Source organism: Lygodium microphyllum, chromosome 23 (genome assembly GCF_053477565.2).
Source record: "Lygodium microphyllum isolate KBCC chromosome 23, Lygodium_microphyllum_v1.1.10, whole genome shotgun sequence".
NCBI classification, from domain to species: Eukaryota; Viridiplantae; Streptophyta; class Polypodiopsida; order Schizaeales; family Lygodiaceae; genus Lygodium; species Lygodium microphyllum.
The window spans coordinates 97,362,222-97,434,310 of NC_141157.1; the positions used below are offsets into that span (position 1 = coordinate 97,362,222).

Genomic DNA, 72,089 nt, shown 5'->3' on the forward strand with positions numbered 1-72,089 from the left:
ACCACAAATATCAATGCATGGGGATCTATTAATCAAATAAACTGCAGTAGTAACTACCTTATCCCAAAAATGTTGTGGTAAGCTTGCCTAACTAAGCATACTATAGGCTCTTTCTTGAATAGTCCTATTCATGTGCTTTGCAACACCATTCTAGGGTGGGGTATAAGCGGCAATCAACTAACACTTAATACCCCTCTAATCACAAAACTACTCAAATGCCTTAAAGGCATATTCACCCCCATTATTAGATCATAGGTATTTTAGCCTATGCCCAAATTGATTCTCAACCATAGTAAGAAAGCACTAAAACATAAGCAAAACATCTGACTTTTGCTTTATGTGATAGGCCCATTCCTTATGCAAATAATCATCAGTGAATGTAACAAATACTTTGCACGACCTAATGATTAATAGAGCACAGAACCACAAACATCTAAATCCATAAGAGCCAAGGGCTCACCCACAACTATAAAACCTGACATTTTATGTGAGTTACAATTCCACTTATTATATAGGCAATGATCACATGAATCAAAACATAAGTAGTCAAGAGGCACTAAATATTGGAAACGAGTCAAGAATTTCGTTCGTTTAAGGGACATATGCCCAAGACGGCGATGCCCAAGAGATACATGTGGAAGATCAATCACGGCCAAAACATGATCAACAAATTCAGATACAAGGGATACTGATTGTCAATTTTGGCATCTCTAGCAAAAATGGTGCTGCATGTAATATTCCATTCAACATCGCCAAAAGATATATGATACCTATCATCATCCAATTGTCCAGTTAAGATAAGACTTGTAGTCAAAACTGACATACATCATGCAACACAAATGGAGTGTGAGTACTAAACTACAATCTCATATCACTTATGCCAACAATATCACATACATAATCATCTCCTAGTCTAATTGATCATGTAACAATAAAGATGATGTGGAGTCATATGAAATAAAACCGCTGAATGGAAATCCAACACTAAGAGAACTAAACATTAGTCAATTGAGTAGCATCAATTAAAGAAGCAATAAGTATATAATCATCTAAAATCCTACACTTTTCCTCTACTATTTTTACATATGTCATTGCTCATTTTATGGTGTTGCGGCCTTATGTGGTTCTGATGCCCGCAATAATGACAAGTAAGAGAGGACTTAGGACCATGGATTTACTGTGTGAATGCCCACAATACTTACACTTGCCTGCATTGGGCTGTGAGTCTCTACCACGTCGTCATTATTCCCATTACCATCATGTTTGCCTCTACCTATAAGTGCATGAGAAGTGCGGGTTGCATCAATGTTTTACCTTTCACTTCTTCTATAAGCAAGGCTCTCTCTACATCAGAGCATTTAAACCCATCTTCCAAGAGATTGGCACTCATAGCAGCACCGAAGTTATCCCAATACTCAAGTAGTGTGACAAGCAAGAATATAGACGTATGTTATTCTCAAACTTAACAGCCTATGAGGTAAGTTAGCTAAAAATGGAGTGGAACCCATTCAAACGAGTGGAAATAGGAGTGCCCTCCTTCATATGAAGGTCCACAAGCTTCTTTAGCCAATACAACTATGAGGCAAGACTTTTCTTGTCAGAAAGATCACATTTTTTTTTTCCATAAATCATAAGCACTAGCTTCAGTTGCAATGACATTGAAATAAACCTACTTAGACAAAGACAATATAATGGTGGACTTGCATAGCTCATCTTGAAATTCTCTATGCTAATCTTCTAGTTTTATTCCCTTGGTTTTCAATGGCCTAAATTCCTTCTTTTTCACAACTACCTCCCAAATTTGGGTCTTCCAACATTGAAAGTTATTGCCATCCAACTTCTCTATGTTAAAGATAGCACTATTATTGAAAGCATTTGAAACACCTACCATGATGTCTACCAAACAAAGAGATTATGGGCTACTACAATAATAGTAATAAACCCCAAAATTGGACCAAAAAGCATATAAATGTAGGAAGTTTAAGCTAATACACTATTTTCCACAAGCAAGAAGCACTAGAGTGCTCGATATAAGTGTCTACTCTCAAAGAAACTGCTCAAATTTGAATTTCAACATTGGTGTCCATACAACTAGAGTAAACCGGTATAATTATAGGAAAAATATCAAAATATAAAACTCCCACTGCCAAAGATATACTGTTAGAAATGTGATATGCAATGCAACTGAAAATGTAAGAGAGAGCATAAACCACCAAGACACTAAAAGCTATTAGAGATCCTAAGATATCAAGAACATAGATGCAATCTCAAGAAAAAGACTAGAATGTACATAAGCCAATTGTGCATAAGAGATCTCCAAAAGCAATATAGATCCATCAATCTGCAAACTAATTTGTTGCATAAGAACAATGAAGGTCAAGTACATAATCAAGAATGCATCCAAAGTTAACAAACCTATCTAATATGAGGAATTATCAAGCACACAAACCAGAGCTAAATCAGCCCACAATCATCAATGTCTGCAAGGATAGTGTATACCAAAACCAACTAAGCATATATACATAGGCAAGAGACTCCCACTATCCCAAATAAACACAACTTTGCAATGAAAAATATTCAAAGTGCTCCCATTGAAGAAAATCTGGAATGTCCAAGAACAAAGCAATACATGTATCTCATAACATTCAGATGCCCAAAGGCGTGAATCAATACATCCAAGAGCATATGTCTACAATAAATCTTTAAGCCCATAAATGAAAAACCACTAGAGCAAATAGCTAGTGCAAGTATGTATCCAACAGAGCTCAAATCCAAAGCTTAGAGCTCAACATAAGCATATTTGAGGTTAATAATCAATGCCAAGCGTCAAGATATCCATGTAACATCCGCAAAGTGCATGTAGGCATTCAATGCATAAGATTTCATAGTGTATGCTTGCTATCCATAGGGTATTATAGCAAAGAACCTTCCAAATACTAAAATAAACAAGCTCTAATTGATCCAAGAAGCCTTTTTGAACATCAACACATCATCCAAGCATCACAAACTTGCCCCATAAGCATCAACAGAGCATGAAGCAATCAAATACTTGCTACCCAAACAATGAATAGAGTCTGTCCTAAACTGTGGAGCAATGGCTAATCAAAAACTCCTCAAAGGATGCTAAAGACAGAGCCAAAGGAAGCTAAAAAGGACCACCAAATGCTAGGCGATGACCAGCAAGAACTATAGGGTGAAATGACTAAGGTAGATAGGCATGGAACAACCCTAAAAATGGATTGAAAAATGTGGGATGTTCCCAGCCCTGAATCAATGTTGGAATGTATGGAGCTATTCTCGGGAGAGATGAAACTAATGCATACCTCAATGAGTGGTTTCCATGAAAGTTAAAAATGAAGCTCTCTTCTCAAGCTAAAGTAAATGTCAATGAAGCTCCTCAAATGCCCGCTCTGATACCAATTGAAAGGTGGAGTAAGAGGTGAGATCACAAGTGGAAGCAAGAGAATGCAAGAGTTATGGAGGTTCAAGCAAGAGAGACCAAGATAGAATGTGGGAAATCAAATAGTCACAATGTGTGACTTGCCTTCCCTTATTTTATTGTCATAGAAAGAATAAAGAATAAAGTGACAATGATGGGTGGCCACCACATGTAGTGTACATGTGTGCGGGCTCTATATACAAAGTGAATTTAGGAAACTAGGTAGAGATGGCCTTTAACCCCCAACACCATTATGTTGATCCTGCACCAAGATGTGCACCTATACCAATAGACACAATTAGGGACCATGGAGATGTCCCACAATCTATTACTACATGTTGTTGGTGTAGTCACACCCTAAACCAACACAATGTGATGATGGAGTATGGGATGTTGGCATGCCTCCTAATGTGGGATGCTCTCATCATGCCTAATTCCATTGTGTTGGCCAACAATCTATGTAAATCAACACAATGTGATGAGAGATTTTGGGATGCTCTCTAGCCTCCAATCATGTTGTGCTAGTAGATGGTATTAGAATATGCATCTTGTATGGAAAATAGGTAGACTAATGTGCGAGTGGATTTAGAGTGACTAAGAATCCCCCATCAAAACATGAAAATGCTCAATACAAATAAGAGGTCAAATTATAAAGAACTTGGAAAAGCACCTATGCTAACCAATACAATGCAATAAGACCTCCCCAAAAATGTGGGGCATCCTTATTGCATTGAAATTTTAAAAATAAATCGGAAAACTACATAGGCTAACCAACACAATGCCATAATGCCTCTCCAATCTTTTTAAAAGGCCTTGTTGTGATCATCTAAGGGCTTCTTTTAGTACTAGATTCAAACATGGAAACCTTGCTAGACCTAAGGAACTTATACATGTAAAGCCCGCCAATTTGTGCATTACGAGCATGAGCCCCAAGCTTTTTGGGAGGCCTTGTTGTGACTATCGTTGACTTTCATCTAAGGGCTTCTTTTAGTATTAGATTCAAATATGGAAACCTTGCTAGACTTAAGGAACTTATACATGCAAAGCTAGCCAATTTGTGCATTGGAAGCATGACATAGGCACACAGGAAAAGTGCAAGTTCACACATTGAGATAGTATGACATGCTTAGATAAATAAAGAATAATTTGGATGTGCGAGTAGACATTGGATGGATGCTCCCTTGATGGGGTAGACCTATGGCTAGGTGGATCCAACTAGTCAAGTAAATTTGCAAACCCAAGCAATAAATACAATTTTAGGATATGACAATAGAATCTTGAATCAACTTGCTTAGGGAAAGAAGTGGTAGAGCATTGCTCATTGAGGTCCTGAAAGTTTTTGCCACTCTCCATGAACCAAGAACAATTTGATGCACATTCTGAGTTAATGCCTCAGCCCAAAGGGTACATTGTTTCTAAAACTACTTAGCCTAAGATGACCTTTATTGTACATAGGTTAAATCTAGGCCACACTTACCAATATGGAAAGTTTGAATAATTTCCATAAAATGGTTGGAAATCCTACAATGCAAATTGAATGGGTGTGTCTCCTCAAGGATGTATGCACAAGAAGGAGATCATTAGACATGGGAGAACATAGCATACCTAATTGTCAGTAGTTGAGATAAGGTCACAATATCATGAAGTTATCCCAATGGGATGAACAAGTGGCCAGGATCGAGATCACCTATTTTTAGCCAACTAACTCGAGTACAAGGGATTGTGTATTGAGCTCCTTCGAGACACTAGAGCTAATCAAATCATTTACCATCCCTCCCTACCGAATTGAAGCAAATCATACCTATGTATCCCTCATCATAGCCATTTTACCACACTTATAGGTACCAACCATCACATACTCCACACACTACCTTTTACTACAACTATGAGTTGGATGATACATACAATCACCATGTTTATACTGGTCTCTTCCAATTTCAACACATACCTCTCCTAGTGACACCTCTAGCTCACTTTTAGCCTACATTCCATCTATCAATGAGCAAGGATGTTACAGATTACGCAAGCCACATTGACACCCATAGAAGACCTAGGGATTTGGCACTCGTGTATGAAGAGAGGTTAAATAATGTACCACACATCATTGATTCCACACCCTCCAAAGCTTCCTCTACCACAGCCTACCTTATTCACACAATTTATAGTAAGGAAGGCCATAGATCATCTATAACATGGTCAAATGATGGATCATACAAGTATACAAGGTGAGAATCTTATTTATGCAGAAGATAATTGAGCTCCCCTCCTCACATTTATTTTCAACAATGGCACATTGATAAGAGGGTGTCCTAGATGAGTGGATCACAAACACCATTATGCCTATCCACAATCTAGAGACCCTTTAGATCCATGCAATTATAGGACTGTCATGGTGAGCCACACATTGACCAAGATGTATGGAGCAATGATGGAGACAACATTGAGAACCTATGCAAATAGAGGGGGGTTGAGAGCTAGAAGATAGACTAGATTTATATGGGGATTCTCTCCACTAGATCACATCTTCACTTTGTAAGGTATGATTGAGCATACGAAAGCTTGGAAAAAGAGAGACTCTCTTACTACTTTGTGAACTTTCACAAAGCCTTTAATACAACCCCACAAGATAGATTACTAAAAAGGATGCATAAACTTGGTACAAACGTTCTATTTCAAGTTTGACAGTAAGCAATCAATCCAAAAATGGTCTCAATCCATAAGACCTCACCTCCTTAAGCAACTTTATAAGATAGGGAGAAAAAGGAGAGAGAGATGGGGTTGGGGGGGAAGGAGTTTTGTGTGTGTAGGATTTCGCCCAACAGTGTGTTCATGAAGAATGTAAAATATTCACACCACTTCCAAATCACTCCAACTTAACTCAAAAGTAATTTTTGAAAGCTTAAGCAAGCAAGGCAAACCATTTCCTAAGCATGCCCTTACATTCATTGCCACAAGAAAGATGCATGTGTAAAAAAGAATGGTACTTGGGAGAAAGGATGCATGCAAATCTTACTTAACAATTGTCTAGCAGAAAAGGTAAATGGGCATCGAAATTTTTTGTATCTATGTAAAAAAAGGAGGTTGTATTTGAACTCAAAATTGCTCTAAAGGAACACCAACAAGCTAAGAGAAGAGAAAAAGTGGGGTTTTTTTTTTTTTTTTTTTGGGGGGGGGGGGGGGGGGTGTGCGCGTGTGTGGGTGCGCGCGCATGCGCATGCGTGTGTGCGTGTGCGTGCGTGCACGCACACGCTTTTAACATGGTAGGAATAATCTTGCCATGCCTTTAAAGAAGGCAAATCCAAGACTTGTAACCTTAGTGTTTTTGGATGTGTGAGGGTTTGTCTTTTGTTTCATTCTTTTTTTTTGGGGGAGAGAGAGAGAGAGAGAGAGAGAGAGAGAGAGAGAGAGAGAGAGAGGTGTGTTTACATCTCTAAAAGCCAAGATGAGCTATGAGACAAAAGGAGTACATATAACTATGTTATCTTGACTCAAGAATAAAAATGAAAATGAAAAGAAAATAACCAACTATGCTGACATTCATATTATAAGGGACACAACATAGGCTACTACCATGCCAAAAAAATTTGATCAATGGGCATGTGTAAAAATATTGCACTCTTCTCAAGGGGAGAATATATGTCATGGTGTGATCCAAGCACACTATGCCAAGACATAGTACTTGTCTCTAATGGTGAGTGACGATGGCTTGAATCTACTAAAGATAGGGATGTTGAGCATGATGATGAGGTAGCGGGCATTATGCTCTACAACATGTGACTTTGTGATCTACTATGATCCCTTTACTTGTGGATGGACTGTCAATGTTGTTGTAGTGGTAGTATATCTTGAGGATCTAGTGCTAAAGAGATCTACAAGAACCTAGTGCCGTAGTGGCTCTATGGCTCTGTCTTTGTTTGCCTCTTGCTCCTCAAAAGTTTCTCTCTATGCCTCTAGAGCTCTAGTAAAAATAATTCCAAGCATCTCTACTCCTCATATTCCATCACCCTATCAAGAGGCCCAAACTTATGTCTAAAAAGACAATGAAATATCCCTCTCATCTCATAATATACAATATATCTACAAACAAAGTGCTTCTCAAACTCTACCTCCTAATGGCATAGATGGCAAATGTGTGCATCCTTAAACATGTATACCATCTTGTCTCAATCCTTAGGTGGTGTAATGATGTCAGTATCTTTCCAGTAGCACTATGCACCCCATTGGAGATGTGTATATCCATATGTATTCGCCTTACAATGAATCCCTTTTGTTGGGACAAGCAAGAAATGGCACTGGTACTATGACATTTTTGTATGGAGAGGTTCTAGAGGGTGTATCCATATATGACATGTATCAATATTGACAATATCTAACATGATAACTCAATTCCATTCTATATGAGTAAGATCTAAATATAGGCAATCCAAATTGTATTGTAGTAGTGGGAGTGCATCATATGTAATCCATGTATCCTAAGCCATGACTACATATTTTCATACCAACATCTTTGCTAAGTCACAAACTAAAATATGACCTCCGCAACCATAGGCATTGCTCCTATCTCTACTCCAACAATCATATGGCCCAATGGTTTGCTCTGTATCATGCAAGCAATCACCATCACTAGTGGCCTCTCAAAAAAGACATGGACCCATTTTGGGGATCCATACATTAAGACTAGGGTAACCAATGTGTCAAACAACCACAATGTAGTCTTAAGGTTTCTAGGATTGAACATATGCACATTTTTTGTACTCCAAGTGTGGCATAACCTCAATCCAATTTACTAGCAGCAACAGCATCTCACAATGAAAATGTAAGTCTTATGAATGTGACCCCCCGAATATACATGGGGTCTAACTTACTCAACCATGTCCCCTCCAAGGATAAATGGATGCCTTGCTTGAGTCACCCAAGGTTTAGTATTGAATACCATCATGTTGGCCTTTTTCACTATCAATCCTCTATCCATGCAAAATGCTAATAAGGCATCCATGTGTCTCTACAGGCCCTTAGGAGTTTGCAATCACTACCACATCATCCACATATAACAAGAGAAGTATCAATATGCTAATGAAGCTCACACCCGGTTCCCTAAACTATCCACATAATCTAAGAGCTCATTGACATAAACCCCAAATAAGAGTAGGTGAAAGCAAACAAGAGTAGGTGAGAGTAAACACCCCTTGCTTTACCCCAACAATATTGTCTATCACATTAGAAAGCCCGCATGGAGCACATGCACTTCTAGTCACTGACTCATACAAGCCATAAATCCCCACCATAGATACATTGTAGTGCCAACATCATGTAATCATTGCACAAGCCAAGCATGGAGCATCATGTCAATTGCTTTGTAGAAATGTACAAAGAAAAGTAAATCATCTTCCCATGTGCCCTACCCTCCTTTATAATCACTTTGAGGATTAATATATACTCAATCATAGTGAATCTTGCTTGGCCCCCTGCCTTATATTGGTCTCTTTGCCCATGTGCAAAGATCATGCTTCGATATGCAACAATATATATTGGCCAAGTAGTGACCAATCATGGTCACATCTTGTATGCCATAGGATCCCCTCTCTTAAAAAGTAGTACAATGGTATGACACATCCAACCAACAAGAAAGCCCTCACACATGGCTCGATCAAACTTGTGCATCAATAAGGAAGCAAGAATCTCACAAGCATGTGCATGCACACACAAGGTGTGCATACGTGTGTGTGTGTGTGTGTGTGTGTGTGTGTGTGTGTGTGTGTGTGTGTGTGTGTGTGTGTGTGTGTGTGTGTGTGTGTGTGTGTGCGCGTGCGCGCGTGCTTGCGTGCACGCGCACAGAGAGAGAGAGAGAGAGAGAGAGAGAGAGAGAGAGAGAGAAGAAAGAAGAAAGTTATATTAACTTGTACAAAAGGCCAATCGGCCTATGAGACCAAAATGTTACATCTAAAAATGCAATGAATTTCTCATGTCCCAAAATAGATGACATCTAATGCTATGACTATCTAAATTGAAAATAAACAGTGAACAATACATAGTTGATGAGTACAAAATGTTGTCTAAGCTAGATATAGTGTGGAACTGCTCAAGAAGCTCTCATCTAACTGCTCAAGAATCACTCTCATCTCAGGATATCTCTCATGGGTTTGTCGAGCATAGAGAGGCTAAAGTGGCGAGGTAGGGTCCCCTATGCCAATGTAGTATCTCTGTATCTACAGATGATGCCTCCTGTGAGGGCGTGGACTAACTAGACGTGTGTGGTGAGCTCAGCATCTCTTTGTGGTTGTCTAAGGTGATCCCCCCTATGACGGTGTGGTATCCTTTGTATCTATAGATGTTGCCTCCTGCGAGGGCACCAGCAAGGGCATGGACCAACTAACTAGACATGGGCGGTGAGCTCTGCATCTCTCTATGGCTGTCTAAGGTGGTCCCCCCTATGACGGTGTAGTATCCTCTGTATCTGCAAATGATGCATCATGCAAGGGCATAGACCAACTAGACGTGGGCAGCAAGTTCTGCATCTTTGTGGCTGTCTAAGGTGGTCCCCCCTAGTGGGACCTCTGTTGTTGGCTCTGTAAGAGATGCTCTATGTGGCATTGTAGCTCCAGCAAGAGGATCCATAGACATCTCTGATCCAGGAAATCTGTAACCCAAGATATTGGCCTAAATCCCTCTCCAAACAAGCAATGGAAGCACCCTCGAATCACGTAGTACACCAAGCATCTGCATAAATAGTGCTCCTCTATCTCTAGATCGAGCTGACAAAGCTAGCAAATCCTATCCTCCGAGGGGAGGGATTTAGTGCCATATCTATCTATCTTAACCCAAAGCTAGTGTTAGAATGTACGAAGCTGCCCAATGGCACATAGTACATGAGACATGTATGCATCCATGTATCTCGGGCCGACAACAAAGCCATCAAGGAATGTGTAGAAGATGCTTTTGGTAGAAATCCATCTTCATCCCCAAATCCTCAGTAGGTGTCACTCATGTCCTCTTTATGTGTATCTGAATTATGTCCATCCTGATGATGCGGTTCAACTCCTCTCAGTTGAGCTCCAAGTGGCGATAGTCTAAGCTATACTATAGTCGTGAGAGGTGGTCCATGTGTAATCCATGTAACTATAGCCATGCCTTTGTCCAAGCATACCAACACTCCATATCCCCCTGCAATGCTAGCTATCTAGATGATTGTAGTGCAAGTTGGTCTCGACAAGGTTCAAAGCCTTTGAAGGAAAGTCACTATCTAGAAGAGGGCCTCTGTCACTAGAGGTGGTACTCCCATCTTCGCTCTAATAATCTCATGCAGTATAGAGGACTTACTTCGAACCATCCGTGAAATCATCAATATTAGGGGTCTCTCCATTTGCTCCCACCCCTCTCATATAGCCTCTCCCCTAGGTAGTGGCTGACCTTGTGTGGCTCTCCTCATGTGGTAGAGGCTCAATCCCCATATGGGGACCCCATACAAAAGTGTTGGTGTAACAAAAGTGTTGAAGAGAAAGAGCTTTCGTCTAAGACTCCTGAAACTATATACGTGCACACTAGCTCTCCATCACGCCCAAATACACATAGCCACATGTCAATCTAGGTGGCACTGCAATCCCTATTGTGTGCTAGAGATGCGATCTACCATCAACATACAATAGTATGAGTATCAATCCCCCCTCCCCCCCCAAAAAGACCAACTCCCTCCCCTCGAAGTTCATCAATGTAGCCTAATATCTCATCAATATAGAAGCCGAATAGAGTAGATGAGAGTGGGCATCCCTATTTTATCATGGTACTAGTGATCTCCTCCAACAGCCCTCTTAGTGCTCGTACTTGCCCTATAACAAACATGTACAGTGCTAATATCCCCCATCTCATCTTCATTGAGACCTCCAGCTCCTATAGTCTTTGCATGAGCCTAACACATGGTATTGTGTCAAAGGCCTTACGGAAATCCACAAAGTAGGAGTATACCCACCTCCCCTGTGCCCTGCTCTCCTTGATGATGGCTTGGAGTGTGAGGATATGATCAAGAGTGGAGTAACCCCTCCTAAAACCTACCTATCCACATGTCCAATGTTAGTGCTTCTTTGCCATTTACTCAACTCATGCTCTAGCATCGATCCATAAAGCTTGGCTAGCACATGACCATCCTATAATTCGTAGGAATCATGGGGTCTCCAACTTTCAAGATTAATACTATAGTATTAGTTTATCAACTAGTAGGGCAGCCTTCACATAAGGCCATGTTGAATAGGTGGGCTAGAAGGGGTCCTAGGATGTCTTTAGCATGTGATAAGTGCCTTGCTACTAGTCCATCATGGTCCTAGGCCCAATCATTCTAGAGTCTATCGTTGGCATCACGAACCATCGTTGTGCTAAAGAAGGCAAATGATGTGAGTATGTCCTCTACTGGTTGGGGCAACAAGGCTACCAATGTACTTGGTATAATGAGGCAACATATACATGCCACGTGTCTGCAAAGGTGAAGGGTATATGGACTTGGGGTGCCAAGAATGCTTTCCATGCCTCCTTGCAATCCTATCCCAAGAATAGCTTAAAAAACTTGTGCTCCAATCTGAATAGAAATCCCCTCTTCTTCCACTACACTATGGGGGCAAAAGATCAAGCATATCTAGCTGTGTATATAGGTCCTTTGTGTTTCGCCTTATTGGAGACGAAGAGGAGTTTCATTGCATTCCTCGTTATACCAACTATTCTATGGGCCATTCTTACTTGGGGAAATGGTATGGGTACCTGTGTGGGGAAAATACATAGCAACTAAGGTGGTGTGAAGAGCTCTTGCAAGTTGTGTTGTAAAATCCTCCAAGGATATGTGAGGGTTCCATCTCTTGCAAGCTCCAATAGAGATGATCTGAGTAAGCGCTCACTGTCAACCTGGTGAAGTGACATATGGGGAATCTCCGAGGGATACTCACTAGAGTGATCACCTCATGTCTATAGGTGGTAAACTACAAGTAAACATAGTCAGCTACCGTTGTGGAAAGCATGTGAGAGCATCCAATCTAGGCCATCTAGCCAAGCTGTTAAAGATGGCTAATGCATGTGCACATCCCAAAGCTAGGAGGTGGTCAACATAATCTATACACTCAATTGTCCTACGATGTCCGACTCAATGCCATCTCTGGTGCTCTCTCTCTATACATGCGATCCTCACTCTCGAAGAAGGAAACCCGTCTCTGTTGTGCAAGCATTGAAGTCCCCCACCAACAGGACATCTCCAATACTAGATTTAACGCATATGTCCTCATATAATGGTAGATATAATGACTCCCCCCTACCGTGCATATATACAATGTGCTAGGGCAAAGTAGCACACTATCATGAATATATCACCGAGGCGATCCGTATGTATCCAGATCCACATGAAGCAAGCCTCATCTCTGTGCATGACCTATACCATGTGATTTAGCTCCTCCCTATACAACATAGCTACTCCAAACCCTCTGGTCCCCCCTCATGATCGAGCTCTAGGACAGCACATCGTCTCCCATCTATGTCTTCTCATCTCTGGCAAGTGTGTGTCTGAGCTCTAGTGTGTCTCCATATATAAGATGATGTCCCCATCAATGAAGGTCTCCTAGAAAAGCCATGCATCCATTCTCATGGCTCCATTACAATTCCATGTTGTGAACTTCAAGTATGTCTCGTTAGCCACGCCCCATCGTCGACGCCTATCTATGATAATGATACGCCCATCCCTACATACCACCCATTTGTCCACTTTGCGGGCCTCCATTTGTGACATGCATTGCCTATAGTGGACTACCTAGGCAAGGTGGGATCATCCTCAAGGTATACTTTTTCTCCTTTGAGAGCCATCTTTTGGAGAGAGAATTTCATTGACTCAATCAACAAATTTAATGAGGGGGCGACTCTTTTCTAGATCCTTCCATACACCATGTATTTTCCATCTTGGAGGGATCCTCCACTCCCATTTTTTCGCATATGCTCTTGGCATCATCTAGAGGGCCATCCCCCTCTTTCCACCCAATCATTTGGACACACAAAGCTCTCTAATTTTCCCCCCTCCTCTTCAAGTGTTGCATTCACAAGCTCGATTCACAAACATGCAGTACCATTGTTAATGCTCCAGTCCAATCACAAGAGGTCCACTACACAACTTATAACCAACTTCAAGAAGGCTATATCTAAACCACAAATAGAGCCGAAGTGTGCACACAAGCAGAGTTTAATGAGCAAGTTAAGATAGATGCAGCCATTTTTGCCCAGGAGGCAGCAAACCTAAACAATCATAAAACCCTTCCTAAAGTTGGTCAATAAAGTGCAACAAAGCAGAAAAACTCAAAACAATGACTGAGCGAACTCGAAATAATGACTCGGAGAATGGAAGTTGACAACATACGGTCTAACAATAACCTGTAAAATTTATCAAAAAATCATCTGAGCACATGTGCATGAACCCGTTTATTCCAAAAAAAATTCAAAAGCAAATGTTGTTAAACTCGTGAAACTGTGCAGATACATGAGCTCTTGTAATTTGACACCCTCTGGAATATGCTAAAAGAGGAAATCTAGCAGAAGTTCATCATCTTATTCTTTGCCTGGGAAAACAAAATAGAAGCCTTTCAAGCATTACCTGAGCATCAAATTCGTGATTCATTAGCTCGCAGTGCACTTATCTTAGCTATGGTTCAAGCCCTACAGTCATCGGATATCTCTTTTATTTGATAACAATGATCATGGCTAACATCAAGATTTTTCCAAAGCTGACGGTCATGATACCCAGAGGAATGTCTGCAGAGTTACAGCCTCCATGAGGAGTCCCTCAAATTGCTTGAGCCTTGTTTGACATCAATATCAGCCAGAGAACGTCTACAAAGGCAGGGGCTCCATGAGGACTCTCTCCATTTGCTTGAGCTTTGTTGCAATGGAAAGGTCAATATGCTTGTCTGCAAGTTCGATGACTAAACCTCCCATAATTTTTTTGTCAATCTGCAAGTCAATATATTCTACAACATTAATCCACGACACCATATGTACAGACAGATGAACATGATTTACATGCACATGTGCTGAAACCCATTTTTCTCTCATTTAACAGAACATACTCAGCGGATCAGAGTGCCTCGATTTGAATAGCACTGCAATTTGAAAGCATGTGAGGTTCCAGCCATGTTATAATGCAAAAATCCTACAGGAATTATATCAAATTCGAAAATCTTCAGCTGAATAGAAAGGTGTACAACCAGAGGATTGGAGGCTGGAGCTTCCTGAAGAGCTACGAGTTTGGAGGGAGCTATGCTGTGTTCCTAATTGCTGTTTATTAACCTTTTAATTTCGTGTGATTGTTTAAGATGCTGATATGTTGGTAGGCAGTCGTCCAAATGCATCCTGCATAGTCTAAGACACTTAATGAGTTGCAAACCTAAATCTTCTTAAGAAAGCTGTAGGTTGAGCAGCATGGTCTGCTTTTGTTAAACATCTGAAACAGGAAACTTTATTTTATCACACAATCCTCCTAATACAAATACTGACTCCTGGCCATAAAGCACTTTTGAAAAAAATATCTGACCATTAAAGCTAACAGAATGCCCGATGTGAAAGCAACCTAAGCTAAGCATAGGGTGAGATGTAACCTTTTGGGTCATTATAATGGACTCATCAGGTTGGATGAATCGTCTTAATGATTTCTTCAGATCCTCCATCTCTTTTGGCTTTAATTCCTGTTGCAAAGTGTGATCCACTTACATTGAAGAGAATACACAAGGAACTTCCCCAGAAAACAAAGAACTTTGTACCAACTTTCGAAAAAGCCATTGCAGAATAGCACTCTATTAACTGAATCACATGCAATTAACATGTTTAAATCTAAGAATGACTTGGTCAAACCAGTGATGGAGACATATGCAGAAAGATCTGATTTCACCTTATTCCTAGTGTGTACTTGGTATTAATTGTTTTAAAAAACACAGAACTGTAGGCTTTGATTATCTTTTTCTTCTTGGTTGGTTTGGAAGAACAATTGGTGCTGAGAACACCTGCTATTAGTAGTTAAAAGGTTAATCCATCCTCATTCTTAATGAATGAATGAATTGATCAAATTGAATGCACACGCACATGTGCAGAAAAATCTAACTTCCCCTTTTTGCCTAGTGTATGACTGGACCTAGTCATTTATAAAAACAGAACTACCTTCTTTTTGTCCCACAAATCTCTCTTAAGAGCTACTATTACAACAAGATCCTAGTGCAAAATCCTCAAATATGCACATAAACTCGAGCTATACTAATGAATTTTACTCACTGTAGGAGAGCTGTGGCTGCTTACATTCAAGATTGGACATACATCTGAGAGAAATCATGAGAGCTCAGCCCAATTTCATCTGTCACACTTGCTTGACAATTTTCAAATGCAAGAAGACTGACAAATTGCTCACATTCAGTAATTATGCTAGTGAAACTCAACCACAGCTAAACTTTGCCAAAGGCTCTCAAATCATTCCTCAAAGCATTGTACAGTTACAAAGGACTCCCACAATTATGAGAATATAGACTGATGTATTTTATTACTAAACAACTTCTAGACTTCAATCATGGACAAAAAATCGCATGCCTAAAAGGTAATGATAAGATTGCAGTGCAAAATGGCAATATGAATTATGGACCACTTACAACCACTGCAGTAACTGTTGCTTTCACTTGTTTGTTGTGAGCCATCATCAAATCTGTCAAACAGTTGTAAATCTCCTTGAGCCCTTGAAGCCTGCGATTTTCAGCCAAAAGAGCTGCAAAGGAGAGACCATAAAAAAGTTGGGTTACAGCTGACATGCTTATAAACTTCGCAAACTCAGCAATAAGATCTACTTTGCAAAACATCAACCTAAATGACAAGCACCTTCCCTCATTTCACAGTTTTGACAGTTCTGTATCTCAGAATTTGTTTGCACACTTAGACAGAAGATTCTAGAAGGGCAGTCTCTAGAAAGCAAAGTTAAGAAGGAAGTCCTGTTACCCTAAACTCCAAACCACCGGACTGGGTCAATGAATCAAAGAAGAAAGGCCAAAGCCTGATCACCCAAAACCCATTTGCATCCTGGCTAACTGACGGTGGAGCTCAAAATTACCAATGAGTCTACATGCATAAACTTACGGAATCTCCATACATTCCAAAGGCAATGAAACTGAATACAGGTATTGCCACATCATCAGAAACTAAATGGAATATCCACCACGTGGGAAGAACTATGCTCCAGAAGACAGATGATCTGATCCAGTAACTAAAAGGCAGTGTTGCTTAAGAGGGTGAATATGTCAATTCAACATTAACTCGAGAGCATTACCGAGAAAGTTAATTGTTATCTTAGAGAACTCCAACTCTTTGAACAGTTCTTGCACTGCTTTAATTTTGGACGTATTTGAGACAGACATATCCATCAAGAACTCCTCAAATGTTGGTGCCTTTTCAGCTGCCTTAACAACCTGTTGCAGCTCAGCATATGCTGTTTCCCATGCATTAGCTTGCACAGATGCCACATACAAGGATGCTGCATACTTTCCTGCAACACCATGCACTGGTATAGGCACCTAATGAGAAGCACAGAAAAATCAGTATTAGAAAGTCACAATCAAGAAGAGTAAAGATCTTCATTTGTGTTACAATAGTCCAGTTATAGAAAAAAATCAGATTAAACCACTGATTTGCTTGCTTCACAAAAGTCTGGTCAATAGTGAACTAAATACTGCAGGTTAATAATCCAATTGGATTTGCTTGCTATAGCAAGGCTTCAAACTTCTCTCTCAAAAGAGCCTTCGTAAACATGTCTATCATGTTATCCAATGTAGGGACATAAAGCAAGTTGTATGTCCTACATGGAGCATTCCCCTATCATAGTGATAATGCACCTCAATGTGCTTTGTACAAGCATGATACCCTAGATTTCACGCAACTTCTGTAATCTCTAACTACCAATGTAGATAGGGGTGGGTGATTAATGTCCCACACTTAGATAAGCCAATAGGCATCTAACCCATACATATTCTAATGTGGCTGTAAAAGATGCCATGTATTCAGCTTCACAACTGGAGGTGGTCACCATTCTTTGTTTATTGTTGAACCAAGAAATGCATGAAACCTTAGGAAAGAGACAATTCCACCAATGAACTCTGATTTCATAAAATCCATAATACCATAAAATCCAGCTATCTATAAAAGCATACAAGTGCAGACGAAAGTATGAAAGGGTCCAATGTCTAAGTGCCTTTGCAACCGTTCTTTGTTTATTGTTGAACCAAGAAATGCATGAAACCCTAGGAAGGAGACAATTCCACCAATGAACTCTGATTTCATAAATCCATAATACCATAAAATCCAGCTATCTATAAAAGCATACAAGTGCAGCCGAGAGCATGAAAGGGTCCAATGTCTAAGTGCCTTTGCAATACCTAAAGATCTGTTTGGCTGCTTGCCAATGCTTTGTGCTTGAGATCTACATGAAATGTGTCAACTAAGACACCAAACTCACATCCCACAGTGTATTGCACAAGTACAAGGAGGCATCCAACAGCTTGCTGATAAAGAGAGGTATCAACTAGTTTCCTACATCCTCAAATATGCATCTATGACATGTCTCGAGGGATGTGGAGATGGGTTTACAATTCTCCATCTAAAAGCACTCAATATAATTAGATCGATGCATGGCAAGTACTTCCTAAATTGAAGCAAACTAAATGCCAAGATAGTGGGGGAAAAAACACTCTAAACAGTGGACAGCCCACACCCAATTGGCCCCAAAATCGGCATCCCTTGTGGTAGTTCTTTAGATTCTATTTCATGAATCTTGTAGTACACTAGAGATTGGACTCCAATCCCCAAGAACAGTCGAGCTGAAACCGGGGTCTTCAAAAGCCCAAAGGGCAATAGACAGTATTTAGCAAACAGTTAATTCAGCTTAACAATAAATTTAGGGAAAAATCCACACACAACTACAGCAGTTTGTTGTCCATGAGAAATATGCTCCAAATTATTTCCAAATGGACGATCATGCTGCCAAACTAGAGTTCCCTGCACATTCAGCATTACTAGTGCCGGTATATGCAATACTTTTGGCTGAAAAGATTGCCCATGAGAGTACTCACTTGGCTGTTTAGAATGCAAAGCAACCATTTTCCCTTTAACATCAGGAACTGACTGCATAAATTCAACAGATTGGGGTTGCTGAATTAACTGCTACAAGTTAGTAACGGCACTTGCCAACAAAGCCCTAAACATTGCATTTGCTTCCTGAGCACCTTGGACTCGTGGAGTGACATGATTGAGCTACGTGCTCACCGACCACAACTGTTGCTTGCTGTATTGAAGCATTTTCAGCATTCGATAACTCAAAACTGTGTTGAGTGCCTTTAAGGAGGGGATTCGTGTTCTTCACTCCTATTACCATTGTTGTGTGACATCTTTTACTATTTGCCCCTTGCTGTACACTATTTTCAACAAGTAAAAACCTTGCTGTAATTGAATTACATCAAGCCAAAATGCATGTGTTTGCTCCTCAAGACAACCACAAGCCCACCTCCTTCAAAAAGATGGTGATGTCTTAGCAATGGAACCATGAAATTGGCCTTTTGAAGCCCGAATGGAGATAGACCACATTTAGCAAACACTTCATTCAGCCTAACAGTAAATTCAGCAAAAAAAATCTGAACACAATTGGAGGTAGATTGCTCCTGCACCATACATGACACCTCTTGGCCCCAAAGCTTGGCACCCCTTTCGGTATTTCTTTAGATTGCTAATGTGTGCTCGAAATCAGTTACCAATGGTTGTATTTCAGCAATTTCTTGTGACAAAACTGATTCCACGAGAGCACAATGATCTTGACACCTCAAATGTTGGCCTAAATTCAACTATAGGCTGTTCAAAAATGTGAATGAATACTTCAGCCTGCCAAACCCTAAAATTAGGGCCAACATTTGAATCCAATTTCACAGATCATTCGCCTAGACAACCATCCTATATAGTTCCCATGCAATGCTAGCTATTCCTCTCACAAACAAAGGGATTTCACGCAATGAAACTGTAAGAACGCCGCTTTCCTCTCGTGACAAAATTGCCCAAAAAGTGCACTAGGCTTGAGATCTTAGAGGAGGATAGAATCTCAACCCAAACAAGTAATAACATGTTTTTCTAATTTTAGATCAAAAACGGCACCATAACTTACTGTGTATGGAGTTATAAGGCTGCCCAATGAAATCCTTGTGCCAAGAGGTGAAGATTGGCTGTTGTCCACAATCCATCTACGTTATCATCTCATATTCCATGGCTAAGACCTACAATTTCTACAACAAAGAACAGAAGACTGGCTGTCTCTAAACTTGAGTTGCTCAAAGTGAGAGAGAATGAGTCTCAAATAACCAAGATAAGCTTTCCAAATGCGTAACCAACTGCTTCTCAATCACATCTCATTTTTTTATTAAGGGCTACCTAATGACTTAGTCATTAATCATGTGTGATTTGCTCACTGAACGAAACTTTAGCTTAGAGCCTACTTAACAATTTAGTGCCCTAAGTGAGCTGTTGACGAGGCAAAACTTTCCATGTAACTCAATTCTAAGTTACAAACTTTCAATTTAATGAAATTTTCACATTGCACCTTATTACTTTTGCCTTCCTCTTGTACCACATAGCCTATACACTTGTCCACTACATGCCTACTATCAAATCCTTCACTACCTGCGCAATGATCACCATGCCAAGAGCTAGGGGTACGAGAATTAATGTTTATTTTAGTTAAAAATTTTCGTAAGTTTAATTAAATCATTAAGTTCATTTCTCATTTTGGTGACACAAGCCTTGCCTTAGATTTGCCTCTTCCTCTATTGATGAGCTGGTCTCTCTACAAATTTTGAAACTTAGGGCTGTCACATGTAACCAGCAGCACAAATCCCCAAATTGCCCCTTGATTTCATTCACATTCAGCACAAACTGGGTCTTCAACACTTGCATGTTGGCCATTTCAATTGTGGATGGCCATTCTTTTGTAGATCTGCTGCAATTTTTCCAATTTACAGTAAATCCCTCTATCATAAAGCTGAGAATTCTTGGTACACTTCCCAACACTACTAGTACACCCTAATTACAACAGTAATCAGGTTTAAATTCAGCAGTGAATTTCTTCAGTTTTGCTGACCTGCAAGAGATGAACAGCAAAGAGAGAAAAATGATCATTCTCATGCCCAAAAACTCTAAGAGCAATCAATTGCTGCCTGCAGAGAGGCAGGCTGTTGTCACTTGCTGTCCAATGGAGAGAATGTTAAGTTGCCTACTCATCTAGCGCCTCTATATGCCATCACCTGCTATTGAACAGCCCTTGCATATTGTCAACTACTGCAACACATGTCCTAGTAGCACACCCAGACTTGTTCCAACCTTGCATGGCATCTTCTCTCTCCTTCTGCCACATGGCATACTTGCCCATGCATAACTCATCCTCTAGAAATGAATTTTACGACCAGCTTAAGACTGCGCTTAGCTGCCTACTTCATCGCATGTACTGCCACATCATCCAATTTGCTTTGTTTTGCTGACAGCTGTATCGACTATCTAGTACATCATTAGCAACTTCTATGTTTGCTATCCTACATTGCTATCTGCCCATGCATCACTAATCTGCCCATCACAGAGTTGTGTTGCTTCTGCCAAACTCATGTCAAAGGCTGCTTGCTGTGTTTTGGGATCTATCAAAATATGACACTCTTCAGCTCATACTCTCTATGTTGGTACCTAAGACACGGGAGTTTGCAGTTTAGCATTTACCCTACATAGTGTGTTTCTTGCATTGAGCATTGCATTTATTCATTATTCAGATTTACTAATCTTCTGTGTTCATGGTCTTTGTGTTACCCTAACCCTAACTATTTTTCTTTATCAATCTATGCATCTGTCGTACAATACATGTGTAGTCAAGCATTTCTTTACAGTTCCTTTCTCTTAAATTTTCCCTAATCCTAGCAAATTGAAGCATGATCTCTGTCCTTGGACATCTGCATGGGCACTAATAGCATTGATCACAGTTTATGAAGTGACTTAATGCGAATGCACTAAGTACACTTCGGAACTCAATGCCCTATTGTGCACGTGTGATCACCACTCTTGAACTCTTTGGCTGACACATTTGTGCACCAAGATGGTGTGGGCTGGTAGTATGGGACACCAACCCTTGGGATGTGGTTGTGACCCAAAGTACTGCTAGCTCCCAAGCTCAGGGATGAACCCCTTTGGCTCTATGGCTGGGAGGTGAGTCTGATATCCAGTCAATTATATTTGTCAATGTAGCTTGTGTCATGTCTCGTGCAAGTTGAATCCTAAGGGGACATTTCACATTGACTGTCCACAACAATCAGCAACCCAATTTTTCAAGTTGGCCCTTACTTCTAGATGCATGAGGAGCCAAATTGAGTCATCAACAAATGCATGCAACCCAATCCTGTCATAGACAATCAAATGTTTCAAATCTGTCATCAATTTACTGATTCACAACAGCAATCCTTCATGCATGTTTGAGGTCTGCATTCACACATCCCAAGACAACCACGCCAACCCTGACTCTCATTGTTTGCAGGTCTGTAATCAGCAAACTCATCTCTTACACACTTCAGGTCCACTATAGAGGCTTCACCTAACATGTAAGAGAGAGAGGAGCAGTAAAGGACAGCGAATTCACAAATTGCAGGCTAAAATCAATGAGCATCAGCAATTGCATGCCCTGTCTTATGCCAAAGAACAAGTTGCCTTCCCAAAAGATGTCCCAAATCAAGTCACTTGCTCCCAAAGATGCCCAGAATCAGGTCACCTATGCTTAGAGGTGGTTTAGCTGCTATCAATGGACCCAGAATTACTGTCGCCTACTACCGATGGTCACATAGCCCCTATGTCCAGTCCCAAAACTGTGAGCCCTACCCAATCCAGCCTTGCATGACCCTATTCATGGCTGCCTGCCCAATGGCAAACCTGCCCATGCAGAACTCAGCCGCTAGAAATGAATTTTTAAGGATTCCTAATTTAGGAAATGGAAAAACACTTGGTTCTGCCCGAGTATTTACTAGTAACCAACCTCAACTTTCAATTCCTGAAGCCCATGAACCTGAAAGTAACACTTCCTCCCTTATGAATGATTGCCGTCCTCGACAATATCTTCAAAATAAATCAAGAAAAACGACTCTTCAATGAACATACAAACTCCCAAGGAGCCTCCACCTCTAGATGGTTCTTCCACTTGACCAAATACTCGGGATAAACAATTCAATAAGATCATTTAGTCCTATGGCCAAGAACCAATTCAAACTCAAGTGAGACGTAACAAGCAATGTCCTCAAGCCACGAGACTTCCTCGATCGAAGCTATCAATCCACCTCACCCCCAATCATTATTCCAAACGAATCACATGGAACACTAGGTGAACTCAAATCTCCAAAGGTAAATCAAGCTTATAAGACACACTACTTGTCTTCCCGATAATTTGGAAAGAACCACAATATGTAAAGATAACATATAGCACTTGTCAATAGTTATTGAATCAGAGTCCTTTGGGACTTTTAAAGTAAATCCACATGCCCTCCTGGAGCTCTCAAGGAGTACGATGTTAATTAGTATACAACATGGCACAATCACATGCCGTTTTAAAGTTTTAATGCTTTCCCATACAATCATCAACCTCTTGCATATCATACAAAAAGTCAACCATGGACTATAGTTTAATCCCCCTAAGCTTGACAACAATCGGTGATCGTCTTATAGCTGTACATTAGAATAAATAATCCATATCCAATAGTAGCCGACTTCTTAGTACTATTATAAGCAAACTCAACCTAAGGAAGATAAGGCTCCCAATCAGATTGTCTACAAGAGACATATACGCAACATATCATCCATAGTTTGATTTGTTTTTTTTATCTGTCCACTAGTCTCACAATACTCCAAGGATGACATGGACAATCAAGTTTCTAATTTTTTGAAAATCATTTACCAAAAACGGCCAATGAACTTAGAGTCTTGATCATTGACTATTTCATCGGACAAACCATAAAGTCTATAAAGATACTCAACAAAGAGACCAGCCAACTTGTGGCTTTTAATAGTCGTCTTTGTGAGTTTGTCAATTAGTTGACCACGATCCAAATCGCATGATGACCTCAATTTGTATGCAGTAATTCTACTACAAAATCCATTGAAATATTGCTCCACTTTTTATTGCACATTTGTAAAGGATGTAGTATCCCTACTTGCTTGTGCCATTCAGCTTTATTAAGTTGACACTGCGAACACTCACGAATGTGAGACTCGACCAAAGTCTTCATGTGTAGCTAATAAAAGTAGTAAGCAACCAAGGCCAAACTCCAATATGTGCCACAATGCACCGTGCTCGACACTCATACAATCTTTACGCAAATATCCTAATCATCGAGTATATACATTTTACCTTGCTTAAACACTAATCCATTACATATGGAATATTTTTTGACTATCTTTCTCTTAGTAGCCAACTTTCCAACATCCAAACCACCAAAGCTTCCTAGGCTACAAGATCCATCTTGGACTAATCGCCTACGAAAATGAAGATCATTTTGGCAACACCCTTCAATAGAAAGAAATTAGTCAAAATTTTAAGGGAGAACAAGGAATTAACTTCAAGATCCAGCTAAGGACATCTATAACCATATTAGTTGTGCCCTTTTGGTAACAAATCTCAAAGTCAAAACTCCTACATAAGCTCTATCCTTCTCACCTTACAGCCACAAAGATCTGAGTTGGGTGTAAAGTCCATTTGTCTCCGTATATAAAGTTATACAGGTGTGAGCACACCCTTATTGAACCACTCTTATTGTACCTTAACATATAAATACATTCTTTATTCTTTTGTACCATCACAATCCGGTACATCTATCTCTATATTCACTCTCTCTTACTCTCAACGATGCTACTCACACTTCCATTGCTCACTCTCTCCTTCAAACTGGTATCAAAGCCACGGCTAAGGTGTGCGTGCTTCCCGAAGTCCATCGGGATCGGCTCCACCTCATCCACATGAAGAAACATTAGACGTGTGTATATCGGACAAACAAGTGACATGTCAGTGTGAGTACAGATGACAGTTCCTAGGTCAACATGAGTGCAGGCAACAACTCTCTAATCAAGCAACAGCTCACATAATCAAGCAGCGATCAGTTTTGACTAACAGGACACACGAGATAGCTCACGACAAGTCACGACAGTCAATCAATAGTCTCTTTGATATTTTTGTGTGACTTGGCACATTTATGCAAGCCCTGGTTCACGCATGGAAGCACAATTAAGTTTTTGCAGAAATTTCATGGCTGAAATTTGGGGTTTTTCCCAAATTTCATACTATTCATGCATAACAATGACATTTGACTTGGAAATTGCAAACATTGTGCACATTGGCTTTGGAAAATTTGGGGTTTTTCATGTATCAATGAAATTTCGCTCAGCTAAGCAGACTTTATTGACATTGATGCACATTTAGACCCAAGAAATTTGGAGATTGGTCAAGGAAATTTTGGGGTTTTTCGCTGAAATTTGTGGATTTTGGCAAAATTGATGTGTAAAATGCACTTTGGGGACATTGTTGAAGCAATCTTGGTGCTGTAAGTAGTGTGATTTAAGTTTTTTTTTAATCTCCCACGTGAAATTTTGGAGAATCGCAAAGAATTTTTGGTTTGTTTTTTGTGTCAGAAGTTGATTTAAGCACATATGTATGCAATATACATGATAGGCAGCTCCTATTGAGTTGATGTATTGCTGAATATTCATGGTGCGGCAAACTTAGAGATCATTTCCACATCTGAGATTGCTGCATATGTATTTTTGGTGATATTGCTGAAGTGGGAGTCACCTGGCAGTAATATATGCATGTAATGTATACTGAAATTTTAGTTATAGTGCTGAAAGTGATCCATTCTACTGCTGTACATGCATTGGGGCACTGTCAATAATACAACAACACAAAATCTTGCTCTTTTTTCCTGAAATTTTGGGCATAAATTAGCTGAATATTCAGCTTGTTGTTTGCTGTCAGAAATTATAGCATTGGTTTTTGGTGTATTGCTAAAAAATGGCCACTAATGCTTCTAGCAACAATGACACTAAATCCCTCCTTAAAATCAAGAGGTTTGATGGCATTGGCTTTGATTTATGGAAGGACAGGATGCAAAGCATTTTGTTTCTCAAGGACTATGACGATGCTCTCTTGGAAACTAAGCCTGCAACTATGGAAGATGAGGATTAGGCTAGACTCAACAAGAAGGCCATTGCATACATTAAAATGGTTGTATCTCATGATATACTTACAGACATTAAGCGTCTTGATACGGCTTATGCTATATGGAAAAAGTTAATGGATACTTATGAAAATACAACTCCAGTGAATAAAGTGCATCTCATGCGCAAGCTTGTGAACATGGAGCTGGATGAGTCTAAGTCTATCTGAGCATTTGAGTGCTTTCACAAGGATTTTAAGTCAGTTGCACGACTTTGGTTTACAATCCTTCAATGATAGACTGAAGGCTATTTTCTTGTTGATGACTTTACATGATAGAGGCAAGGCTTTGATTGTTTCACTTAGCAACGACACTACTTTAACTGTTGATGGTGTTAGGGGCTCTATCCTCAATGCGAAGATCATAAGAAAGTCCAATGAAGAAAGCTCTGGTTCAGCCTATCATCTTACAAGTAGGTCGAAGAAGAGAAATAATGCAGCAAATAAAGGCAAAAGTAGGAGTAAAAGCAAGGGCAAACAATAAAATGTTACTTGCAATCAATGTGGACGTAAAAGGCATAAAAAGCCTAATTGCCAGTACTACAAGAAAGAGCAAGAAAGAAAGAAATATCAAGGAAAGAAAAAGAAGGATGACAAGAAAGATGATGGTAACTCTTCCTCAAAAGAAGTTGCAAAGGTAAATGTTGCATCTAGTGTGGTCATTGAAGAGCTTCCTGATACTAGAGAGATACTTGTTGCATACTCATGCAATGATGTAGATATTATGGCAGCAACTTTAACAAAATTGAAGAGCTTCCTAACACTATAGAGATACTTGTTCTAGAGACAATGTAGCACAACTACTCTTGCACAAACCAAGCCTTTATAATATCACTCCAAGTATAGTAGTCACGCCCTTTAAGCTTATCATGAACAAAACATGGAGGTGCCATGAGAGCAAATGAAGACGAGGAGAGAGAGAGAGAGAGAGAGAGAGATATATATACCCGAGGTACTTTGTGGCTAAAATAATGCGATCAAGAATTCAATAGTTCACAAATAAGCTGAAAATACAAAAAAACAAATGCATATGGATCACGTGAGCAAAAACACACAGTTTACTAGAGTCTAGAGCAATTAGTCGTCAAACACAAAGTATCTGTGAGAGAAAATAGCATGACAATAAATTAACCAAAACCCAAAATGCAACGTTTATTATCTCAAATGCAAGGAGAATATGTTGTTAGCAAATATGTCAGTTCATAGTTGAGTCTCTAAACGTGACTCGATGGGCTAGGGCACCAAGATATTATCCTCTTTTTTAGGCATTTTAGTTGCCCTTTTATGATGGCTATTTTACAATTTAATCCCGATCGATTTTAGCATTTTATGCTAGTCGACCAACATTAAATATTGGCCGACCTACTACCATATATGGCATTCCTTCAACCTATTTATTCAAGCTCCTCCTGCACAGTCATTGTCATTCATTTGTCATCTACAAGTTTTGTTGAAGAGAGGAGCCTCTGCTAGTGCCTTACCAACCAGTGGCTCACTTTGGTTCTATACTATCTCATGTCTTGGTATATGGATTCCATTTTCTTGAGCATTCTTCTGAGTTCTCTTCTTTTACAGTGTTCTTTTTTCTCTCTATATTGTGTTCAGTAGTCTATTTCAACATGCATATACGCTTCAATGGCTGCATCCACTTCTGATATTGTATCAATTGCAGGTCTAGCTTCATGCTGCTGTCTTTCTACTAATTACAAGTATTTCTTACCTCTTTTGATTAAGTGGCCTGCTGTGGTCGACTCCTGCCTTGTTTTCTGCACAGAAATCTGTGTTTTCAGCCTGTGTCAGCATTTCGCCTTGGTTTTGTCAATTTGCTACATTTATTGTTAGCTTAGGCTGTGTTTTGGTTTTCTAACCCTAATTGCTTGCTAGGCGACTGTGTGGACTCATCATTTTTGCTGTCTATGGCAATTTTTGGTTATCTTTTTGACTTCTTGCAGCAATCGCCCTCATTTTCTAATCAGATTTTGGTCTCCACTACGTGTGAACTCTCATTTTGTGTAGTCCTTCCTGCTGGTGTGGCTATCTTCTCTCTATCCACCTTCTATCCTCTATCTTCTCTTCCTATACTCTCTAGATGGCTCCTCTATGCAATTCTATTGATAATACGTTACACGGCCCTGACTATCTAACTTGGAGTGCTATTATGAAAGCCTCATTCATGCAGAAGCAATTATGGTACATTTGTTTGTGAAGCTATTCCACATCCTCTGCATCCTTTTCTAATTCCCAAAGATGTTAATGAGAACAACAATGAGCCATCTGTGTTTACATGGGATACGGATGATGTTTGTGCTTATTCTGCCCTTCTTTGATGTATTTCTAAAGAAGCTCTACCAGTGGTTACCTCCTACATGACATCTTCAAAAGTATGGCCGAAGCTTCGCATGTTGTATGAGGCACCTTCCACTATGTGTGCAATGATACTTATGGATAGCTTCAACAGATGACCTTTGAGCCTAAGGACACTATTCAATTATTTTTTGCTCCGTGTTACATAGGTACACAACCAACTTCGACACATGCAATCTACTCTTCTAGAGGCATATATTGTGAGAAAGATACTCTACAAGCACGCCCTTGAGTTTGATGGAGTGGCCAATGCTTTGAGGGTGAAAACATCCTCAATCCGTGAGCTTTACCCATATGTCATGTATGCTACTTGAGCATGAAGCATCTTTACATCTACAACAGAGGCTTTCATCACATTATAATGGTTCTGATGGCGCTTTTACAATTTCAAAGAGGGGTGATAGGAAGAAGTCATCAAACGCCTAGTGTTATCATTGTGGTAAGAAGAGACACTTGAGAAAGAACTACAAAGAGTTAGCAACTTCCAGGAAGAAGAAGAAGCAACAGAAGTAAGATGTGGACTCCTTCGTCGAGCCATCCTCCTCCTTCAACTTCGATTCAGATCCTCCAACCAAGGCAAAGGTCAAGACACGCAAGGGGTCCACTTCTTCATATCATGGGAAGAGCTTGGTTGGCCCTTCCTCCGCTGCTTTCTAGTACAAGTGATGCAGTCATCTATAAGCGCGGTGAAGAACATGAAAATGACAATACTTTAAACTTAACCAACTCGATCAATTATCGCCATCAACATTAGAAGATAGAGCGCACGCGTGAGAGAGAGAGAGAGAGAGAGAGGAGTCGACACCACGTTGAGAGGGGAACCGGCCCCTCCCCCTTAACAAGAATTTATTGAAACAAAACCACAAGCATCAAGTGTCTGAACCATATACAAAAGATTGATTTGCTGCAATTTTGAAAATTAGGGTTTTGACACCCCAATTTCTACAAACTTGTACATCGAGCTGATTTTCTTCTTTAGTACTTGGATTAGATCAAACTAAGTAGAAAGTGCTTCTAGGATGAGAAATAGATAAGAGAATACAAAGCATGTGGCTGAAATTTAAGTATGACAGCTTATTTCAAATAAAGACAAAGATCTCCAATATATAAGTGTGGGCTTGGGTGCTCAAAAGTGAAAAGTAGAGGCTACAAATCAGAAGTGTAGGGACACTTGTCTCTTCAAAATGACATATGTCTTCTTCTAGATGCCACGTCTCACTTTTCTAGGGAAAGAAGCTTCCAAACCTTCTACTCTAGAAATCTCTCAAATGGTTAAGAATTTGAGATAGCTGTTAATGATAAAATTGTTCCTTGCGAAATTCGAGAGCCTTTGACGCGAACAAAACTTCCATTTGAGCAACTTCCAAAAATAGTAACCTCCTAAATTTTAGGAGTCGCCAAATTTAGCTTCTGGAGAGCTTCATTATATAGGTTCACCGGTTCATGGTTTATTTCTTCAATCGTGAGCATCTGGTTTTACTTTCCAAAACCACTCATTATATGGGCTTCTAGTCAATGTGACTAGCTGACTATAAAAGCCTCAGTCATCTTAACTTTCTGGTCAATCCGATCGCCCAACTAAACTTTTAATTTCTCTTGGGCATCTCATCAATGACGACCCAAGTATAATTATAGGGCGTAAAATAGAAATATAAACATTTAATCATATTTTGAAACACTTAAATAATACAAATTGCCTTTCAAAGTACATGAGCATCAAATTAATTTGGAATCATTGAGCCAATATGTATTGGTAACAATACAAAAGGTTTGTTACATATTCCTCAGGACTCTTTGCTGCCAAAGAGGGAGTGAGAGGTGGTGAGATGGGATAGGTGAACCTCATCCATATAATATACATGTGTATAGGTTCCAAATAGGAATGTCCCTGATGCATCAATTGAAGTTTGGCAAATTCAAATCCTAAAGCTAGGATTAATATCCAGGTTCATCATAAGCTCGTATATAACAAAGAAAGGGATTGACTCCTAGTCTAAGCTCACATGAGGGAACACTTCCATGGTCACATATGTTTAGAGGCATTTTTAACAAGATGGTCTTGTATGCTACTACGAGACATTGTTGACAGACATTGAGAGCTGCTTTCATTCTTGTTAAGACTGGTGATAGTTAGTAGCATTTAAAGTAAGGCCACCAACGGTGCATTGATAAACACACAGGTGCATATAACCATCAACACAGCACACGGATGGAGAGAATATCGCAACTATCAGCAAGCTATATAATGGAGAGGCCTACCCAAGCAAGGGGTTTGAATAAATTCATTCGTCCTTTTGGATTCATCTCATGTTCGTTGTCCATCTATTAGATCTTTCGACCAGTTCTTTGACTGGCATCCTAAGTGCTACAATAGTAGTAGAGTTATTCCCCTTTGTATATCCTGAGATGTGAGTATTGGCAATAGTACTACCATCTCCTTTCGTATTGCTATTTGCCTTTTGAGTCTATGAGATGATATTGTTCCTCCAATAATTGTCCACGTATATCCAATTACTATCATTTTCATCTCTGTCAAGACTATTGTATTGGTTTCATGGGAGTTTTGTTTGAATACTTCATCTTTGTCTTCATTGTTTTGACGATGTCAGTCTCGAGACCCCAAACGGTAACTGTAGAGTAGGATGTCAATATTCACGTATGTCGGCTCAGAGTATGACCACACTCTACCCTGTAGCGATGATACTTGAACCCGATTACACATGGCAACCACAATCAATGTTTCTCCATGCACTAGGTTGAATGTATACACATTCGTAAGGTCTGCCCAAGGTAGTTCCGACTCTCAACCAAGCACAGCGGTTTAGGGCTGAACACCACCAAATAGCATCATCTTCTGAGGCTACTATTCTCCTCAATGATACGTCCTACGCGTCGCATTCTCCTCGATTGTTGTAAAAGTGTCATTCTCGTTGCACTCCTAAGAATGGAAGCGAGTCCGCACCTGCCAATCACTCCTACTACTCCATTGAAGCTAACGGATCATTTCTTTGCTTCTGCTCATTTGGTTAGTATCCCACCTATACTCCCTCCCCGATTTTCAGTTCTTAATAGAATGCCCCACCAACCCAACGTCCCATTCCCAAAGTTCTCTACATCTTCTCAAGAGGATTCGAATGCTTTCATCTACCAATTTGATCTCGCTTCCACCATCAACTTTCCTAGTTAGATCAATGAGCCTTACAAAGTCGCCGTATTCGAATCTTCGATGCGAAAAAATGCCGTAACACAGCTAGCACCAACATGGATGGCCCACCTAGAATGCAGCACTGACCCCATTTCACAATAGATTTCAACCCGACCAAACATATGCACAAAAGCTTGAATGACTCCACACCCTCAAGCAAGGAGATAAATCAGTCCAAGCTTACACGGCCAAGTTCACAATCCTAACAAGTAGAATTGACCCAAACGCCCAACCCCGAGATAAAATGTTAAACACCCTGTATGTCCAAGGCTTCAATAAGCCAATCCGGAAAGCTTTTGTCTCTCATCAGTTATTTGGCAATAGCATAAATAATTTTTATAAGAAAGCTCTCAGATTGAAACAATTCCTGGCCAAAGAAAAATCCAAAAAAGGGGAAAACATCCACAAAGTCAGTTCAAAAGAACCAAGATGACGACACTAGTATTTCTGACTCTGATTCGGATCTGGAGGCACAAACTACCATTGAGGAAGATGACTTCCAGGATGAGGAGGAGAAAACCAACAAGTCCAAGAAGAAAGAAAAGGAAAAGAAACCCTGAAACGGCACTTGAAAAAACGAGACCAAGAATCTATGATGTACACAATGCAATAATCTAGGCCATGTCCAGGCTAAATGCGGCCTGAATCAGTAGTGGTGTAGCATTTGTAATACGGCCACTCACAACACAAACTACTACCAATACAATGGCTGCTATCAGATGGTCCACCCCAAAGGATGGCAAGGTAATGGAGCATCCTAGTCCAACCAATGGAATCCCATGTTTCCCAATCAAGCAGAAAAACCCGCAATAGCTTACACAAATTAGGAGTATCAGCAACGCAATGATGGCGTAGCATCCGTGATAGGGGAGTAAGAGGCCAACGAAATTTTTGGCCAATTTTTAAACATTGTTTCTTCTGTATGCAAGAAGGACACTGGAGATTGGAGTGTCCAAAAGCCCAGGCCTATGATGGCCAAAGACGGCAAGGGCAAGGCCATGCCCAAAGCCAACACAGTGGAAATCAAAGAGCTACCAAAGTCGGATGTCAATGTAGTAACCCGGTCTGAAATAACTTACAAGGAAGCAATATTAAAATCCACAAGATCACCGCCAAAAGGTAGCCACAAGGTGAAGTGCATTCATACTCAAAGCCGACACAGGTAGACACTGACATCCTACTCTACAATCAGCATCCAGGGTCTCGAGACTAACATCGTCAAAACAATGAAGACAAAGACAAAGTACTAGAACAGTACTCCCAAGTATATATTGATATATGAAACCAATGCAATAGTCTCGACAAAGACGGAAATGATAGTAACTAGATACACAGGGACAATGACTGGAGAAACAACATCATCTCATACACTAAAAGGCAAACACTAATACAAAAGAAGATGGTAGTACTACTGCCAATACTCATATCTCAAGATATACAAAGAGAAACAACTCCGCTACTGTTGTAGCACTCAAGATGCCAGTCATACTTGGGCTTCCCATCAATACATTTCACTTTGTAAACCAATTTATTAGAAATAACTTTCCTATCCTTGGGCAAAGGTAGAAGCTCCCATGTGTTATTTTCATATAGAGACTTCATCTCTTTCTGCACAGCAAGCTCCCACTTTCTCTTGTTTTCACATGGCTGTGCCTCTTTAAATATCAGAGGCTCGCTCTCATCAATCAACAAAATGCAATCCAAAGATGGCTGAAACCTCTATGGTTGCCTTCTGACACGTGTAGGCCTTCTTACCCAATGATTTGTATTATCAGGCAGTGGGCCTACATCCTAAGGAATGTGCACACCATCACCAAGCGGCTGATTTTCAGCATTTTCTTGCTGCTGTACTCTGTTTTCAGCATGTTCTTCTTGCTGTCCTATTTCATCCTGTGCATCTATTTGCTATCCATGATCTTCTGGCTGTAGCACGATTGGGAGAGCGATTGCATACATGAACTGCAGTTTTAAAAGCCTCTCCCCAAAACTGCTACGGGAGATTAGCTATGAACAGCATGCATCTGACTCTCTCACAAAGTGTGCAATTAAATCTTTCCGCCACGCCATTTGATGCAAGATTATAAGGGGCTGTCCACTCCGTCTTAATGCCATGCATCTCACAAAACTTGTTAAATTCATTTGAGACATACTCACCCCCATTATTTGTTCTTATGGCTTTCAACTTAAGCCCATTTTGTGTGGTAACAAAAGCATGAAACTTTTTAAAAACATCCAACACTTCCTTTTCGCTCTTCAGTACATACACCCATGACTTTCTACTAAAATCATCAATGAAAGTAACAAAGTAGCGTGCACCCCCATACGAATTAACAAGCATAGTGCACATATCAGAGTGTACCAAGTCAAGCGCATAAGACTTCTTGACGACACCAAAGTAATAAGGAGACTTCACTTGTTTTCCATATAAGCAATCATTACAAAATTCTAGACTAGAGCCTTTTACATCAAATCTCCCTAAAGAGGAGAGAACCTGAAGGCCTTTCTGGCTCATATGACCAAGTCTTTTGTGCCAAAGCTCCATCTGTGAATGGACTTCAGCCACAGGCAAGAACTTGCCAGGTAATGCTTTACAATGCAAGTAATATAAAGTCCCCCTTTTGCTGCCTTTAACAATCAGCATAGACTCCTTATGGACCTTCCAAGATCCACCACCAAAGGTAGTAAAATACCCTTTAGCATCAAGCTGCCCAACTGATAGTAGATTTTTCTTTATGCCACATACAAATCTGACATCCTACAAAATCAGCTCTTGGCCATTTTCAAGGGCCAAGTGAATGGTGCCAACACCCTCTATCTCACATGCATAGTTATTACCCAAGTAAACCTTGCCTAGGCAATCTGCAATGTATTCAGAAAATGACTCCAAAGGGGAGGTAACATGAAAAGAGGCACTGTTGTCCACTATCCATGATTGTGACAGCCCATCATGAGCTGAAAGTAAGGCATCAATTACCTCCTTTTTAGTAATGTGCATATCACCTGCTGCTGCCATAATATATGCATCATTACATGAGGCTACAACAAGTATCTCTTCAGTGTCAGGAAGCTCTTCAATGACCACACTAGATGCAACATCTGCCTTGGCAACTTCTTTTGAGGAAGAGCTATTATCATCTTTCTTATCATCCTTCTTTTTCTTACCTTGTTGTTTTTTTCTTTCTTGCTCTTTCTTGAAATACCGGCAATCGGGCTTTTTATGCCCTTTACACCCACACAGATAGCATGTGACATCTTGCTATTTGCCCTTGCTTTTGCTTTTGCTCATTGCCGACAGATGATGGGAGTTGGTTAGATATATGTATTTCAGCTTTGTACATACCTAGACTTAGCTGATTCTTTTCTCCTCCTAAGGCACATTGCCTTTAGGTGAGAGGTTGTTGGGAATAAAAGCCCTCATGCCTTTTAATGTGCTTCGGTGTGAACACACCCTTAGCACTAGACTTTCTTCTGATTTCTTCATTAAGGATTGAACATCTAACACCATCAAAAGTCAAAGCGGGGTTGTTGCTAAGTGGCACAACCAAAGATTCCCATCTATCAGGCAAAGTCATCAATAAGAAAATAGCTTTCAATTTATCATCGAAAACCGCCAAACCAGAGTCCTACAATTGACTCAAAACCCCTATGAAAGCACTCAAATGCTCAGATGTTGGCTTAGACTCATCCAACTCAATGTTCACAAGTTTACACATAAGATGCACTTGATTCACAAGACTTGTATTTTCAAAAGTGTCCTTAAGCTTTTTCCATATAGCATAACCTGTATCAAGATGCTTAATGTCTGTAAGTACATCATCAAACACTGCTATCTTAATGTATGCAATGGCCTTCTTGTTAAATCTGGCCCAATCCACATCTGTCATAGCTACAAGCTTAGTCTCCAAGAGAGCATCTTCACAGTCCTTGAGAAACAAAATGCCTTGCATCCTATCCTTCCACAAGTCAAAGCCAGTGCCATCAAACCTCTCGATTTCAAAGAGGGATTTAGTGTCACTGTTGCTAAAAGCATTTGCAGCCATTTTTCAGCAATACACCAGAAATTCAATTCTGCAATTTATGACGGCAAAAATAAGCTGAATATTCAGCTGATTTCAGCCCAAATTTTCAGCAAATAATAGCAAGATTCAGTCCAACTACAAGTACAGCAGTAGAACAAATGACTTTCAGCAGTATGACTGCAATTTCAGCATACATTAAATGCATACATCACTGCCAGGTAACTCCCACTTCAGCAATATCACCAAAAAAACATCTGCAACAATCCCAAATCTGCAAATGATTACTAAGACTGCTGCAACATGAATAATCAGCAATACATCAACTCAATGGGAACTGTCCAACATGTGTACTGCATACATATGTGCTCATATCAACTTCTGATACACAAAACACCAAGAAATCTCTGCAATTTCTCCAAAATCACACAAGCAGGAGATAAAAATGCTCAAATCACTCAGCTTATGGCAACAAGATTGCTTCAGCAATATTCCCAAAGTGCATTTCACGCATCAACTTTGCCAAAATCCACAGATTTCAGCAAAAGCCCCAAAATTCCACTATCAAATCTGCCCCAATTGCATTAATACATGTTCTTGAGAGCATAAAACATGCAAATTTAGCAAAATTTCACAAAATCTTGCAAAAACCCCAAAATTTCCGGGTCCAAGTGTGCACGAACGTCAGCCAATCTGACTCAGCTGAACAAAATTTCACCAATACAATAAAAGCCCCAAATTTTATGGGTTCAATGTTGAGAAATTTCACTAAACTTGGCAAAATCCTCAATTTAAACATGCACAATGTCTGCAATTTCTGGCGCAAATGCCTCAATTATGCACGAACAGCACTAAATCTGAAAAGCCCCAATTTTCTGGGCCTAAAACTGCGCATTGTGCTTGCACGCGCGAACACTTGGAAGAGGAAATAAAATATCCCAAAATTTTTGATTAAAAAAATGGGGCCGTTGACCTGCCCGTTTGAAGTGCGGGCCGCATAACCTGTCCTTTGTCCGTGCAGCCGACACCCTGTCCCCCATCGCTTCTCATTGGTTGTCGCCTGTCGCTGGTTGTTGGCAGTTGTTGGTCGTTGGCAATCGCCCGTCACTGGTCGTCAATCAGTCGACTGCCTATATCTCCCGTCTGATGCCTTACCGTGAAGCTGTCGCATGTCACCTGCAATTACTTCCCCTCACCTGTGACTGCTTCCTCTCTCTTGTAGCTGCAGCTATCGCCTACACCTATCGGCTGTGAGTGTTGGCTATTGCCTGCACCTATCGACTGTTGAGTGCTAGCTATGCCTATCAACTACAAGTATCGCATCTACCAACTTGGACCATCGAGCTCTAATACCAATTGGAAGGGAAGAGAGTGCACAATGGAGTGCGAGATTGAGGCGTGAGCAGCAGAGCTGAGAGTTAGAGAGAGTGAACACGCAGATAGGTGTACCAGATCGTGATGGTACACAAAGAATAAAATAATGTATTTATATGTTAGGGTACAATAAGGGTGTGTTCACACCCGTATGACTATATACACGAAGACGAAGGGACTTTACACCCAACAAAACATGCATTGGCCACAACACATTCGCATTAACCAAACGGCCTTTTAAGAAAGATTCATTCTCTATTCACCCTTCTTTGTCATCTTATACTTGTAATCATCGCCTTGCTTCGCCGATCTTCTTTCACTTCTTCTGCATTCTTTGTGTGTCCACCTTCTTGGTCCTTCCTTCCAGGTCTACCTTCCAACTCTTTGCTCTCCTAGCCCAGAGACTATCGCCGAAGCACAACCTTGGATTGACTCCCTAGAGCTCAACCACTTCATTATCCTACCATGGAGTACTACCCCAATTCATCCCGACACACAATCGATCTTGAAGTAGCTTGTCTCAGGCTCTACCATCTACATCAAGGGTCACAAGTACACCCCGTTCACCAAGCAGGTCCAAGAGAAGTTATGCCTGCCCAGTCATGGCGACCTCGACCCTTCACTACTCTCAACCTCGGCCATCAAAGATGTCTTCGGTCCAATTCTTCACAAACAATACTACCTAACTATCAAAAGTGGTGCGGCAATGGAAGCGTAAACATACGCTGTAATAAACTGCTAAAACACAAGACAAGAGAAAAAGGGAAAGAAAGAACACAATACAAATGAGAACTTGAATGTATGCTTGGAAAATGAAATCCATACATCAACCACGAGAGTATCACATACAACAGTGAGTCATTGACTGCGTGGACACTGACACCGGCACCGGCACCGACTCCTCTCTCCACAAGACCTCCAGGTCGTGAATTGACCAACTGAGGAGGAGCCCAGAATAAATAGACACAAATAATGCCATAAAATATGTCAAGTCGGCCAGCAATAAATGCCCAATATGACCATAATATGACATAACAAAAATTCCTAAATAACCTAAATAATGTGCCCAAGTCTCTGCAACTCAAACTCACACATAAGCTGACATATCTGCTAACACCCTCTCTCAGATCATGGGTGATCTGATATAATACAATGGTACAATGAGAATGAATCATAAACCATACAACATAGAACCACCAAGTAGAACCATGGATAACTAAGCAGTGGGTGATCAAGCCACCACCAAGGTGCCTCAGAGAGAACCTAATGTCGATGTCGATCGTACCAACTCCTCAAGATAGAGAAGATCATAGCAGCTCTCAATGTCTGTCAACAATGTCTCCGATGTAGCATACGTGGCCATCCTGTCACCAATGCCGCAACACATAAATGACCATGAATTCCCCTCCTTTGGCCAGACCGCCAAAGTGTCTCCTCATGTGAGCTCCAGACGAAAGCCACCCGCTCTCTGTCAAAGAACCAGCCCATCATGAACCTAGATGTCAATCCTAGCTCCAAGATTTGTACCTACCAAACTTCGGTCAATATGTCAGAGATGTCCCTCTCTGGATCTTGTGCATCTGTATAGAAATATAGATGAGGCACGGCTGCCCCATCTCACCACCCTCTCACACTCCCTCTCTGGTATTGGAGAGTCTTGAGGGATGACCTCATCACCACCACTAGAAAGTAGCTAAGGAAGGGGCCACCAAGCCCTTCCCACGATCCGAAGAAAAGGATCCCTTTTGTGCCTTGGACTTTGCCTTGGCCGGAGGATCTGAATCAGAATCTGAGGCAGATGATGGCCCGTCAGAGAAGTCCACATCCCACATAGTCTTCTGCTCTTTTTTCTTCCTGGAAGCCGCCAACTTTGTGCAATCCTTCTATAAATGGCCCTTCTTGCCACAGTGAACACTGAGCCTTCGACTTCTTCATCTTCAAACCCCTCTCTGAAGCTACAAGAGCCTCACCTGAACCTCCATAACGTGACGGAAGCTGTGTCAGAGTACAGTGATGCAGAAGCGTAGGACAAAGACTAAGAGAGAGTGAACACAGAGAGAAGAGGGAGAGAGAAAAGGAGACAATGTAACACAGAAAATCTACAGTGTAGTATGATATATAAGAGTACAGAAATATACACGGGGACAGAGGAAATATCTATGTGTGTCTCCGCCTTGAAGACCTCGATCTCCATCAGCCCAAGCGCAGTCAATCTCAACAAGATCAGAATGATAGGAGAGTGTGCCACCAATTGGCTATATATAGCCAAGAAATTTAAAAATGCCCAACACCAGGTCAACTGCATTAAATGCAGTCGACTACAGAAAAACTGTCTGACTGCAGACTGCTCGACTGCAGACTGCCATGTGGCACCTGCGTAGACTGCTGACGTGGCTGTTGGTGTATCTCCTACTATCTGTACTGCTGACATGGCACTGTAATGCTGTCGAGGGAATGACTCTCTAACACCTCCTTTAAGATCCTGGATAGGTCAAAAGGCTAAGGGATCTAGCATGACTCCAAAGAAGAGGTTGGGGATAAGAAATCCCTAAGTCAAAGGTCCCCCTCTAATACCGAAGAATCCTTAGCCCAATCTGCCAATGCACCTGTTTGGGTCCACTCATAAACCCTGCCAAAAGACCCACAGCAAAACAAAGATCAACACGAGTGTTGAGAAGCCAAATCAAGGTGTTGAGAAACCCTTCACCCGTAGTTTGCGTTTTTGCGTTTCTGCGTTTTGCGTTTAGGGTTTGCAGCCCCAAAAAGGGGCGCCATCCTAGACTGACTATGCCTATTTATAGGCCACTCTCCCATTCATTTCTCACGGCTGATTCATTCAGTCCGTCACCTCTTCTCTCCAACCTCTCCACTACCCTCACACCCCTTCAAGAGGACATTGCGGTTCATGGTTCGTGGCTGTCTTCATCATCTTCCTTGTTCTACGGCACCCTTGTTCCCTTGTATCACATTCACTCCATGATTCGGAACTTCAGCCTTCCATTCATCAGAGTTTCTTCTCTCTTCTCTTCTCTTCTCCATGTTTGCCGAGTTCACTCCGTGTTCCTCCCTGCAAACCCTACTATCTTGCTGGTACGTCATCTTTTGACACAAGGATCCAATCAACTGACGGTAGCAGGAAGCATTCGTCACAGGAGAATCGGAGTGTGAAGTGGCCTTCCACTTCGGATCCATAGGAGTAGAAATGGTCTCCATCTCAAAAGTCACCAAGAGCTCCTGAATGTCTCTCTGCTGGGAGATGAAAATCCCCCTCTAAGACTTATAAATCTCGTGACCCAAGAAGAAATGAAGAAGCCCCAAATCCGTCATCTTGAACGTCTGATGTAAAGCTGTCTTGGTCTCTCGAACCTTCTGTGCATGATCCCCTGTCAAAATCAAATCATCAACATACAACACAAACAACATAGGACCAACCTCTGAAGTGTGCACATACAGCTGCGGATCAATCTTGGAGCACCAATATCCCAACTTTGACTGAAGAAACAAGTTGATCTTCTTATTCCATGCGCGTAGAGCCTGCTTGAGGCCATACAAGGCCTTCTTCAACCTATAAACTTTCCCATCCGAGGATCCAAAGCCAAGAGGCTGCTCAACATAGATCTCCTCCTGCAAGTCACCATTGAGAAAGGCCGACTTCACATCCAACTGATAGATAGACCATCTTCTATGGCCAGCCAAGGCAAAAATAGCTCGAATAGTCGCCATACGACCAGTGGGGGCAAAGATATCATGGAAGTCAATGCCTGGGCACTAAGTAAAACCTTTAGCAACAAGGCGAGCCTTGTGCTTGTCCAAAGAACCATCGCTAAGGTACTTGGTCTTGAAGACCCACTTGACACCAATCACCTTCTTGTGAGAGGGACAAGGCACAAGAGACCAAGTGTCATTCCTCTCAATAGGCTCCAACTCGACTTCTCCTTCCGCCAATGATCAAACTGCAAAGCCTCCTTCACTGAAGTGGGCTCACGATCCTGCATAACACGGTCATTAAACAATAGTTAGAGCAAACAAGCTCTGTAGAATGTGCCTGGTTCCTCCGTGACCTCTGCCCATCCTACAGTTCCCACTCCTCAGGGACCCCTCTTGATCCTTGAATCGAGAAGGGTGTCACGGGCCCAACGAGGAGGAGGCTGGACCTCTCCCTGTCACTCTCCATCTACTAAAGACTCCGGAACATCCACTAGCGGAAGCTCCTTAGGGTGGGCCGGTGGAAGGAAAGTCTCTGAATCAAAAGAAGAGCCTCCATCAAGAGGCTCTGGCTCTGAAGAGACTGTCTCAAGAGCCCAACTCTCCTCTGGATCTCCAAGGACAATGTGTTTCTCACCCCCCTTTGTGGTCAGAACTTCCACGAGCCGCACATCTCGGCTAATGTAGACATCCCACTTAACGGGATCAAACAGACGATAACCTTGGGATTGAGAGCTGTAGCCAACAAAAACCTTTCGTCGGGAAGCCATCTCGAACTTGTCACGATGTGGCTTCGGGATGTGCACATAGGCATCACACCCAAAGATCTTGAAATATGAGACATCGAGCTTGGTCCCAAAGTAAGCCTCAAAAGGTGTCATCCTGTCAACGGCCAAAGTGTGAGATTGATTGAGGATGTGAACTGCGGTAGCCACTGCCTCGGCCCACAAAAACTGAGGTGTCTGTCAGTGCTCCATCATGGTACGCGCCATCTCGATTACACTTCGATTCTTCCACTCCAAAATGCCATTCTCTTGAGGAGTATTAGTGTTAGCAAACTCCTGATCAATGCCTCTATCTGCACAAAAATGCGCAAACTCATTAGACATAAATTCACCGCCTTGTCTGAACGCAAGGTCTTCAATCGCCGGCCAGATCGGTTCTCCTCAAAGAGAAGCCAATCCTTGAAAGGAGAGAAAGCCTCCGACTTCAATGTCAAGAAATAGACCCACGTCATCCTACTGTAGTCATCTACAATCAACATGAAGTAGAAGCTTCCCTTCAAGGACTCGGTCCTCATCGGGCCACACAGATCCGTAGATACAAGCTCCATAGGTGAAGTAGACTGCCTCGAAGCTTTGGTGGAAATCACATCCTGATACAGTTTCCCACAAATGCAAGAGACACATGGCTGATGGCTCACCACCATGTCTAGCAAACCTCGAACAAACGATCCTTGCGACGCCTTCCGAAAGGTACTCATAGTTCAAGTGGCCAAACTGAGCATGTCAAAGCTCGGACTGTGTCTAAGAGGTAAGAAGAAGAGAGATAAGAGCTGTAGAAGACTTCTTTGTAGATGCCATTCTCCTCATATCCTGCAAAGAGAACCTTCCTCGATCCACAATCAAGGACTTGAACAATATCCCTATCAAACTCCACCAAGAGGCCAAGAGCACAAATCTTATGGACCGAAGGTAGATGATACCCCAAGCCTAGCACATGCAACACCTCGGAAATGTGGGTACCACCACATCCATCTTGAATCAGTTGCATCTCACCCCGCGCAGCAATAGATGTAGAAGAGCTATCTCCAATGAGAATCTCCCCATGCAAAGGTCGCAAATGGGCAACACCAACGGGAGGAGTCATGTGCCGTGAGGCTCCACTGTCCACGATCCATTCTCGAGCCTAGGGAGCTGTCATCGCAGCATCAAAAGTCTTCGGTGTGGAATCCTCAATGACTGCTAAGTGTAGAAAAGCAACTGATGAGGGTGCAGCCACCGCTCCAAAATCCTTCGTGTCTTTCTTCTTGATGTTCTTCTTGTCTTTGTCGGGGCAATCCTTCTTCCAATGACTCCTTCTTCCAATGACCGGTCTTACCACAAATATGGCAAGTCGATTCCTTCTCCTTATCCTTCTTGGATTTGTTATCCTCCTTCTTCTTCTTTTGGTCCTTCCCCTTCTTCTGAGAGGCTTGACCAACCAATGCCTCCGATTTGGAAGCATTTTGTCCCTTCAATTGTTCCTCTTGATCCAAGACCATAGGAACCAACTCTTCCCACCGAAGAGTAGACTCCCACCCAGATGCAATAAGAGCGGAATAAAAGGTACCGAATCGTGGCGGTAACTAGGACAACAAAGTGATCGCCATGTCTTCGAAGGAAATAGACTTCCCCGCATTTTGAACTTGTTGATGTATTCTCAAAGCGAAGAAGACTTATTCACGGACAAGGTCCGCATCTATACCTCCAAAGAAACACTCTTCATCAGGGTCATCCGATTATACATCTAGTCGAGCTCCAGCCATATCTCTTGAGCCACCGTCAAATGCTCAATGTGAGCTATCACAATTGTAGTGCAAGACAGAAAAAGAAAAGAACAAATACTGGCATTCAATTTGTCCCAATGAGACTAAGCTTTGGGCAACTCCGCACGAGCATTAGAAGAGAGTTTGGGCTTATCTATCACCGACGACCAATTGATCGCCTCCATCACAAGCTCCGCCAAATCATAAGACTTCAGAATGGCCAACATCATCACGCGCCAAATACAGTAACTGTCACCATCATGCTTCTGATCTGACGGAAGAGCCGGTCGGACAGGTACCTTCCTGTCCATGATCGCCTGGAATCCAAATCAATCTCTATAGACATGTTCACCTGCAATGCCTACACAAACACAAAATCAGCCCCCTCTAACTGTGTAAACACAACATGTTAGGGCTGTTTCCGCTGCCCGAACCTTCTTCACCCACTGGAGGCGATGAAAAGGTAAAATCTGCAATGGAAGACCTAAAACGCAGCCTTCCTCCCCTTCAAACAACAACCACCTGCAGCAAATTCACCAGTTGGACTCCTTTCCCGCATGCCCACGCTCACTACAGCCTTGATCCGATGCGCAGCCCTCCCGCTCACCTTCAAATCCTAAGAATACAGCCTTGTGCCGCACTGAAATCTCCTCTTCAAATAGCTTCAGCACTCAATCAGTCCGTCTTCACCTCTCTGATACCATGTTGGAGTGCAGGCATGCGGAAGCGTAGGACAAAGACTGAGAGAGAGTGAACACAGAGAGAAGAGGGAGAGAGAAAAGAAGAGTGTAACGCAAAAAATCTACAGTGTAGTATGTTGTATAAGAGTGCAAAAATATATACAGGGGTAGAGGAAATATCTGCGTGTGTCTCCACCTTGAAGACCTCGATCTTCGTCAGCCCGAGCGTAGTCAGTCTCAGCAAACCAACTCTGACAGATCACAAGATTAGAATGATAGGAGAGTGTGCCACCAACTGGCTATATATAGCCAAGAAATAAAAAATGCCCAACACCAGGTCAGCTGCATTAAATGCAGCCGACTGCAGGCCGCCACGTGGCGCTTGCGCAGACTACTAACGTATCTCCTGCTATCTATACTACTGACGTGGCATTGTAATGCTATCTAGGGAATGACTCTCTAACAAGCTGCCCCTGTAGTTGCAAAGTCGTCTCATGCTCAAGTAGCATCGATGACATATGAAAACTAACAAGAGTCGTAGATATCTGCACCCGTAAAGCATTCGCCACTCCATCAAGCTCCTAAGGAAGCTTGTAGAGCACCGTACCAACAAGATGTGCCTCGGATAGGGCAAACGGCATAGTGTGAAGCTAGTCCTGGATTTGGGTAACTCAAAGTAGGAATGTTCAGATCGTATCTTTTGGTTCAAACTTCAATTGCTGGAGCTAGTCATTGAGAGTAATGATCCTCATGGTAGAAGGAGCCTCGTACATCAACTGCAACTTCGAATACGTTTGAAGCTGTCCTATAGAAGGTGACCGCCGGTAGGACTTCTTTGGAAATACATCAAAGTAAGGCCGAATAAGCACGGGCATCATCCAAACCCCAAGTAAGCACTGCCTCCTCATGGTTGTCTTCATCAAAATCAAATGGAACACGAGAAGGTTGTTGAGGACGTGCAATAGCTCCGCCAACCACCTACCATAACCGCTTCTAGATAAACTAGGCCTTCATCACTGCACTCCATGTGTAATAATCAAGTCCACGGAACTTGTCATCAGTGGATGTGCATGGAGTCATTTGTAGAAGATTTAGAAGAGAAGTAGAAAAAAGAAAGTATTTGGAGAGGAAACACGGCCAAAACCCGAGCACAGATTGCAAAAACCAAGAGTTCACATACAGTATAACCCAAAATCTGACCAAAAGAAGCCAGAAGCTACCACAAAAAATCAAAAAATCAGTCAAAAACTGCCAAAAACAGTAAAAACGGCTTGAAAGTATACTAACCCAGCCAAGAAGGAGTCAGGGACACCAAAACGCACGCTGAATCATAGTTTTTCCATACGTGAATCAAACGTCAAACGCAAACGCATATGAAAGTATGAAACGAGTATCTGATTCAGACACTAGACTTGAATCATACGTGACCCTAATTTTTTAACATATTTTTAACAAAATATGAGAAAAATACACAACCAAAAGCAAAACTGAAAACTGCATAATAGAGTCACATCATATATCATGATTCATGATTCATCTGTCATCAACTAATCTACTCATCATCTTCATCATTCATTAAATTTACTCATCAACTAAGTACGTCAAGCAGCAATATTTCCAAGTAGAGAGGTGTGTTTCCCACAGTTTGTGGAGTTCCTCAGGCTGAGTTCAGTCGTTTTCAGTCACGATTCCTCAGGAGTGTGTGTTTCAAACTGCCTGGATCCACGGAAAGAGTCGGCAGATAAAGGCAACCACATTCTGTATGCTTTTGTGTAAAGTCGTCAACATTTTTTAATTTTAAAAAACGTCAAGTCTGATATGGGGTTTTCAGACGTCTATTTTTCAGACGTTTACAGACGTCTGAAATTCATTTCAGACGCGTCTGAAAACAACAATGCACTGAATACTGCCACAAATAGGCTGAAAAACTGTCGCAACAGCCTGAAAACTGAAAACACAGGCAGCAGAGGGGCTGTAGACAGCAAGCGATGGCAAAACTGCAGAACACGCAAGTAAAACAGGTCGCCTATATGGAACAACAATCACTTGATAAGTAAGGGTGAAAATAGTCCTAAAATCAACAAGAAAACACAGCAAGAACACAAATCCTGAAATCTGATATCATGTCAGAAGTGGTGCAGCAATGGAAGTGTAAACATAAGCTGTAATAAACTGCTGAAACACAAGACAAGAGAGAAAGGGAAAGAAAGAACACAACACAGATGAGAACTTAGACATATGCTGGGGAAATGGAATCCATATATCAGACACGAGACTGTCTCATACAACAGTGAGACACCGGCTGCATGGGCATCAGCACCATCTCCTCTCTCCACAGGACCTCCAGGTGGTGAACTAACAAATTGAGGAGGAGGAGCCCAAAATAAATAGGCACAAATAATGCCATAAAATATGTCAAGTCGGCCAGCATTTAATGCTGGTCGACCAATAATAAATGCCAAATATGACCATAAAATGACACAATAAAAAATGCCTAAATAACCTAAATAATGTGCCCAAGCCTCTACAGCTCACACTCACACATGACTTGACTTATCTGCTAACGTAACCAGTTTCCTCAACCCCCACAAATCTAAGCACAATACTTTGAAGTTCCTTGTGGAAGCTCTATATTTGCAAGCCAAGGCGTTAAGCATATCCACAAAGGTCGTTTCTCTCTTCTTCTCTCCTTCAGCTTTTCCTATCACCTAGGCCCTTGTCTTCTGCGACCACCTCTTCGTTGAGACAAAACACCTAGTCCACAGGACAACCAACACGAAAACAATGAAGGTAATGTGTGGCCAACCTTTTACTCTGCCTTTCCCCCTGCCTGCTCTCTTCGTCCCAGCTCGTCAGCTTCCATCGCCCACGATGGATGTTGCCTAGTCTCGAACTAAGGCTAGAATCTCACACGAGCCCAACACTTACCTCATTTGGACCTAGCGGAGTAGTGCCCTGAAACCAAGTCCTCAAAAAAGAGGACCAAACAGATCAAGACATCATCAAGTCGGCACTAGAGCACAGCTAGCCACCCCAGCAAAGCCACCCCCCAACTCATCCAGGAAGTCCACCTACACCACTAGCTTCTCCACCAAACTCGCCCTCCTCAAATCTCAAGGACAAAAGCACCAATGAAAGGAAGAACCCTCCCAAGACAACAAGTGCCCCAGCAACACTCGCAAGTCCAAACGGCGCCTCCTCTGCTACCACCCCATGCTCCCCAACTCTTTCATAGCAGCTTGTTCTCATCCCTCTAGAGTTTAGCTCGAAAATGGCGCACCCGTCCCTTAACTTCGTTAACAGGTTCTTGACCCGCTAACACCACCAGCTTCAAGAGCTCACCACCCAAATGGACCAACTAAAGCAGAGGCCAACACCACCCTCTCCGAACAACTCTGACGAAAGGATGCCACACTCCATGAACACCAGCAAAGGCTAGAGGTATGCTAGCAAGCACAACTAGCCTTTGCAAATGACATCCTTACCAGAGCCCAACAAATAGAGAAGGAAAATGTCTTCCTTCAAGCACATGTAGCGGGAGCATAGCGCACAAATGGCACAGACCCACAACCTGGAGACCATTGAGGAGCTCCAATGAAATTACAACAAGGAGTGGCTCAATCTCTTTGAAAAGCTTAAGCGAGAACTCCAAACAGCCATGATAGACTCCTACTCCCAACTCCCACCCCTGCCCGACAAAGCAAATGAGTCTGACACGAATGCCAAGTCCGCTCCTTTTGCCCAACCTCAATCCGCCACCACTCCGCACGTCCACCAACAGTAAGCCACCAATAGCAAGGCAAGAGCACCCTGCTAGTCCCACCCCGTCTCACTCACACTTTGCTTACGGCTTTACCGCCAAGTTCAAACTTGTGGCCCTAACCCGAACCAATCTATCCATTCTCCAAATCCTCGCCAGTCGACCGCCCAAGGATCAAGGGACAACAACCGAGCACCCCACATCTCTACCTTCAAGGAAAGGGAAGGAGCTTGCCATGGAAGAGCCCGACACCAGCCTGAGTGACGAGGATGTGTCACCAAAGGCTCCAACTGCAAACTTTTTTTACTTCTCCGCCAGCACTAGCTCTACAGATCCAAAGAGGCAAATAATAGTGGAGCATTGCCAAGTACTTGAGCAATGAAACACCAAGGCATAGATGTCAGAATGCAACGATGCGGAAGCGTAGGACAAAGGCTGAGAGAGAGTGAACACAGAGAGGAGAGAGAAAAGGAGTGTAAATGCAGAAAATCTGCAGTGTAGTATGCTGTAAAAGAGTGCAGAAAAATAAACGGCGGCAAGACAACTAGGAGAATCCTAAATGAACAGCCCATTTGCCTCTATCAAGCATACAATCGAAGGCTAGACATTGCACCTAAAACCCATGATGCTTACTAAACTAACACTTATAGGTATAGTAATGCAAACACAAATCTTCATTTACATACTTGTCAAAATTAGTAAATTTCTAACCACACAAGCTTATTCCTTTATACTCTCCACAATAGTTTGATAATAATGTTAATACAATGTCATTCAAAGACAAGACATACAATGTCATTCTAGTATAGCGCATTCTACACAATTTATAATGAAGAATACTCAAGCAAAATACTAATGATAGGTCCATGTAGGTATCATTAGTATTGGAAAATGTTATTTGTAGTTGTCTTTTTCTATAAAATCTCTCTAAATACTACGTTAATATAGAGAGAGATTTCAAATTTCCTATCATAATCATGTCTACAATTTCCTATTTTATACAGTCTCTCTCCATATTGCATCAATAGAGCATTCAAGATCACACCCTCTTCATATTTATTTATTTATGTATAGCCAAAGGAGTTACATATGAGACCTAGAATTCCAAATGACCCTAGTTCAAAATTAAAGCTCAAGGAGTTATTGTTCTAGTAGGTCAAAAGAAGGTCTTGAAAAGAAAAGCTTTGGTATATCAAAAAACTATGTAGTTGAAAGTTGTAGACCACAATCAAAGCAACAAATGTGTACTTGGAATGCTGGCAAGGCCAAGTTTTGGCAATGGTCGACCGGCCAAGCCTAGACCTACATAAGACTAAGTCAATCAATTGGCCTCCCCTGAGCATTATTTGTTAGGCCCTAGGCATTGCACACATCATTTTACCCGAACAATAGTCTAGACATTTATATTTAAATGTTATCCACCATCAACTATTAGAGAATCAAGCCCAACTCACAAGGTAGTGGCTAAAAACGCTCATACATGCTTGCAAACACACTACACTCTCATGCATCTATGCCCGCGCAGTGACTTTTGTAGTCTGCAAACTATGTATTAAATATTATAAGACATTGTCATCATTGAAAAGTCTGATGGTTCAATCTAACTAATTACCACCTGTACATGTACAACTTGTCTGAAACATTTCACTTGAATCAAAAATAAAGACTTGCAAAAACGGACCTTGACGGGTTTTGCCTTCTCAAGAGGTGCAGGACCTGAACTGAGATTTCGACCCTGTCAAAATGATCAATTTATGAGTGAACACCTGTTCTTTGCTTAATGTGGTGCCAAAACAAACAGACCACCGCATGAGTTCCATAAGTGTGGACTTTATCAAACATCCACAATATTAGCAGATCGTTAATTAAGAGAATCCAAGGGGCATAAAGCAAGGAACGGATCGTGCAGGATACAGTCATGGCATCAAATGTGGCAAGTAATGCACAACTTTTCGGATAATATACACAAAGCAACTTGAGACCCAAGTCAACAAGTAGACTGTTCCACCCATTTCCCCAACTTATTCTGATTTTTAACCCTACTTTAAGTGGTAAGTTCCCAGTCCTCGAACAGAGCAGAAGAGCAAGCTTAATAAACGAACGTGCATCCTACATTATAGCTTCGTTGATGGACAGTTCCAAATATTTTACAAAAGGCAGCCATGGTAATATTTGGAGGTCTCCTTCAGAATCCTGAAGCGAAAACACGGCTGTTAACAGAAAAGAAGAAAACCTAAAGGATGCCATCACGTCGCGAGCAAATAGCCAATTTATGAGGATTTCTGGACTTGATTTCTCAAAAAAGAAATCAGAAAGCCTAAGAGATGCCGTCCTTTCGGCAAGAACATAGGTACATTTTGGTGATTTCTGCAGGCGGGTCCTTTAGGGCATACATAGATTTACCTGGAGGAAGGCCAACGGCATCACATGTTCCGGCACAGGTTTGATGGACGGGGAAGCGGAGCGCGCAGCCGATCCGATGCGCGTGAGCTGGGGACGAAGTTGCAGAGCGCGGCGGAGAGCCATCCTGCCTGCCAGCATATGCCGGCCCGATTAATCTTCCTTCCTTTTTGTGCCGCGTTAATGTTCTGTCGACGGAATTCCTTGCAGACTACTTTCTAGGCCCATTTTCAGTCCGCCTCCTCATTTAACATTTAACATGTTAAACTAGCCTACTAGAGCAACTCCCCTTTGCCAGGATTCCGTTAAGAAACACACTAGTTTCTAGCCCCACTTTTAATTCCTTCCTTTAACTTGTTTACCTCGCCTAGAGCAAGTATCGTCTATTTTGGCAATGGTTAAGAGACTCACAAGCTCAAATTGATAAATTGTTTTCCTTTTGGGTTGAGTTAACTAGGTTTAAGCCTATCGTGTACAAGTATAGTTTGCAGTCAAGTTCGTTTGCTTTTTTGGGCAATCATATACCAGTATCTAAGATATATTTTAGGTATTCCTTCCTTTCATCTTTGTCATTGCATGTTGTCATCTCGGTACATCCACCCTTCTAAACTCAAAGATATTCCACAACGCCAAAGCACCAAGCATTGGGTCCCCTTGTACTCCATGTTGTTTCTCGTGGTCGTTCTCTCACTATCTCTTGTTTTTGTCTATGTTGATGCTATCCATTGTTGCATCCTCCAATCCAGTTTTCTTATTGTGACCTTTCTACTTGTGATGCTTCAATTAATGCTTACATGTTGCACTCAATCCAAACATGCAAAATGTAAGCTTTTTTATGCACGGCATTATTCCATTGATACATGGTGCAACCCATAAAGGCATACAATTTTGGTGCATGTTGCAATCGATTGATGCATGGTTGCTACCAAATGAAATATAGATGGCATGATACTATATCGAAACTAAGCCGGCCTTCATTATTTGAATGACTCAAGCACCACATAAGGGGCCTTCCTATTCTCCAAATTAGTTCCTATGGTCATCCTCTCGTCTCTTCTTATTGTCTATGTTGATGTTGTTCATCACCATGTTATACAATGTAAATTATTATCGTTACCTTGCTACTTTTGATGCTTCAATCGATGCTTGCATGTTGCACCTAATTCAAACATGTAGTTTTGATCAAATTAGTATTTTGATCCATGATGCAACCCGTAGACAGTTACAATTTTGATGCATGTTTGTGATCAATTGATGCATCATTCTGACTAAATGAAGTAAATGGCATAATAGCATTGAAATTAAGCTAGTCTTCATTATTTCAATGACTCAAGAACCTAGTAATGCATCTCGTTACACTCCATGTTACTTCCTATGGTAGTTCTCTCACTATCTCTTGTTGTTTATGTTGTCATTGTCCATCATTATGACTTGCAAGGTATATTATATTGATACCTTGCGATTTTGTATGCTTCAGTCAATGCTTACATGTTGCACTCAATTTAAACATTCAGTTTTGATTGGAAGTAGTTTTTGATGCATTGCATTGATTCATTGATGCATGATGCAACATATATACTTACAACTTTGATGCATGTTGCCTTCAATTGATACATGATCACAACCGAATGAAACATTGATTGTGCGCGCATGCATGCAAAGATGGCTAAATAAAAGGTCAAACAAGCAAAATGGAATGGGCACAAGGGTCCAAAGGAATAGTTCTCGTCGTACATTTTTCTGCACTGGAGATAAAAAGATATTGCGTAGTAAAACACAAGACATGAAAGGGAGCATATGTGCTTTTTCGAGATAACCTTACCCCTACCCAACTAGCCCATATGAGAGAGTGTATGGCGCAAATCAGGGCAACTAGGAAAGAAGGTAAGATGGGTTTCTGCAAGGGAGGAAAAGTGGTAATCTTAGATAAATGCACCAAATGACAGTATGAGATGTGACTAGTCTGAAATAGCAACATGGAGTTGTAATAGATCACTACTAAGGCACAGCAGGCACATCAAATAGCATGGAGACCCATATGAATATCTAGTTGAGGCTCAAGTGGAGTGGAAGTTCTTTCCAAAGAGAAACATTATCCACTGATCTAGGTAAACCATCAAGATCAATAGGCCAAACATATGTGTGTCACACACCCTATACATTGCCATATGCTACTTCACTCCCACCACATCCAAATCTATTGCCATATGCTACTTCCCTCCCATGACATCCAAATATATCCTCCTTAAAGGGAAATCGTCATACACTATCTTGGATGAGAACATTTGGGAGTTCCCTAGAGAGGATGATATCACCTTACTAAAAAGACTTCAATGCCCCTTTTTGACACATTGGAGGACATTTTACAAGAGTATGACTTGGCAAAGTTAGGAATAGAGCATGCCTTAGAAGACATGGGTAATACACAAAGTTTGGGAGATACCTCATTGCGATGGATAAGGTACGTGGATTATACCTACTTAATGGCCTAGTCAGATATCCCTTATTAGGCATATTGGCATGCTATCTCTCGTCAACATAGTGCCAACATGATGGACTATGTATTCACCATTGCCCTCAACCACCCCCCCCCCCCCCCCCAATGTTTATCCACCATATTCACAATCTCATAATATCTTTGTACCCCATTGGAGTCACAATTGATCGTGCCTACTTCTCGTTTGCAATAGCTCTTTGATATGCACAAGCTAAGGCCCCCCATGTAGTTCCCAAGCACCCAATATATTATTTTTAACTCGAGATGGTTTGTATCTACTTAGGAGGGATCTTCAGAGTACTACATGTTTGAGCTATATATAGCTCACCACTACACAATGTTGATCCCCATGTTCCATTACTTAAGCTCGTAGCATTTTAGCAAGGCTTTACATGCAATAGCAAGTATGATCTCCCCCACTCATAGCCCACACAATGAGACCCCTCTAGGATGATACTTCAAATAGTTATCATAATGATTAGTGTCACAATATCAAAGCACATTTGCAAAGGGAGTGGCACTAAGATCTATTATTCATAGATAGAAAAATCTACTCTTTAGATGCCTCTCCCAATGTGAGAGAGAGATTTTCTGGCTCATTTTGGTGTGCAAATTGGATGTTGTATGCATGCATAGTGAGCGCTGGAAGGTCCTCAAGAACAAATAACTCTACATAAACTTCGTAAAAGCAAGAAGAGAGTTTGCACGACATGAAGCAAAAATACAAATTGGGTACAATCTCCCCCCATGCCTTGTGTGAGCACTCCACAAGTCATGTATTTATAAATTTATTAATCTCCAAGCTAAAAAATAGCCCAATTTTACAATTAGCATGCTTTGGCTTTTGTGTTTGCTTTTCTCCAAATAAAGAATAAAGCGGTTGGGCACCCCAAAAGTCGGGCTGTGTCCAAATACAATGTCCAATAATGAAATATTTAAACCGAGTGCCCATGCACATACAAAATAATAAATATTTGTCAAGCGCTTCAATAAATAAGCATGCCTAAATAAATATTAGCGCCACACCTTTAATGATAAGGCTAAGGCGTGCACCCATAAAAAATTATACTTTCTCCTAGGTAATTTGAATACACGCTATTGCCCAGTGCTTGCCAACACTACCACTGCCTGCTCTACACATCAATTGAACCATTCACAATTGTTAGAAAATAATAAAATTAAATCAACAAAAGTGAATACCTAGCAATCTTCAGCTACAAAATAAATAAATAGGTTTGAACTCTGTCCTAACCTTAATTTAATACGAGTGCACTCTAAACTCATAAACGTCCATTAATTTAAATATGTATTTTGTAAAATCACCCGTTGTGGAATCACCCACATGCACATTAAATTAACATGACGCCCGAAAAGGACAGGCGTTCCCGTCAACTTCTCGCACAAGGAATCCACCTTGTGTACGAGCCCCAGCAAATAAATATGGTTTTACAAAATCCACCAGAAAACCTCAGGGAATCCAACATGGTCTAAAAACCTCACGGAATCCACCGTGGAATATGCCTCCTCGCATCACATTTGGAGAGAGAATTGCACCACCTATTCTTGAGCCAAGATTCTAGAGAGGCTTTGAGACTTTCTAGAGAGCACTACATGGCCATATCCATTATATTTCATGTCACAGTATGAGATTAGTCGCATCTCCCTAATCCACCAATACACTATCTCCATACAAAGTTACTTTATTCATAAAGAGTATGGTCCAAGAGGCCACTAACAAACTTTGCATATGTAAGGAACATGATCGTGATGGCTTGGTTGCACTCAATTTATTTTAGAGGTATGGTGGAAAAACTCATTGCATACATGTTTAACAAAACCACATGTCCTTGCTATCGAAAGAGTGGGAATGTTAATATCATTGTGCCCATTCTCAAGTGAAGTGATCCCACCTTACCTAATTATTCTTAGACCATTGCAGTTGGCCACACATTGGCCAAGTTATATGCCTCCACCATCAAGCAAGAGTTTAGTGGATGGTAGAGAGAGTGGACCTCATGGTACAAAAACAAGTTGGATTGCATAGAGGCTTTTTGACACTGGACCATGTCTTTACACTCGACCAATATTGAAGAGGGTAGAGCCCATGGGAGACAGATCCATTGTTGCTTTATGGATTTATGCAAAGCTTTTGACACAATGCCAAGGGCCAAATTGATGCACAAGTTATGTAGCATGGGAGTACTTAGAGAGCTCACTTAGGATATTGTAGTATTGTATGAGCACATGGTTGACAAAGAATGGACACTCAAAGGATCTTTCAACCCTTGTTCACCATTCCGGAGAAGCATGGATGCCCCCTCTCGTCCACACTTTTGGACTATACATTCATGAGGTCTCAAACTACATCTCTAAGGAACAAGATAGAGGAGCACCATCTAGCAAGTATTGAGGAGCCCCCTCTAGTAGGTACTTGGATACCTCTCTTACTGGATGTAGGTGATATCGTGTTGGTAGTCCCATCTAACAAGATAGAGGAGCCCCATCTAGGAAGTATTGAGGAGCACCCTCTATTAGGTACTTGGATAGCTCTTTTACTGGATGCAAGTGATATTGTGTTGGTAGCTAATTCTTCAAGGATATGGATGCATGCTCTTATGCATAGGATAGTGGCCTCTCAATTAACCTTGGAAAAACCAAGGTCACAAACACCACAACAAAGTGTGTTAGGAGATCAACACTAAGCTTTACCTATGAGTAGCAAAAAGTGGAGTATGTGGACTCATGTACATATATGGGTGTCATATTTATAGGGCAGATTTTCTCTATGAGAAAGACAAAAAAGACTAGACTCACATGTGGGCATATGAGACTGGGAGGGTTGGAGAGGATGTGCTCGCATATACAATACCAAGAGCTTTGCATTAAGCTATGGCTATACAATTCCAATAACTTACATACATAATTCTAAGAGCCTTACATTAAGTTATGGCCATTTGATACTTTGGTCCCATCCACATTATAGTGTGGAGTACGAATATGGGTACCTTGCCTTAATCGTCATAGTAGATTAGGTTGCACGTAATGGATGAAGGTCAATGGAGAGGCCATTAGTATCCAAGATTTCTAAGATGATCAAATGTAAGGCTTTGGTCCCGCACAAGATTGTTAAAGCTAAGTTGGGGTTTTCTCCACAATTGTGGCAAAGATTCTTACTAAATGAATACTGTTCATACATAGCTTATGGGAGCTCCCTATGCATACATATACTACCTTGCCCTTAAGTCCTTAGAGCAACTTATTGCAAAGGGTGATGTTTCATGTTGGTATGCCTAGATGATGTCATGGTTTGAGTTACATGGTTTTAGCATGGATATGATCCCACCCTTTTAGTATCCCTTGATGCACCATCTCTCATTTCTGAGTTGCTTAGAGATTGTCGTGATCATCAAATAAGAATTTGGATCTTATTTAGCTCGAGACCACGAGGACATGGCTAACACGAGTACATGAGATGGAGACAAAGATGGCTTTCTATTGAGACCATTTTACCCGATCATTGAGGATGGATTTATTGTATACTCATGATACATGGATAGCCACCCCATTGATCACATGGAATTACAAAAGTTTATATCTATTGTTAGTAGTCTATATTGCTTTGTTGTCATATCAGTGTATTGCTTCACCATATCTTTTAACTATTTTTCACAGTAGAGGTAGAGGATTCACAACATGTTGCATCAAGCACGATATGCAAATGATTAATGGGCTAAATAGGTATCTAATTAACCTTAGGTGGTGGACCACATTTCATGATTTTTGCATTGCTTGCATGAGAACACTTGGGGAAGTTGCAATCAATTGCATGAGAGGCACTTAGGGAAGTTGCAATCAATTGTGAAAGTCCTTGGTTAGGGATGCCAAGTTACTTGAATTCATGCTTGTGGACAATACTTGTGATGGGTTGTGCCCATAAGTATCGTGTTGGGCATAATCCCTTGGAATGGAGAACACTTGCCCTCTTGCCACATAAGAAACTTGGGTCATTGCTTCCATACCTTGAGTGCTAGCAATAGCATTGAAGATCAGCAAGGGTAGCAAGATCATAAAGTCCAACACTCTAAGAAAACGTTGAAACCTCGTAGGTGGTGGCAAAGGAATCACTTGATTTAGATGATGAAACACTTTCCTTCAATTTGGTCACACAAGCTCTTGTTGTTTCATTAACAAGTTTTAGTTTTATCATAAGACCAATATTGACCAACTCTTTCAATATGTAATTCATTATATAAAGCTGTGTGGGATTCCCCCATTTGCATTATAGAACTAGCCTTACTGATAATATTGTCTCGCAACATTACCTTTACGATTGTCATAAGAAAATTAGCGAATGTGCTTCTTTATAGTACTATATCTCAACATTGACCTCTTAAACTCTAGCATCCTCCTTAGCTCCACCATTCAATACATGCATAGGGTAGCCATGCCTATATGTAAGGTGATTGCTTGTCATGTGATCAATGGGTTGAGATTGAGGTAGCCATCACTAGAGGGATTAATGTAGCACCACCTAGAATCTACACTTTGTGCATGATTGAGATATCTTGATGGAGATTTACTTGGGGAAAGGGGCACATTAAGTCTTCTTCACTTCTAGCATTTCTTTTTCTTATGAGTGAGGTTACTAGCACCCTAACTCGGAGTAAAATAGGAATGCTTCTTTTTAAGAAGTGTTCATTATATATTTATATGTGTATCCTAATATGATTTTGATGCTCTTATTGTTGAAGATAGGAGATTTTCTTCTTTAGAATATTATCGATGGTGGATGGCTTCAAATTAGGCCTCATTACGTGATGCCATACACTAGACACATATTTAGGCTCTTGCTTAGTCTCTTATTATACCCTTATAGCCTAACAGCCATGACTAACTCCGAACACATAATAGATTTGCATTTGAGCATCCTAAGTCATGATTCCCTTGTCTTGGTCTCCAAGTAAGAGAATGCACAATGGTAATCACCAATGAAGAGATCATCACTAGGACATGTAAACAAATCTCATATGATCATGGCCCATTTCCATACCCTATGTCTAAATAAACGCAAAACAAACTCCTCTTAACTACCCTAGATGAACCTTATGTATGTTATGGCTTGAACATCCTCATTGAACTTAGGGAAGTTAGTGTCATGCATCGAAGTCATGTACTTAAGTATAGACCATGAAGTGCATTGGTGGATGTTTCTTGTGTTTTTAAAAAAAGCTAACTAAATTAGAAACCGCTTTGTAAAATGTACTAAAATCTTTATGATCTTCTCTCATGATAGTGCATTGTTGCTTTTGGTAGAAAATACATATGGCATTGAGATTTTTCTCATGCTACTAAGGCCTCAAGAATATCACAAAGTAATCATAGCAGTAGAAAAGACACATGGCATTGAGATTGCTCTCATGCTATTAAGGCCTCAAGAATATCACAAAGTAAACAATCTACTTAGATGAATTATAGCTCAACAAAATAAACAAAAAATGCACTTAATAAAGTTACTTTTAGTTTGACCATGCTTTACCATTTACATTGAAACCTTCTTGATTTCAGCCCACGCACATGGATGTGTGGCACTAGGGTTGTCCTCTTACCACAAACTCAACAGAACAACCACCCCATGTATGGTTTTTTTTTTTTAAAGCTAGGTGCCTAGTCAAGCTCAAAGGTGGAACCCTATGCCACTAGCTTATACATGGTTCATTTGCTACTTCCTTTAGGAATATGTTCCTTTGAAGATTATGTTTACCACCCAAATGATGGAGCATGGATAGGCACCTAGCACACCGATTCAAGGGTCCAAGTACTGCTCGACTCTCACTAGCTAAAATTGCCAATCCCTATGGATTCCCTTAAAGGGATGCCATACCCCAAGGTTGAGCATCGGCTCAAAACCCCATGTATGTCCATTCCCTTTCATATGAACAAAAGATAGATTTATTTTATTCCATGTCTTTTGCTTTCATTGTTTTGAGTTTTCCACATATCACATGTATTTTTGAATTTCTTTATATTTGGTAAATTTTGATGATTAAAGCATACATACAAATAATTAAACAAAAAAGAGTTCATGGACACTCATAAATGCACAAAACTAGAATTACTTGGATATTAATAGAAACACCCATATAGAGCATGCTTCATGAGGGGTTAGAGAAGCTATTGATGCCATCCACAAACTGCTACTGCTCCCACTGAATCCCTTTCATGTAGATCTATGGCAACACTCCTACTTTCTACCCTCTTGTATCACCAAATTGCATATGCCCATACACACAATAATGGGGGCTATGCCGCAATAAGGAAGAGATAGTAGACAAAATGAGATAGCAATGTTTTTCCAAATAAGTAGTCATTTCTCACAAAATTGGTAGAATGTTATTCATTATGTGCATTGGAACATTAAATCTCTCTCTCTCTCTCTCTCTCTCTCTCTCTCTCTCTATTGTAAAGCAAGAGCATTGAGGCATCAAAGACCTTCCACAATTGAGGGTGAAGGAGGGGGATTCAAGACAATGCCCCCTCCCTCGTGTTTTAAAAGTTTGTATTAATTAACCATTTCATTCAAGGCTTCATAAGCCTTCTAAAAACCCCTATCAAGGTTTCAAATGACAAATTGGATGCTCTCTTGCACACAAGGAAGAGAGACAAATAGAGTCATTCTCTAAAAGGGCACCAAAATGTCAAGCAACCCAAGCTCAACAAGTGGGACTAGCTAAAATCGCCTATTGCATTAAAGGCTGCCACACACTCTACAACTCCTTGTCTCTCACCAAGGCCAATCTATTTATCTTGTCCTTCACGCTCTCTTAACCTACATCAATATTATGCCTAGTGTAACATACCCATCTTTCAATTCCATCTTGCTACGATCTTCACTATAATGCACACATGAATGCCTCCAAATTACATCATTGTGGATAGTCTACAATTTAGCACACCCATGAACACGTCTCAATTGCATATACATATGTGTGTCACACATGCATACACACGTGTGAGTGCGTGCGCGAGTGTGTACTCTCTTGAGATTTATTGCTTTATACTAACAAATTTTTTGCTACAATTTCCTAGCACTATAGCCTTTGTATACATTGTGTCTATGGTTCAAGGTGTTACTAGAACTTTAATTGATAATGTGTTCTAAAATAACATCTTAAAAGACTTGAAATGTATAATGATACATAGAACTTTCAAAGTAATTTTATTTCATTATAATAGACACATGCATGTGTTTCTATGTCAATATTCCCTTCAAAAAAGGAAACAAAAACTTACTAAGTACTTTAAAAAACATATATAAAATTTAAATTTGCATCAAAAGTTTACCTTAAAACAAAAAATGCAATATAAATGTGTGTTGAATTTTATTAAAATAAAAAAATTACATTTATACTTTGAGTATGTAAGCACGTCCAATTTTCCTTGAAAAGTACAATAGGGGGAAGAAAAGAAAGATTTCATTAAAAAAAAGAAGTCCCTGGGAGTATCTTTGTAGGCCTAAGTGGGTGAAGGGTCCAATTGTTACGTGCAACCATACAAAAGATGAAGGTAAGAACTTTATCACCTAATGTGTATTGCAAGTGTTGTCATGGGACCTCTTTTTCATTTCGATCGCACCTACAAAGATGCTAGAAAAATTAAACCTTAAGGACTTATCGATAATAAAGAAGAAATGGTAAAAACCTGTTAGCAATAGATTATGTGTATGGATTTCCCAACTAAGAATAAACCATCCACAATAGATAAAACATCATTAATTGTCACCATGAAATAGATATTTGCAATACGTAAAGGGACCAAAGTACACTATATGTCATTATCATGATTTCATAGTCTTAGTCTTCGATACTTCCAAGCATTCAAACAATGGATTGATTCTAGTAAAAATTACTATTGTTCAAGAACCACTAGCAAGTTATGATAAGGTTGATATAGTATGCTTGCATCTACCATTTAATAAAATAAAACATTGAAGGGCTACCAAGTATCGCTATGATGTTTTGAGCTTTGCCTACTCATTTGCCATTCAAATTTTGCTTCAATGGAAGCTACTTGGCTTTATGTATTGAGCCACATTGGCACTTGGATGTACTACAGAGCATTTGGTTTATATAGTTGAGCTTGAGCTTATTACAATGAGATAGTGGGACTCATTGTGACATGTACATGCTCTCTTGATATTATTGGATACAATTACCCTATTGATTTGATCTCTTGGCTTGAACCTGGTACTTATGTCTATCAGGGTGGTGCTAGTGGTATTTATATGCTTCTGGGTTATGTATTAAGCTTTGCTTAGTGGATTATACATCTAGCAGTTCTCTTCATCTACCCTTAAGAGCTACCTTGTGCATAACATCTATAGCTATTGCATGTATGTGTCTACAGTTGTGACAATATTTAGTGCCGATTGTTCCTAGCTTCTTCCCTTTTGGTTACTCACAGATGGTTGTTGGCATATTGTTGCAATTTATTACAATAACCTATCATTTTAGTTTAATGCATTCTATTTGAGGGCAGTCACCTATACTTGACAACTTCTTGACTATAGTTTGTGGTTAGCACATTATTGTATTAGTACCTATTGTTTCAAATTGATTTAGTAGTGATTTTTTGGGGTTGATTTGATAGTGCTAGCTTCAATATTGAGAAACTAGATGGGATCAACCAAAACATTGCGGTGGCTGAGGATTGGGATGAACTGGATGAGCTATCCAAGTCCACAATCATTTTATCACCCTCTAAGTAGGTTCACTACAATGTTGTAAACTAAAAACCAAACTGCACATGATCTTTGGGCACATATTAAGAATATTAATGACAAGCAAAGTCCTCATCTCAAATTTATTGGTTGAAATAGTTGATGGACCTTTGTATGAAGGAAGGGACTTCAATGTCTACATTGAGTCATAGTACACTTTCTGTATGGCTCTTTGCGCTAAGGATGGACTGAAATTATAGAATATTGAGAGTGTCCTCTTGATAGAAAAGGTGAATAAAAAGAATGTGGATGCTTCATGTACATCACATGCATTGATTGTGAGAGGCTAGTGGAATGGAATAGCCTTGGTAGAGACTCTAAGAGGTCAGTCTAGGATACTAGATAGTCTTGCAGTAAGTCCCATGGCCATAAGTCCAGTCTTACTTGTCATTATTATGGGAAAGTAGGTCATACTCGGGCACAATGTAATAAAATGTGTGAAGATAAGCACAAGGAAAAGGGAAAGGGTAAAGTGGAGGACAAGAATGATGATTGTAGCATTGTGCCTAGTAAGTCTAGTGTCAAGATCAAGGAGGTTAGTGTAGTAAAACTTGATATATCTGATGATCTTATCTTGACAGCTTCTTCTTTGGATGCTTCACAATTGATTGATGCTTTGTTAAGATATACTCAATATCGGTTGATAGATTCAAGGACTTTCTTTCATGTGACCCCTCATAGAGAGTGGTCTTACTCTTATTGCACTATGACTAGATTTGTCTGTTTGGGTAATGACCTGGCATTGGATAGTTGGTATTGATGATGTTTAGCTACGTTTTTTTGTAGGAAGCACATTCACTCTTCATGATGTATGTCATGTACTGGCTCTCACGAAGAGCCTTATCTCTATTGGCATCTTTCATGATATAGGCTATGTTGTCTCTTTTGGTGATTCCTCATGGAAGATTACTCATGGAAATTGTCATTACACATGGAGCTAAGTCTAGTACCCTTTATCCTTTGCTTATATCTGGGCAGTTTTCATTATAGGCAAAGCTTTTCTCTTAACTTTTGAGTTTCTAAGCATCATATGTCTAGGCATCAGGACATTTCAACCGATTTGGCAACGGTTACCTCTCACATAACCTATACATCCTCCAAACTCATCGATTTATTGTTGCTTCTCCCAAACCATGCAAAAATAAGAATGAACGAATCGATAAGGGTATAGTGAACTCATCGTATTACCTTCTCCTCAATGCCAGAAAAAGTGAAGGCTTGATAGTATCTCCATGATCTGCGCAATGATACTCGATCCACAACCTCTACTCCATAACTCCTGATCTAATTTGCAAAGCACTCGATCTATGAGAGGAAATGTGAAGAAGAAGAAAGACAACCCAATCCCTCCTCCAATTTGCATCTTACCCAAGAAAGGAAAGAAGAGAAGAGCGCATGCAAGGAAGGAGCTTCACCTCTCAAGTCCTTCACTCTCACTCTCCCTCACTCTCAAGATGGAGCACAAGTAGATAGAATAGAAGCAAGTCCCTCACTCTCATGTTCAAGGATCATGATGAGGAGAGTGGTGATTGTTGTTGGAAGCTTGATTTGGATGTCAAAGTCATAAGAAGTTATTGTGGGAACTAAAGTTTTTATGCACTTTGGATGCCAAGCAGAGTGGTAATGTGGATTGAATGCAACTCATGAAATTAGAATGTCCTGGTAGAGTTTGTTTGAAATCAATTGAACTACTTGAAGTTGGGCACCACAAAGGATATTGGCTTGAGGTAGAAGTTGCAAGCCACTATATTTGCTTATACCTGCAAGGGCAAACCTCTTATGCTCGCTCCCTAGGGGAGTGCTAGTTGGATTGCATGCACAAGACATATGTATGGATTGGAAGATGGGTCAACTCAAGGCAAAAGCCAGAGTGTTGTCATCACACTTGAGGACACAAATCATGTGTAGATTATGGTAAGATTATTATGTGAGTGCACATTCTTACATAGGCTATTACATAGTTAGAAGATAATGTGATGGATTTAGTTCATTGACCATCTATGAATTAGGGCACCTGTTGTTGATGGGTAGGTGATGGGAAGTATTATTGTTGCATGCTCAATAGAAGTGTAGTAGTGAGCGATGCCCATATGACTTGTTGGTTGTCATGTTGCATGTATTATTGTTGTAACCATGAGACATTGGAAAATATTGGGAGAACTTGTGAGAGTGACTGAGGGAGATATACCTAGGGTCAAGGTTCCCTAGGTGTGTCTTCCCCTTTATGTGCCCTAAGTTTATGTGGGGAACTAGGAAGTGGGGCAAGGGGGTTAAGGATGTGAAGCTAGCTTACCAAGGCTACTAGACATACCTAACTTAAGGACCCTTGGGTGTAGTGTTGTGTTTGTGCATGTATATTTTTATTTCTTCCTTCCTTCCTTCTTCTTTTTTGAAAATATAATAAAATATAGAAGAACTTTCCAACCTTAGTGATAAGATTTCAATGAGATTAAGAGACTTAATGAGGCTCTGAAGGACGGATAACAAGATCAATGTCAAAGAAGTGAGGATGGAGTGATTCATGGGAATCAAGGTAGAATGTTACTCAAATTATGGCTTGATTGATGAAGAAGCTTTCTCCATTAATAAGAGCTTGTTTTCTTATTGATATTGTGCCTTGTTCTTGGGAAAGAGAGAATAACTAAGAGAATACCAATGCATGCACACTTGTATATGGAACACAATCTTTCAAATGTGGTCTTTAAGGTCTCTCCCAGTGATATGGTTGAGGTAAGCCTACATTGCTTGGTGGTGCTTTTGGTAATTCTTCGGATGGATGGTAGTCCTTGGTGGCTTCGAGCATTTGATCGACCCATGTGCTCACCTAAGTATCCTACATTCATTTGATAAAAATATGAGAGTACATGTAATTGATGTGCTTCAAAATCCATCAATAGGACTCTATTTAAAAAAGTACCACTTACTTGAGTCTAGTTATGTTGACCTTGATTGTAGACCACTTGATAGTCACTACTTGTAGGTGTGTAGTTTTTCATTTTTCATTTTTAATTAAAAAATAACATAAACAAACAAAGCTCTTGTTGGTCTATATGCAATCATTAAAAACATAATCAATTTGTGTATGTTTACAACTAAGAATCCATGTCACTCTGAGATGTTAGAAGCCTCTACAAGAATCCATCACTATAATAGTTGGAAATGATGCAAAATGCCCTACTGAGAGCAAATGTAAAATTTTATTTACTGCTGCAAATGGTGAACTCAAAACTCTTTCAAGATGTTCCAAAGATTAAGAGAAATCTACTATCGATTGCTTCTACAAGTGAACTTGGCCATTAGGTGAGGTTCACTAAGACAAGTGCAGAAGTCATTAACAATTCTAGGGAAGTTGTTGGCAAAGGAGAAAGAAGGAACAACTTGTAAGAGCTAAATGCTCTTACAACCACCATTGGTGTGGGCACAAGTAAACTTTGGTATGAAAGATTTGGTCACATTGATTTTGCAGTATTAGAGGAGATGCATAAGCAAGGTATGGTTGCTCACCTATCTCCAGTGACTAAAATGAAGGAACCATGTGAAGCTTGTATGATGGGCAAGCAACAGAGAAAGGCATTTCCACAAGAAAGAAAAAACAAAGCAAAGGCACCTCTAGAGTTGGTGCATATTAACTTGTGCAAAAATGCCTACACGAGCCTTAGGAGAATCTTCTTATTTTATGTTGATTGTCAATTACTACAATAAGAAGATGTGGGTGTACTTCCTTTGTGATAAGGCTCAAGCTTTTGATAAGTTTAAAGAATGGCTAAAACTTGTTGAGAATGAAACATGGCAAAGTGTGAAGAACCTTAGAACAAATGGTAGTGGTAAGTTTAACTCAAGGAGTTTGAAGAGTTTTGTAAGAGCAAAGGTGTTAACCTCGGTGCAAAGAAAGTAAAAGAAAATCAAAAAGACGCATGACAAAGTAGAAAAGGGTAGCCCAATGGAAAAATAGGAGGAAAAGAGCAAAAAGCGCAAGGAGCAAATTTAAAAGTCCAAGGCGAGTGCGAAAGGAAAAATGTGCATCTTAAATATAAAAGTGCACTCTAAATCCTTGTAAAAGAGCTCCAAGTTGCCCCCTATGGAATTTGTAAATGTAGATGAGCATGGGTGAAGGAACAATATAAATAGGAAGGGAATATGGAAAGAGGACCTAGGCTAAAATGGCCGGTCATGTGAAAAGGGATAAGGGCCCAAAGAGGAGTAGGACATGTATAAAAGGCAAAAAGTGAATGAAGAAGCTCATTCTTGTGTGTGGCCAAAACTAGTACTCTTATTATTATTATTATTATTATTATTATTATTATTATTGCTTGTGCTTGTGCTTGAGAGAGGGAGTGTGAGGGAGTGAGGGAGTGACTATGTGAGGGTGAGGAACCGTGGTGGAGAAGCTCTCCATCTTCTTCTCTTGTCTCACATGCGAAAATGGAGGCTGGAGCTTGAGGATTGAGCTTGCACCTGGGATCGTGGAGCTACCAAAGAGCTTATGGGAGGAGTAAACTTGATCAAGCATGAAGGTAAGCTCACTACACTCCTCGTAGGTGTGAGAGTGTGTATGGCTATGTGAGAGATAGCCATCGCACTTGGCTTGAAATGCTTGAAACAATAAGCGGTCCGTGGGTCTTGGTGGTTGAATATGAACTCCCACATTTTGGTTCCATTGCCGGGACCAACGAATTCAAGCTTTGAGTGCTTGTGCACTCCGAATCGAGCATTAAAGCAGGGTTTGCCCCAAACTGGTACTTGAGATAAGTAGGAAGCAAGGGAGTCAAAGGGCATTCAATCTCTTTTGCAAGTAAGTTTTTGGTTTTTAAGGTTTAGGCAAGTAGGTTGGATTAGCTTAAGTGCTTGGTTTGTGATCTGGATGCATTTAGGTAGGAAAAACTCAAGAAAAATAGAGAAACAAATAGTAGGGTTACTGTTGTAGAACAGGGTGAAACAGGAGAAAAATGAGCTTCAATGCATTAAGAGAGAAAAAAGAGAGAAAAGGGGAGTGGAAGACTAAAAGAGAAGGGGTTTAAAAGGTAGAGAGAGAAAGGGGGAGCTCATTTCTACACTCAAGGTTTGAGAGAGAGAGAGAGAGAGAGAGAGAGAGAGAGAGAGAGAGAGAGAGAGAGAGAGAGAGAGAGAGAGAGAGAGAGAGCTGGATAGGTCTATTATAGGGTAGCAAGGAGACAAGAAGAGCTTTGATTTGAGCAACCGGTTGCATTTACAAGCTACATGTGAGTTATTGTGATCACTAACACCTTGTTGGTTGATTCTAAGCTTGCAAAGGACTAGGAGGATGCATTAAGAGTGTTGCACTAGAGTTGTAGCAAGTCTGTGCCCATTTTCATTATTGCAATTGGGACTATCTAATTCTCAAAATTGGACCGTCTGACTACCAAAAGTCATTCGATTTTCATATTTAGACACATCAGATCATCTGATCCAACAACACTTGGTTTGCCAAATCGAACAGCTCTGACTATCTGATTATTCACAAATTGAACTCAAACAACACATTCAAACCAAAATCAAATGGTCGAGAATTGGATGCAGGAACCCGACATCCCAGAATCAGACATTTGATTCTGGAATCGGATTGAAACTTGCAAATCAGATACAAGAATAGAACATCAGTCTCTCTGGTAGTTATTGACCTTCCTGGACCCTTAGCGGCCAAACCCTAGCTATAGGACATCCTAGTAGTCCTCAAGCGAGTAGATAGGACAAGAGAGTCGACTAACTCAAGGGTTCAGACCTGATAGTCTAGGAGTGACTATGGTCACTAACCATACCCCAATAGAGGTCCGAAATGACAACTTGAACAGGTTATCCTTCTGATCACGCATCAATCATATAGCAAGGACCTAGAGTAGACCACTAGGAGTGGCCGCCACTTGTACGGGAGAGCTAGCACTAGTCAAATTTAATTGAAGGGAGTGTGATCTATGTTGATTATGATTGAACTTACACACTTCATCACATAACCACTTGAAGTACACAAGGAAAGATAAAAGGCCTAATTTGGCACAAGTCCACTCCACCACTCATGTGTCCAGTTCATATAACATTGCAAACTGATTTGTATAAGCAGAAACACACTAATAAGGTCTAAGCAAGGAACAAACCCACTAATAGGAGTAAACACCAAGAAGCTGAATACAACCTGAGAACTAGAATCCAAAGTGAATGATTGAGAACTAACACAATTAGGGACACGACTTTACCTGATCTAATCAATCTAATCGACACCGTAGTTGCTTAGGAAATCGTTGACATGTCAGGAGCTAGCACCAACCCCGCAACAACAAGCTGAACTTGGGAGAATTCCCTATCAACATTCAACAAATGGTAAACCAGTATGACCTACGAACCAAAATGGTGCATCATGGTAGACCAGCCGAGGAGATCATAGCCGATCTCAAGGAAGAGAGAAGGTTGGCAAGAGAAACATTGCAAGGCATAGCGGCCTACAACCAAGAGCAATGAGCTCAAAAATTGAGACAAGACATAGAAATGTTCAAGGTCCAGTGCATCCTAGCTCTCGCCAATAGAGCCAGGGTAGAACCAAATGCTGAGAGGGAGAGAATGCTAGAGGCTGATCTTATGTGAGCAAGGTTCTCATGAAGCAACTCTTAGACAATACAACTACAAAGTAGAGTAGAGCAACCCTAGCAACTACATTGCTAGCAGGACTAGGAATCACACCAAATTTTAAGATCTAGACCAAAATACCTACGGTTGATAAGCAACTCGACAAGTATTAGCCTGGCAATGAACTGTACAACTTCGTGCAGCAAATTGGGCAAGTATGCAAGGCAAACGACATCACCTTGCTCAATGAGCACAAGCTTTCAAACTTTGTCTAGGAGATAAAGGACGGACATGGTTTACTATCCTAAACAATGTCAAATGGAATAATTTTAATAACCTCAAGAGTCTCTTCATCAAGAGGTTCTCCAAAGCAGGATACTGCGACAACCTCATCATCAGGTTGATGAATGACACCCAAAAGGATGAGAAGGATATTCAAGACTATGTCACCCACATGTGGAGTCTCTTTAAAAGGATCCTAACAGTAGAATGACCTAACAAACAAGCAGTCACCACTGTATTTATAAACAGAATCTGAAGAGAGGAGCTCTATAAGGCCTTGGTGAGAAACTAAAACCTACAAAGGGATGTGCTAGCTAGGATCTTTGAAGAAGCCATATGCATGGATGACCTACTCAAGGAGAGAAGCTCCAGAACCACAACCCATACAATTTCCCTCTGATCTGCAATGTAAATGCCTCAATCCCTAAAGAAAGCTTGATTTTCATTGAAAGGGACCTCCATCCATCTATAGCAAGTTTCTTGAAGGTCTTGTCCTTATGCCCTGACCTCGCTTGTTTAATCACCACATATAACTATCTTTGCCTATTGTGAATATTACTAATATAAAAACCTATTGCAGAGGAAGAGTGGTTGCCGCCCCTCTTTTTTAATCTCAATGCTGAGATAGATAGCTGTGTGATGGTGCACCTCATGATGAAAGCCACTCTCTTACCAGGATTTTGCATGAACCTCTTAGAAGATATGAGTAACAATAAATTTACCAAGTGTAATCACCCATTTTTGTCATCTACTCCACTCAATGTAAGAACCATCTTAAAGGGATATTTGCAAAACAGGGCATTCCTCAGTAAAGCCCTCAAGCCACCACGCAACTTGGCCCTTGCCCACAGAAATGGGATGCCTCTTAATATACTCCCTTACTAAATTTATTCCTTCAAAAAAAAAAAAAATAGAAAAATAAAAGCAAAAGAGAAAATAAAAGATAAGAAAAAGGACAAGGACAAGAAGGAAATAAGTAGAAAGAAAAGACATAAGGAAATCAACCCATCTATACTCTACGAGCATCACAAGCACTACACCTAGGGACCACCCTAGCCCTTTTGCTACTTCACATACTTAGGGAACCTTAAGGATAGGACACACCTAGGGAGCTCCCGCTTAGACCTAACTCCCTAAGTCACACCCATAGCACCTCCCTTTGTACAAGAACTGGGTCCTCAAGTGTGGGAAAACACCATAGACTTGTGCCTAAGTTCAACCCAAGTCCCAATTCCACTAGCATAGACACTATGCAATGCACTGTGAGGTAGGCACACCCCCGAGTGGTGCACTTTCTTTCTTTTCAAGTACATTCAACAACTCGTCATCAACCACTGACATTTGAGGCCTCCATCATCGACCCACATGGCAAACCTTTAACCACTTGAGCAGCCCTTATCAACAAGTGCAATGGGGCTGGCACTTGGCTAGGAGAGGGTAATGTTACAGCCCCAAAGGAAGCCCAAGACAAAAAAGCCCCAAAAAAGTAAGAAACAGAAGACAGCCCAAAGAGAGAAAAATAGAAGAGGAAGGCAAGCTCATAAAAATGTAGGAAAAGCCTTAAGGTAAAAAGAAGCACACAATAATGAGTGCATCGAATGTTCTAGCAAAAAAAATATTGTGGGTGCATTGTAATTTATTTTGTAAAGAGTGCTAGGCTCCCTCCTATGCAAATTGTAAATGTAGATGGGCATGGGCGAAGGAATCATAAAAAGAGGAAAGAAATAAGGAAAGAAGATATTGGCTAAAAAGATTGGTCATATAAAAAGGGATGGGCACCCAAAGAGGAAGGGGGCATGTATACAAAGGCAAAAAAGGGAATGAAGAAGATCATTCTTGTGTGTGGCCAAGGCTAGCTATATTATTCTTTTCTTCTTCTTCTTCTTATTCTTGCTTGCTTGAGCCTGTGCTTGAGCGAGAGAGTACGAGGGAATGTGTGTGTGAGGGTGAGAAATTGTAGTGGAGAAGCTCTCCATCTTCTCCTCTCTTCTTCTTTTCTTCTCTTCTCTTCTCTTGTCTCACAAGCGTGGCAATGGAGCATGGAGCTTGAGGATCAAGCTTAGTTGAGCTTGCACCTTGCATCACAGAGCTACCAGACTTCTTGAGGGAGGAGGCAACTCAATCGAGCATAGAGGTAAGCTCACTACACTAGTAGGTGTGAGAGCATGTATGACTATGTGAGAGGTAGCCATTATACTTAGCTTGAAATACTTGAAGCAATAAGCAATCCATGGATCTTGGTGATAGAGCGAGATGCTCCCACATCTATCCTAGGGATTGCTGGTTTTGAGTCATTGGGTGTTGGGAGAGCTAATGGAGCTCCCCTCCTGAAGTGCAGCGGCCTACTCCCTAGGTAATAAGGTTGATTATACGGTTGCGAGTATGGAAATCATCTTGGAAATTTGCAATGCATCTCATCGTAGCCAAACCTACCACAATTAGCACATGGTCTTGACCTAGGATCTAGACACTCGGCTGGGAGGTGATTTCCTTCACTAGGCATGCATTGTACGTGAAGTCATGTGGGTCTTCTCATCATCTCTTGAAGCTTAGCCAACTCTAACTTCATGTTCGCCAACTCCTTGCTCTGGTCAACACTCTTTCCCTTATCTTGTGTGCTCTGGCTAGATCTCTTGCTAATGGCCATATCTCTCTCTGAGGATCTAGAGGCAATTCACTTCACTAAAGGAGGCCAGCGCTTATATTTTACTAGGGTTTCATAGGCTCACAGCAAGCAAGAAACAATAAAATCCCATAGCTAAAGGTTGCAAAAAAGTGGCCATAGGTTGTTGGACATGTAAATATTGTTTTCGATAAAACATATTGTTATATGGCCATTTAAGCAAAAAAAGGTTACTTCTTTTTGCCGAAAATAAGGCCATGGTTTCATTGGAGGGAAAACAGATTGTCAAAAATTTTTGGCCAGTAGAGGCAAAGTTAATATACTAAGTTAAGTCGTAACATCTCATCTCTGGCAAGCTGAAATGAGAACCCATAAAATACTAGCTTATTTTTCAAGTATCAATAGGCATGGAGAACTTTTTGCAGGGAGACTCACAAGTATAGTTTGGATGGTGGCAAATGAGCATGAGAAATGGCTGGTTGCCAACCCAACCTTATGAGTATTCGGACTATAACAATTTCGACAAGGCCACCGGATGGACCTAACTTGAGGACCCCTAGGTTCAGTGATTGTGGTGCTCATCAAAAGCGAGATGTAATGCTTAGGTCCAAGTCAATTTGAAAAACGTTGGTTTGAACACCGCACTACAATGGCCAAACTTGGAGCCCAATCTCAGAGGAGCGATTGCCCAAATGGCGATCTCGAAAAGACCCAACCTATGTGGTGCCAACTTCCTTCCAAATACTGGTTGCCATTCAAGGTATGGACTTAGCTAGAACTAGTCAAGAGAACTCTCTGGTTGACAAGATTCTCACTGAGGAGGAGCTACATGCTGCGAGTAGACTCAGACAAGGTACCATTCTACTCGATGTTGCAAAATATCTGTTATTATTGACCAGGCTGCCACGAGTACTGAATATGTGTGCCACACTCCAATACAATCCTAAGTTCTACAAGTGGTTTTTATCCTCACAAAGTGACATGGATTCATAAATGGGCACATAAATAAACAATGAGTTTTGTGACTATGAATAGACAATACCAACACACACAAGTAATGATAGGAAGAAAAGTTCAGATTTGATAGGCTGAGCTCCCAGTTCCTCCTCTCACCACACATCTATAAGTCATGTGACCATTCCCACCTCCAGGTGGAGGGCATGCAGCCCTCATTGCCGCCATTGGAAGCCCTGGCCAACACCTCTAAGGGTGTAGATGGGGTGCCATCCCCTCCTACAGGCTTTTCCCCTTTTCGGTCTATTCTTCTGGGGACGAGCCCTGCTCCATTCCATCACAGCTAGTCCACACAATTTGGCATGAGCAAAGATCTGCTACTAGCTGGAATCCGCCCCACACTTGAGGCAGGACAAGTATCATCATAGGGGCTGTTCATCTACAGCAAATGCTACATGCCTTGCCTCACCCCTCCTCGTCATATGCACATGTTAACCCACTATTAGTCTCGCTCATGCAAATAGCTCTATCCTACCTCGGGGTCTAACCCTTGGTTCACATTTTGCAAATGCTACATGCCTCGCCTCACCCCTCCTGATCATATGCACATGTTA

The 72,089-nt window shown here is 40.9% G+C and overlaps 1 protein-coding gene across 1 annotated transcript; it reads right to left on the reverse strand.

The window, feature by feature from the left end:
* Window positions 1-13,885: 13,885 nt before the first annotated feature.
* On the reverse strand, window positions 13,886-50,020 carry ATP5 (delta subunit of Mt ATP synthase). Its single transcript, XM_087664440.1, has 6 exons — window positions 49,771-50,020; window positions 49,049-49,102; window positions 16,749-16,992; window positions 16,081-16,193; window positions 15,046-15,132; window positions 13,886-14,401 (listed from the first exon to the last, which is right to left on the reverse strand). The coding sequence occupies exons 1-6, from the start codon at window positions 49,906-49,908 to the stop codon at window positions 14,282-14,284; spliced, it is 756 nt and encodes a 251-aa protein (XP_087520566.1). The 5' UTR covers window positions 49,909-50,020; the 3' UTR covers window positions 13,886-14,281.
* Between the last annotated feature and the right edge of the window lie 22,069 nt (window positions 50,021-72,089).

What these genes read in the sequence shown, in the direction of transcription:
- ATP5 (XM_087664440.1), bottom strand. Translation starts at nt 49,908, where the DNA reads ATGCTGGCAGGCAGGATGGCTCTCCGCCGCGCTCTGCAACTTCGTCCC. An exon ending in AGAAGGCAAAACCCGTCAAG is followed by an intron (nt 16,993 to 49,048) that starts GTCCGTTTTTGC and finishes GCTTCTCATTAG; the next exon opens with GTGCCTATACCAGTGCATGG. An exon ending in CAACAGTTACTGCAGTGGTT is followed by an intron (nt 15,133 to 16,080) that starts GTAAGTGGTCCA and finishes ACTTTGCAACAG; the next exon opens with GAATTAAAGCCAAAAGAGAT.